Raw genomic sequence first — 58,180 nt, 5'->3', positions numbered from 1 at the left:
GGAGTTCCTGCGCGCTCGGATCAATCCGAAGGACGACCGAAACAGACGCGCTTACGCCGGGGAAAGACGACGGGGGGGAATGAAGATGGGGGACAAAAGACGACGGGGGAAATGAAGATCGGGGGGAGGGAAAATCGCCGCGGGAGGAAGTTGGGTCTGAAGAGAATGAAAGGGAAGGAGAGTACGCGGCGGCGGCGGCAGGGGGGGCGATAATTCCCGCCCCCCCTTTCGCTAGTCTCCGCTCTTTTCCTTACCACCCACTCATCCCCCTAAAAGCCGCACGTGCTTGAATCGCGTTAAAAAAACCAGCGGCGGAGAGAGAGAAGTTATAAAAGGAAGGGCCAACGGGATAAGAGCCGCCGCCGCCGCTACGCTTTTCGCATACAGATAAGGGAGAAGGAAGGGGGAAAGGAAGAAAAAAATTGAACATTCCCAACGCGAGTGGCTCCCCCTGACTGACGCCTCTTACGAGACTAAGGCCTACAGGTTATCCTTGGAAGGTGGACCTTTTCCTTCGACAAGTAATATAGGATCTCCGTCCGAACCCGATCCTTATCTAGAACGCTCCAATATATATACACGTCATATGGGACGCTTTCGTTTCGTTCGTATTCGCGAAGTCTGGAGAATAAATTAATGTAGAACCAAATAAGATTTTTCCTCGCTAGGTGGCTTATTCTTTTCGGAATATTCCGTAGAAAAATTCTATTATTACGGACCCAATTTTTTTTCTTGGTTTCAACGGAAGGCTATTTTACTCTCGATCAAACCAGACTGCTAAATATATATTCATTTAAACCGTAATATTTTACTCATATATGTATACGAAATTGAAAAGTAACGAATCAATCACGAATTGGTTTTGCCTCTTCGTTATCGACTTTGGGAGGCTTTATATAGGGCGACCTAAATTTATTTCTTCGCGTCCGTATATTCCCAAGATTATTTTTTTCCGGAGCTCTACAGTGTGTACATTTTGGGCCCATTGTTCTGTATTTTAGCTCTCGTAAATTGTGATATCGCATGATTGAAGCTTTAAATTCGTTTTCCTGCTTTTACAAAAATATATACGAAGCGTATCCACGCTTTTCCATGTTCCGTAGAGAGGTTAAGTATTTGACGTTATAAACGGCAACGTATGGGCCTTTCACAGTGCACGGAGGACGACTAACGCGAGCTAACTTGGCAGTAGTGTCAAAGCGTTCGAAACAAATACGGGGTCTTGTTCTTCGTTAATGTTTAAAACCAACACGCTAGCCCCCTGAATTTTCAATAAGTCACATGGGCCTATGTATATATTTCCTGAAACAAATATTGGAATGAAGAAGGGTGGAACACGCCCAAGTTCGTTATTTCAAAACCTACGCATTCACGAATGCTAATCTGGTTCACGGGTCGTGTAATTCCGGAGCAGTGGCGTCGCCAGACCCTTTGGGGGGGGGGGGGGGGTATGGCCCATCCAAAATTCAGTGGCGTACCTAGAACCTTTGACGCTCGGGGTGGATCGCAAATTTGCCGACCCTCCGAATTTCCCGAAACAGCTGTAGCGTTTCGAAATAAACGTATTGAAATCTCTGGCGACCAGATATATACATGTATACATCGAAGCATTACAGAGAAGTACGATTGAGCAGAATAATCGCTACCTGAGAGCAAACGTCAAGTAAGTCGAGATACGTGACTATTGAAAGAAATTCAAAATAAGAATCCTTGAGTGTTTTTAAATAAAGGTGACTTAGTACAAAATTTTCAATATATATTTTCACACTAATTTTATCAATTTTCATTATTAGATTATCATTGTTATTATGCTAGATTTCGAACTTAAAACTGGTTTTTGTTAAATATTGGTTTTCAGACTTGCTTGACTCTTGCTCTAAGGTAGCGCGATGTAAGGGGTTATCTAGCAGCAATTTAGAAAATATTTAGAACCATTTGAACTTTACACGGACTCAAAATGCCGCTATAGGTGGTTTCTTTTCGCTTGTTCCGGGATTTCGGAGTAGGGTAAGAAGAGTAAGGCTATGACGTCATTTTACTCCGATTCTGTGGTGGCGAATAGTTTGAGTCGGAGTAAAACGTTTTTTTCAAAATGGCTGCCTGTCGCCTTTTTAGCGGATAAATTCTGGCTAGCAGACGACAAAATACGATTTACTCTCTTGACACCTCCGTTATAGAAGGAGTAAAAAGAGTAGCCCTAATACTCCGGAACAAGCCAGTAGTTTAATGGGGCCGGAGTAATTATCATCCCCGGAACAGGTGAATACAACGTTTTAGGGTAAAAAGAGTACACTTTTAGTCCGAGAACAGCCGAAAAGAAACCACCTAATATAAACAGCCATTGCACCGCTCGCATTGCACGCGGCCCAAAACATGTTTCCAGTGTACGTCATCATTATAATAAAAATAAAAATGGTTTTTAGATAACTCTTATGTGCATTACGAACAGATTTATTGAAATTAAATAAAAGTAGATATTTTCAGAAACTATGTTGAAATTTACAGTAAAGTACCGGAGTTGGACTGGTTAATTTAATGATTAATTTAGTTTCTTTAAGCTAATATAAATTAATCAGGAAAATAGGTTTCTAAAGTGGCATTCTAGATTTTTAGTATTCTTAGAAATTTTAATTCAAGAATTTTAGAAAAGTATTCTTCAAAATTTGAGTTCAAGAATTTAAAATTGAGTTGAAGAATTTTAAATTGAGTTGAAGAATTTTAAACTGAGTTGAAGAATTTTAAATTGAGTTCAAGAATTTTAAATTGATCGAGTTGAAGAATTTTAAATTGAGTTCAAGAATTTTAAATTGATCGAGTTGAAGAATTTTAAATTGAGTTCAAGAATTTTAAATTGATCGAGTTGAAGAATTTTAAATTGATCGAGTTGAAGAATTTTAAATTGAGTTGAAGAATTTTAAATTGAATTCAAGAATTTTAAATTGATCGAGTTGAAGAATTTTAAATTGAGTTCAAGAATTTTAAATTGATCGAGTTGAAGAATTTTAAATTAAGTTGAAGAATTTTAAATTAAGTTCAAGAATTTTAAATTGAATTCAAGAATTTTAAATTGAGTTCAAGAATTTTAAATTGAGTTGAAGAATTTTAAATTGAATTCAAGAATTTTAAATTGAGTTCAATAATTTTAAATTGAGTTGAAGAATTTTAAATTGAATTCAAGAATTTTAAATTGAGTTCAAGAATTTTAAATTGAGTTGAATAATTTTAAATTGAGTTCAAAATTTTATGAAAACTTAAGTCCCCAATTCTAGTGGAGATTCTAACATATTCATATGACAACGCCGCTACGGGGAAAAAGACTTTAAGCACGACCCCTAAAGGAGTACTCCCTAATGGGGCTTTCTATCCCCCGCGCCGTTCGCGGGAAAGGGAAAGCTTCTCCTCTCGGTCCGCGCTCGTCTCGGCGGCATTTCGAAAGCTCTCGATGATGGAAAGGGCGATCGCGAGAGAAAATAGGGCGGGAAAAATTAAAGAGAAAGAGAGGAGAAAAGAAAGTAGAGAGGGGGGAGGGAGGTAGCGCGCGCTGGAAGGAGGAGGGGGAAGAAATAGCGCGCACTGAGGGGGGATGAAATAGCGCGCACTGAGGGGGGGGGATGAAGTAGCGCGCGCTGACGAGGGGGAGGAAGGGGAGGGGGATAAGCGAGCCCAACGAAGAAGACGAGTCGCGTTGAGAGAGAGAGAGAGTAAAAGAGGAAAAAAGAGGAAAAGGTCAGTGAAGCGCGGGAATAATTTTTTCTCTGGCGAAGCAATCTTTTTCTCTCTCTCTTTTTCCGACTGGGGGAAAAAAGTTTGAATATTTCAGTTGATAGATGGGGTGGAAACGTAAGTGAAGTTTTCTCACTTTTTGCGTTTTTCGGGGGTGAAGAAAAAGGGAAAATACGCGACCATCCAACACACACACACAGCGAAAAAAATATATATATATATAAGAACTAAGAATTGAGGAAGAGGACGCGAGGAAGAAATTCGAGAATCGGAGATAGAAATAAAGCCGCTCGCCGATTGCAATTCCCTATCGTATTCCCCTATCTTTAGCCTAAAGCTTCAGTTTAGCGACGCTTAAGTCGCGATAACCGCCGGTCTTCTGAGAAGGAAATGAAACTCTATATACGAGATTGGTACGCGACAGAACCGAGTAGTTTATCGCCGAACTACGTACGTGTCCAGTGACTTCTGTTCTAAGTAACTCGGACCACAAACGATGCCCCTTTTCGCTCGCCAGCCCGCGCACCGCCATTTATACGCCAGAATGGGGGGGGGGGGGGGGGGAGCTAGTTTGCGGGTGGAACGAAAGACCGTATAATTCAAATCCATTCGAGCGAGTAATAACTTTTCGACGTTACTCCCGGCTATCTCTTCGGAGATTACCAAGGTGTAGTAAAGAGCTAGAGAAAGGAGTTTATTAACTGGACTCCGCCGAAGACCGCTGTACGGTATTTTAGCTCCCTCCACCCCAGCAAGTTTTTCGGTGAAGCTTACCTTTAGTATACATTTTGAAAAAAAAAAATAATGATCACCAAACATGGCTTATATAAGCGTCGGTTAGTTGGGGGGGTCATGAACTATACAAAGCAAGGGGGGTCGCCGTGTAGGGGGGGGGCAATAAAGGCGTTGTAAAAGTGGGAGGTAGGGGGTAGGAAGCTCGTTGAGCGGTGGTGGTCTCCGAGCGTGCTAGATCCGTGCAGGAAAACAATCGTCCTGCATGCAAGCCGGTCATAAAGGCGTCGGATAACGCGAGAAGGGACTCGGAGTCCTCTGGACCCTCCCAGTCGCTTTCCCAATGGCGCCCCCCCCCCCCCCGCTATATACGGCCTTAGCACTGTTAAAAGTTTTTAAAGGCTTTTCGGGGTTGGCGGCGCGCTCGACGACCGTAATCGCTCTATACGGGCTTCTTCTTTCTAACCCTTTTTTCTCTCTTTTCGCTCTTTTATGTATTTTCTCCCGTACATGTATTTTTCTATATTTCGCTACCGGAGAGGGAGAATCAGGCAAGTCGAGATACGTGGCTTTTGAAGGAGATTAAAAATGTTCATCTAAGCAGGCTCGACAAGAGAGGGAGGAGACCGGTACAAATGCTGTCCAGGGTTGGACTACTAACATAAATGCTCTGACTACTAAAATTAATCGAAATCTGGGGGCTCACTAGTCGATTTGACTAGCGAAAAATTTACCTAAATATTCATAAATAATGGTGAATATGGCGTATCATAAATTCATCATTCATCAACCCCATTTTATTAAAAAAATCACTGTGATAATAAACTCCTATTTTAATTCTGACGGGTAAAGCAAAATGTTGGCTGTCCTTCTTGTTTTTATACCCAAACTAGTGAGTGACTACTAAAATAAATTAAGTTAAGAGTCTCACTAGTCAGGCTGACTACTAAAAAAATATCCTTATGTCCAACCCTGGTGCTATCTAGGAGACCGTATTTGGACCAACGATGTATATTTATCCCGGGTTTATCTGCGAAAAGTATAGCTATCTCCGGTAGTAACGAACGTGCAGGCCCGGACTGGCTCCTTTGGGGGCCCTCGGATAGAGACTGAAGAGGCGCCCCCTTACCGGGCAGTGGGGGTATGGAATAAAAATATATTTATTATTAAAATTTATTTTAAGAAATTTGGGGCCCCCTTGAGCCGGGGGCCCTCGAGGATCGCCAACCTGACCAATCGGGTGGTAACGTATCTTTTGGGGACCGGGCCCGCTCTCGTTGGCCCTGAATCGAAGCGTGTTTTGGGCATAAGTATGTCTCTGTGTAACGTTTCCATAGGAAAACATTTCAAAGAGACCTTGTTTCACACAGTATACAATAAGTAAACCGAGATTAACCTAAAAATCAAAAATTCTAATATTCCTTGTACAATTGAAAAGGTTACCGTAGAAGCAAAATTTCGTGGTCGCTAGGCACGAGCTAAACTATAAAATGCAAAGTTTCATTAAAACAAATGCTATTACGGCATATTTGCTAGTGGTTACAAATGTTAATTATTTTTATATACATATACCTTATTATTCTTAATATATGTATAAGAAACATTTTTCTCAAATATAGATTATTAGAGTTGCGTGAGTTTTGGTCTCAGGTAGCGATTTCAGGTGATTGAGGAAGAACGAGTTGCGACTTTGGGCTGACTGACTGCTCGGAGATTCTTTCGGCTTCTCTATATTCTCTTTGGGGATATTTATTTCAAAGCGAGCGTAGGAGTCCTGATCGCTCTTCGGCTTAGGGGCATAAAGGGGGCGTACATAAATTATTCTCGGTTTGCTTTACTCTATTTGAGTCATTTAGAATTCCGCGACGATGATTATGGGCGTATCGGGAAGTTATTGCGCAAATATTACCCTCCTTCTTAGGGTTCCTAATTTTTTTTAATGGAATTCGATTGGAAACAAATAAGCCATACTTGTATTATAGTCTTAATTGTTTAATACATAAATAACCCTATCAAAGTTATTAGACATTATTTAATATTACCATAAGTCTATAATATTGTTCCATAAGTTTGTCACTTTGGGAAATATTTTTCTGATAGCTAGTAACGGAGGGACATCATCGCAAGAAGAAAATTTCCCCCAGCGAGGCGCTGTCAAAGGCTACGTGTGACGCGGGAGCGAGCGGACGCGAAACGGCGACGAAGCCCTTAATGCAGTCTGTCTCGTGAATAGCTCTCAGTAAAACTTTTGCATGTGAAGAATAGGAAATGTCACGCTTATGTAGTAATATTTCACACTTATGATATAACGTATTGTTTTGAAAAACAAATTTCGAAAATAGTCCAGATAGTTTCTGTAGAACAGCGGTTCCCAATTTTGTTTTTGCTATGGAATCCTAAATTATCCACCTAATTCTGGGGGAACCCCAACTTACTTTTTTAACAAAGATGGCCGCGCTGCGAATTCCCGCGGAACACCTTTGGGAACCGCTGCTGTAGGATCAATACCATTTCTATATACTCATTGATAATGAAACGATTTATTAATTACCTAATAAATAAATACCCCTATTAAAGTTATTTGTAATTAATCACTATTAATTTGGGTTTTGAAACCCCACCTAAAAAATAGTCCAAATGCCCCTGTAGAAGTGTTCCAACGGCAATACATTCAGTAGACCAAATCGGTGACGAATGGGAATAGTCAGGATTCGCTTCTCGTTGTTTTGGCTAAGACCAAAGTGTAGTATCTTATGCGCGTAAATTTTTAATCGCTGACATATCGTGACAAAAGTTATATTAAAGGAGTTTCATATATCTCAATGTTTTCTTTTGCGGTTTGATAGTCGCGCACCTTTATTTATTTAATAGCAATTACTAAACGCCTAAAGCGTTATAATTTTAAATATGAATCTCTTTAAAATTTCCCGTAAAGTATATGACAAATATTTCCTTATTGCTTCCATTCACGGGTTTCTCTTAATTTTCCTGTCGCTGACCGTCAAATGGTTTCCTAATGATGTCTTTCACCATCGCGACTGCGGACTGACAATTGCGAGTGTGCCTAAGGTGGTATCTTGGGTATTCGGATAGCTGATAATTATTATTATTATTATTATTAAATTGTCTGGTCGAGAACCCATACGTAACGATAGTTTTATTAACTCTTTGTCACTCAATGTAGATATAATGAAACGCCTACTAACGCCGAGTTCGGAACAGATTTCAACCATTTGAACGTACTTAAATATTACAAATGACTACATCGCTTTTGTATATTTCCCCAGCCACGTTGACGGGAATATTATCAAGCTTTGATTCTATCGGTTTCTCCATAGTAGGCGTAAAAAGGAGGGGAGGGGGACGGAGCAATTGAAATCGCGACCGCATTACTAGACTAGACTAGACGTAGATAAGCCGAGGGGGGAAGGTAAAAGGGGGCTATTTTCCCGCGCGAAATCGCTAGGTAGGTATTCGCGAGCGTCGCGTCGCATCGTCCAATAGGTCAGCAGACTGTCTTGAAAGGGATAAGAGAGGTATAACGCGTCGGCGGCGGACTGGCTGGAATAAATATCGCTGGATCCTCGCGTCGCATCGCCGAGAAGAGCGCCGACTAGGGCTCCCCCTATTATTTATGGCTGGAATTACGTCGTAAGCGCCACGGTGTGTTCACCTCGAAAACCATTAAAGGCTTCGGCGTATTTCGGGAAGAAATGGGGAATATCGGCGTAGCACGCAACCGGCAGTGTTACCAACTTCTTGCCCCCCCATGTTTTTTCCCCTTCTCTAATATCTCGCCTCACTTCTCCCTCCCCCCCCCACCCGTTCTATTCCGCGATTAGATAGTCACCTCTTTTTTACTTCTTATACTTCTCGGTGTTTTTTTATCTTATTAATTGGCCGTTTGCCACTGAGGTTTCTACGCATGCGTGAGCCTTTTTCTTACAGAAAGAAAGAAACAAGACCACCGCGACTCTCAAGACGTTTAAACGCTCGAGCAATTCTATAAGGAGCCCGTTCCTTTAGAATACTTTGTATCGTGGGAATATCATGCTGGATCATATTAATATTCCTGCCACCAGGGCTACAACAGGAGCTAGGGGTTATTGCCGCTAATTACGCTAAATAACAAGTCGTGCCGCGTATAGAATCATTTCGGCGTGATGTATGTCGACGTCATCCATGCCTTTTCCTGTAGATCAAAAACTGCCCTCAAAATGGCGGCAGATCGTAAAAAACTTCTCTTTCTAAAATCTCCTCCGTCAATGAGTTCATTGTTAACAAAATTTAAGTCACTGTCTTCAGATAAATCTGTGTACTAGGTTAGATCACTAGCATAACGAAGATAATTGCGTAAAATGAGGCGATTTTCTGTTTGGACAATACTAACGAAATGAATTACCTCAATTTTATTTCTGTGGGGGCTCTGCCCCCGTATTTTTTCCCCAGAGCCACCCACGGGATCGCCGCCACTGGATATAAACATTAATAGAAATAGAAATCTTGTGTTCTGATTAAAAGCGGTTTTATCTTCGTTAAAGCATTTATATTTAGATACTAAAAATTGTACCGTAATAGGATTCTACAATATTGTATTGTATTTTTTTAGGAATTAAAATATACATTTATTTTTTAGAATGTGGTGGCTCAATCACTACAATTGCGCGCAACGTATTCTTAAATAGTATATTAGTTAATAAAAAACAGCTTCTGAATTCATTGGCTTACGCATTTAGATTATATCAACTTATCAAATAAAGTCGTTACGGAGTATCTCTCTAAGCAGCGTCATTAAAAATTTAAACGTCATTAAATCAGTTCGGTTGAATCAATGCGACTAAATTGTTTTCATTCGCGATTTTCCAATCACGAAGGAAGTGATTCGCTCGTACGCTACAATACTTTGAAATTCAAGGTTTTCCCAAATGAACGCGGACCTAAAAGAGTCAGCGACGGACGTACAGAAGGATGTGAGCCGCCGGAAAAGAGCCGTTGGTGTTCGGGGCGCCGGGAGAAGAGGCGGCGGTGCCGGGGGGGTAGAGAAGGGGACGTAGGACCGGGAGTCGCTCTTTTTTCTCGCGCGAGGAGAGGGGGGAGTGAGGAGGGGGAACAGGGGGGGGGGAAGTGGGCGGTAAGGGGAAGAAGAAGAAGAAGAAAAACTTTGGCGCGCGACGAGGCGCGACGTGACAAGGCACAGCTGGGCGGCAAAATAGAGCTATATCGTTAGTCGGCGGTAGAACGGTCGGAAGAAAACTCGGGCCGGAGGCGCTGCGAGTAGGGCATCGCGTCTGCAGCCTTCCTCTTTCGCTTTTACAGCGCTTCGCTCGCCACCGTCAAATGAAGCAGCCAGTGGAACGGACGCGGAGATTCACGCCCCGCACTTTTTAGCTTTTCGCTATTGTCGGACACGTAGAGAGGGCTGGAGGCTTTTCCTATCTTCGGGGCTGCTCGCGGTAGATGGGAAGTGTCCGATCTTAGGGTGGCGGAGGCTCCTCGGAATGAGAAAAAGAAGAGGGTGGCAGAAAAAAACTAAGAATGATGTACGTCCATGCCTGTTAGACGAAAAATGCGACTCGCCAGCGGAAGAAATTTTCGCCCTTTTTTTTCTATAGTGTATAGTTTTAACGCGATATTCTCCGATATTATAGTTAAGTTCGCGCGATATGAAGTATGGATATTACTTGGATGGATAAAGTGTTTTACACGCGCCATACTTTACAAACACTCTATGGAGAAATATTAATTGGTTTCATTCTTTGTTGGCATGCTTTTGCCGCGTTGAATAATTTTCAATAATCGCGCCTCCATCTATCGGCTTTTAAAGTAACTATTATCCATTTTCGCTGAGAGGTTTTGGCCTAATCGCGACTAGGGTCCCCCAATTTTTAGGGGCATATTTTTTTCACTCGAGAGGACTCAGGGGAGGGGGTGCAAAAAGAAAATACTCGAGGGGGTGATTACGTAACTGATTACCGTATTACCAGTGGCTGTACTCAGTATGCAGATTTTTAGGAAGTGACTAGCCCGTCGCTTCTAAACGCCGACCAGCTTTTATTCGTATTCCGTAGCGCGTCTTTATAGGTAGCCTAAGGTAGGCTGTCATAAATACGTACAATAGACACGTCAGCGAGGTGACATCGCCCGTAATATATTCTTTATGGCGGGAGAAGAATGTAAATAAGAAGTTAGATAATGCCTCAGCCCTACTCCCGGCTCTCTACTCTGGCACGTTGAAAGGTGCTGGATAAGAGAGGGGGGAGAAAATAGAGAGATGGGGGCTGGTAAAGGGGGCCGAGGAGATTTCTATCCCCCCTTCGTTCTTCATCCCCATCAGCGGAGTCACCGCTCGATCCGAATTTTCTCTATATAGGCGTTCGCTCCCGAGGATTGTTGGCCGGGGGGGAGGGGGATAGCGGGAGGGGTATTCGACCCTCTCCAGCAAAGCAGCCCCCGTATATCGAGCTTCGTAGCGTGCGAGCCTCCGCACGCGCGGGGAAATATGCTGTAAACACGCCTGTATATACGGAGGCTCGGCCCCTCGAGCGGTAGCCGGATCGCCGAATACGCCGAAACTCCCTTTCACCTCCCCCTCTGCCCCTATTATACACGTATTCCCCCCCCCCGGGCCGGTTGGTGCCCCGCTCTGAAAACTCTCTTCTCCGGCCTGAGAGGCGAGAGCGCCCTCTATCGGTCGGTTTTCGTTCCTCTGAAAGATTATATGGCTGGCGCGCTCTCTCTCTAGGAGAGATCGGGGCTTTCGGGGATGGAGAATTTGTAGAAAGCTCGGATGGGGCTTACTCTCCTCTCCACCCTCTCTCTTCGTGCACGCCGGTAGGTCTCAGTCATGTGGAACAGCGCCAGTGGTGGCGGAAGAACGAACTATATATTGGACTCTCTCTCTCTCCCTCCCTAGAGCGGCGCGGCGTAGACCCGGCGTTCGAGATTGGGCATGAGAAAGCTAGATCTTTTTTCTTCGTCTCCGGAAAAAGACTAACTTTTCTTTTTATTATTTTTTCCCGGAGAAAAAGAGGGAAGATAGCGTACGTAAGTTGGCGCGCCGTCGGAGTCCTTGTTTACTATTTGGACGTATTTTAGCGCGAATTTGGGCCAACGTTGGTTTTTTATTATTCTATATAGGGTTGTTTCTTTATAGTTTTTTTCCCCGCAATATAGTCCCTTTTCGCTTTCTTGCGGTCCTAGTTTACGGAATCGTTCTTCTGTCCTTTTTCGGGCGAGGTTTCTTTTGCCTTCTTACGAAACTCATCTATATCCGCCACTTTGGCCTTTTGAAACCCAAAATATTATTGAAATATTTGAAAAGAGTTAATGTTAATCAGAAATCCGTATCATATTTCCAAGGGAGCTAGAAATATGCGTATCTTTATTAGTGTATTTATAGCTCATGAAATGGGGGCGTTGGCCCTGTTTGAACTCAATACTGCGGACGCCCAGGGAAATGTGTATATTCGCGAATAATTACATGGAGCTGTAAGGGGCAATCTTCATCAGTGGAGTAGCCAGAAATTCGTCCAGGGGGGAGTCGAAGTATGTGAATGTTAAAGGCCGACTTCATATTTATTCGGTTTACTCTGTTTCTCACTGGTAGTCGGCTGCTTGCATAGCACATGTGTCTTGCAGCGAGCCAGCTTCCAGTGAAAGACAGAGTAAACCGAATAACTATGTAGTCGGCCTTAAAGATGGGGGTGGAAATTTAACACAATCAAAGGTAGGCCCAAGGAGGGGGGGGGGGCTGAACCCGGAAACGCCCCCTTGTCTACGCCACTGATCTTCATAACTTTCTTAGTGATGTTTCAGAAAATCTCTTTAGAATATAATTCATCTCGCAATTTCTTTTGCCGAAACGTATTTTGAGAACATAATCTGCAGTATTTGTCTTAAACGAATACCATTAGCATTACATGGATCTGTAAGTGATATATAATTAAAAGTGGATTTATTTATTTAGTCTTAAGTAGAATGACCATGTTCATATTTACCGGCCTACGTTTCGTGTCTTAAAGGCCTAGGATTTCTTCTGCCAGTTTTAACTTAAAGTTTTCTTCCCGCCGCGAAAATATCCTGGTGGTAGGCCAACGTGTTCCGCGGTTGGCCTACCACCAGGATATTTGCGCGGCGGGAAGAAAACTTTAAGGGAAAACTGGCAGAAGGAATCCTAGGCCTTTAAGGCAGCGGTTACCCAAGGGTTCCGCGGAAGGGTCACAGGGGTTCCGAGAATTCGCAGCGCTGCCATCTTTGTTTGTGTCCAGAGTCTTTTAAGCTAAGTAAAAAAAATGAGTTGGGGGTCCGCCAGAATTAAGTGGATAATTTAGGGTTCCATATCAAAGAAAATTGGGAACCGCTGCTCTAGGGTTTATCTCTGAAAAAATGTAGCTCTCTCCAGTAGTCACGCCTATCTTGGGGCCCGGAATTATTATTTTAGAGGGGCCCCGGGCCCACTCTGTGTGGCCCTACTCTAGAGAACCAATGAGATACGGTGCTAATTTAATTAATTTTTAAATACATTTCAATTTATTTTTAAAATTTGAGATTGTCGTTTATAATTTGAATAAGCCAGTAGGTACAAAAGTGACATAATTGGTAGGTACTATATCCGCGTTATTTTTAGCACCTTTCTTGAAATATATATTCTACTTATAAGATTAACTAAAGTTGGATGGTCGCCTCTCTTCTGGACAGGCTTTTAATTACATTTTCGAAGGAGGGCTCAGCTCTCTCGATAGGGGCGATTTCGTGAAATAGATCTGCGGAATTAATCTATAATGGGATGGCAGCGCCCCCCCCCCCCACGCTTCTCTTTTCATAATGACTGCGCGAGCTATTACGTAGAAGGGCGGGGGGGGGTCTCGGTCGGAGTAAGGGCATCGCCGGAATATTTACGATCGGGGCCAACTGATAAAACGTACGCGTCTTTGCTTTCGTTACGGTATAGTATATACCTCTAGTTCACCTTTAAGTTATACTGGTTGAGGTTTACAATGTATATCGAGAATGTTATTAATTTAATTTATTTAAATTAAAATGAATAGGTGTTGGGGAAAATTTCTATTAAGCCACTCTTTAGATATTTCGATAAAGTATATGAATTTATTTATATTTATTGAGAATAGATAGTGACCCCTCGAATACTTGAATGGGGAAACTTGTAGCTGATTGGGCTCCTTTTCAAAGCGTTTTTAGGGAAAAAAGGCTTGGGCGGGAGGCTAATTTTTTAGCTTGTTTTTGTGGTTTCCACCAAATAGGGAATAATTATACCATAAAATGGGTATAACGGAGGGAAAGTCAAATGTAAACGAGGCGATTTTAAAAACGAAATTTATATTTGTTTTTGTTTGGTTATTGTTTGTATATTTTAATTGTTTGAACGCTTTTTTTGAGACAATTGGGCTAGAAAATAAGCCCAATGTTTTGATATTTTACAAAAAGCATTTGAACTCATTTGGCTACTCATTCGTCATTTTGTCAAAACTTTTTTTAATTTTTGATTTAAATTGTTTTTATTTATTTTTGGACCGCGAACGTTTTACGGAAGAAAAATAGTACGGAGAAAAGTCAATAAGCCAATCCCACGATCGAGTGGCAGACGAAACTATGGCGCCATCCCTAGATTCCTTTTTGAACTATTACCTTGATTAACGAAAGATTAAATCACGTTTAATCAAGATAATAATGTTTAAATCTGATTTAATAACGATTAAATGATTAAATCCTAATTGAAACGATTAAATCATGATTAGTATGATTAAGTCACGATTAGAAATTAGAACGAGAATCAGAATGATTATATTGGTGATTGGAATGATTAGAAGGAGCGTATTAGAATAATTTTATATGAAAGAAAGTAGTTCCTATTACAATGTTACCTTAATTACTAAGCTGTGATAACTCGTGTTACAAAGCTGTGATGTTTTCGGATGTTTTAAATAAAATGTGGAAAGTTATTTTTTCAATCATTTCAATCAAATACAATTGCGATAGAACCATCAATATTAATAATTAATTTTAAATTATCGTACTTTAGTATTGTTTTTAATTATAAAATCTCGATTCGACCGATTAAAATGATTAAATCGTGATTAATATGATTAAATCCTGATTGAAAAGATTAGATCCTGATTAGAAAGATTAAATTTCGGTTAAATCGTGATTAGATTTTTTAATCTTGATTACTCTGATTGAATCTTGATTGGAAGTGACCTGTCCCTCGACTATTACATAGCAGAGGTTTCTAGATTCTAATATATGTCGTCTGCTAACGAATATAAAGATGGCGGTAATGTAATTACAAAATTTCGACTTCCACGACCGTAATTTTCAGTGCATTGACTCTGTAGTACCTACCTAGGTAATGGGATACTATCTGGATAGGCATATTGAACTAGATATTCGTCTTATTACGACAACTAAGCTAGACTTAAGCCTTTGCGCAAAGTAGTAGACGTTATCCGTTTCCCGTTGAAACCCGCGGGTGTCGGTAGAGTTTTTTAGCCTCCAAACTAATAAAAGAAAACTCATATAAGCTGACATTTCCTCCAATCAGTATATATATATATATTTCTTTATCAGCCGGGCCGACGTTACTCAGGTGTTATCGAAATTTTCGGTGTCGGGGTGGGAGAGAATGGAACAATGCCTTCGCTGTAAAACGGGTCGCCCGAACGCGTCTTGTTGACTTTTGTTTTGTTTCCAAGACAGACTCGCTAAAAGTTAGACGGCGGAGGGTCGGTGGGGGGGATGGAAAAGCCCCGATTATTCCCCTCCCTCCCCGCGCGCCATCATCGTCGCCCTCCGCGGTAAGATTAGGGCGGAAAGGAAGCGACGCGCGCGTTGGGGGGGGGGCGGAAATAGGGTAAACTGGCGAAGTAATGGATAGGGAGCCCGGTATAATTTATTCCTCGCGGCTTTTCCCGCGCGCAATTAAAGGCGGGAAAAGTAAAAAGAGAGAAGGGGGGACGGAAAGGGGGAATGAAGCGTGGCGTTTGAATGGTGGGGGGGGGGGAGACGGGTGGCGGGCGCTAGAGCTTGTTATTATTACGCGAAGAGCGCGCTACCCCCTCCCTCCCGCGGTTTCGAAACGGTGCGTGCACGCGCTCGGGTCGGGGGGTTTTTCTCGGTTCTTATTCCGTCCGGCAGACCATTATTTTTGGGTCTTCCTCGGGGGTATTCAACGCGGGGCTTTATATACTATTATTAGCGACGAACTCCTCGTTTTCGAAACTTGGAAAACTTTCGGCCAAAGACCGGGTCGCTCCCTTTTCCTCGCTGATATATTCTCGAAGCATTTAGACCGACTGCTTTATTACTTGACACTCGGAATTCTCAGTTTCTTAATGCCAGCGGTGCCATTCCTTCGGGTAAGGTCCTTCAAGGGCCTTCAACAACCTTCTCGTAGCTGTCTTTCTCTACGAACGAGCGTTTATTAGATTTCAAACATTAATCAATTATAAATAGTAAAAATTTTATTTTTATTAAAAAAGCTAGTCCCTAAATCGAAAAATCCGTCTGCTAACACTCATTGCAAATTGTTTTTATAGTAATCCCGCCAAATTTATGTTTAAGAAAGTATGGTGGATCAACGAATATTACATTTCAGCCACTAGGATTAACAAATCCTATGGTAATTGGCGCTAGTTACGTTAAAAAGGGTAATCGCGTCTTTTACAGGGTTCATACCATAGAAATAGAAATGAGACTAGAAGCCTGATTAGATTGTGGTGCGATGTACGAGTTAGAAGGCTGACATGAGAGTGGAATCGCCAGCATTCTTTGTGGAAGCACGCCATCTATTTTAAAAAATGTAAAGTTTCAATTTTTTTTTAATAGATGGCGCACTCCTGCGTGGATTAGTAGCGATTCCACTCTCATGGCAGCCTTCTAGCTTGCCCGTTTTCCTTGAGATTACCGGATAGCGCAGTGGTTCTAGTCTCATTTCTATTTCTATGGTTCATACAAACCTGGAAAACCTGGAAATATCAGTGAAACAGATTCTTTCCAAAAAATCAGGGATATATCAGGGAAATTTTAAATATTTAACGAAAACCTGGATATATCAAGTAATAATTCGTTTGAGTCTGGAAGCGCCTCAATAATTATATATAATTTTTTTCGATTAAACGAAAACATACGGTGCTTTAGCACTTGGAAATATCAGGGAAAATAATTTTCCAAATGTTGTATGAACCCTGTATTATTCGATGTGAAAATAGGTGAAATTTATTGTACAATTTTCCCAAAACTTTTATCGTATATTCCAAAATGAACTTTTAAAACGATACTCTAGCCTCGACTCCAAAAATCGGTGATAAATGCAACCTTTGTTATCAATTGTCAGTTAACTAATTCAGATTGTTGATAAGATCTAAGAGGGGTGATATTTCGTTGTTTCAACTTTTTGCGGAGACTGAGAAAGCCAAAATAAAATTGAATTCGTATTTATAATAAATAAATCAATAATGGCCTAGGTTTTCTTCCGCCTGTCACCCTTTAAATTTACTTTCCTTCCAAACAAATACCCTGGTGGTAGGCCAACGTGTTCCGCTGTTGGCCTACCACCAGGGTATTTGTTTGGCAGGATAGTAAATTAAAGGGTGACAGGCAGAAGAAAACCTAGGCCTTTAAAATCACCGAATTTATCTAATAATTTGGTCGAAACATTTTATCTCCCAAATAATATTTCAAAATACGAATTTTCGCCGTAAGACTTAAACGTCTCGCGGACATCTCAATCCAATACACGTATTTAAATCTGTATTTCCCTACCGCTAGGGGGATTACAAAGGGGGGTAAGCGGCAGTTTGTATCTGGCGTTTGAGGGTTGGATAAACGGCCGGGTTCTCGCTATATATATTATCAGTAGGTCGTTGCTATCAGTTATATATGGTAGGCGGCGTCGGCGGCGCTATAGGTGGCCTTTTGAAACAAGCGTTCTCCTTGATAAGCGAGATACGAGCATTTGGTGACGCGGGCGGGGGGGGGGGGTCGAAGAGAAGTGGGTGTATTTGAGAGCTAGATGGTTGAAACTGACGGTCTGGGCCATCTAGTACCAAATCCAAGATATGCGCGTTGAAAAAGAGGGCAAATTTATCGTCTTTCAGCGTTGAAGGCGTTTCAGCATCGGAATCGTCGTTTTAAATACGCTTTGAATAACCGTACAAAAACTCAGTCTAATTATAACATTTTAAATCATTAGAGGTCTTATTATGAGCGGTAAAAACGAGGGGTCGGACATTCCCAAAAAAAAGCGTACGAGATTTCGAAATCTCTGTGATTTCGCTATTTCGTCGGAGATTTCTTGAGAAGTGTACGGGATTTTGTACAAATGTCCGACCCCTCAGTTAAAAGTTTCATTTTCATTGGGTGCATACCAAGGGGCAAGTTGCTAATAGTCATGATTAAATGATCAACAATTTAATCAGGATTTAATCAGTTGAATTATTACAAAAATGATTAATTATTAGAATAAGGATGACATCATAAGAATAAGAATGAAATCATTAGAATAAGAATGAAATCATTAGAATAAGGATGAAATCATTAGAATAAGAAGGAAATCATTAGAATAAGGATGAAATCATTAGAATAAGAAGGAAATCATTAGAATAAGGATGAAATCATTAGAATAAGAATGAAATCATTAGAATAAGAATGAAATCATTAGAATAAGAATGAAATCATTAGAATAGAAATGAAATCATTAGAATAAGGATGGAATCATTAGAATAAGAATGAAATCATTAGAATAAAAAAAAATTAGAATAAGGATGAAATCATTAGAATAAGGATGAAATCATTAGAATAAGGATGAAATCATTAGAATAAGGATGAAATCATTAGAATAAGGATGAAATCATTAGAATAAGGATGAAATCATTAGAATAAGGATGAAATCATTAGAATAAGGATGAAATCATTACAATCACGACTTAATCATTACAATCATGATTTAATCATTACAATAATGATTTAATCATTTCAATCTTGATTTAATTTTTTCAATCATGATTTAATCTTTTCAATCATGATTTAATCTTTTCAATCATGATTTAATCTTTTCAATCATGATTTAATCTTTTCAATCATGATTTAATCTTTTCAATCATGATTTAATCTTTTCAATCATGATTTAATCTTTTCAATCATGATTTAATCTTTTCAATCATGATTTAATCATTTCATGGTTAAATAATTTCATTTCCAATTTAATCTTTCAATCGTTGTTCAATCTATTTAATAATGATTTAATCAATTGAATCATGATTTAGTCAATTGAATCATGATTTAATCCATTTAATAATGATTTAATCAATTGAATCATGATTTAATCCATTTAATAATGATTTAATCCATTTAATAATGATTTAATCCATTTAATAATGATTTAATCCATTTAATAATGATTTAATCCATTTAATAATGATTTAATCAATTGAATCATGATTTAATCCATTTAATAATGATTTAATCACGATTTAATCCATTTATTCAAGATATAATCCATTTAATCCATTTAATCACGATTTAATCCATTTAATCACGATTTAATCCATTTAATCATGATTTAATATTTTTAATCATAACAGTGATCTGCCCTTCGATGAATACTGTTTTCCATCGGGGGTTTGTTTTGGGGGTAATACAATTTCCTTTAATCCTTTTTCCTCTCGATATAAGCAATAGGGATGTCCCAAGATGGATAGCGCCCCCTCCGTCGATATGGCGCATTTATTCTTTACAACCGCGAGCCTGACGAGACACGTGCACGCCGAAGCCCTGGCCGGGACTAAAGGAATTTATCCGCTCAATAATAGACTAATAAATCCACCTGACAAAGTCCTTCTCGTTCCTTTTCTTCTCATTCTTTTCTCGCTCTTAGACTACTCCGTAAAGGCAGGCAGGGGGGCCGGGGAGGGCCAACCAAATAATAGGAAACAATCGAAAAGGTACCCCTATTCTATCAAACTAAAACAATTGTAGGAAAAAAAACCTATAAACATATTTGATTTTATACATTATTTTGTGAACAATATTATATGCTTGAATTTATACGGTCAAGTTTTATACTTTGTTTAGGGCCTTTTTATTACAAATATTTATTGATAAGACCATAAACCAAGGTCGCCATAAGTAAAGGTCTACCTAGGGGCCCATGGTAACGGCGTTGTCCTGGAGAGAAGAAAATTAACGCACGACGATAGGGCAGTGGCGACATCTTCTTTTTCGAAATTTCTACATCTAAAATATTATCTTACTCGGTAGAGCAACCACGTTCGGGTTGATAAATGCCTCACAAAACGCGTCTAAATCTAAAATTTGGAAAATAAATACCTTCAGAAACACAACTCTTATTTTTAATATCCAGTTATAGGTTCTGATGAATCATTTTGCAAATATAAGTGTTAATTTTTAATTTTAAAGCGAAACAATTGTAAATAAGCTTTGGTTACGGTGCTAATGGCTCGCGGCGGAGATTTATCCCGAGTTGTTCTAAGTTTAAAAACGTTCGCGCACGGCTGGCGCGCATTCATCGTGCATTTCGCGAAATTTATTTCAGAAATGCATAATTGAGGACGTAGCCACTAGGAGGTGCAGATTTTAAATACCTACCTCTTAATTACGGGTATGTGATCGTCAAAATTTGCCCTAGACCTGGCTTATGGGGACCTTATGATAGGCAATACCCCTTTTATTAAATTTGAACGAGTGTTTTACATATACTTGTAAAAATGGATTTTTTTTAGTTAACCCTGGTAGTTGGCCTTTCCTTGGACACCCGCATTTGTTGGGTTTGGGAGTGGGTAGTGTGACTAGCTTGTGACGAAAAGAATTTTGAGCAGGTGGGATGGCGTGATAACTAAAAGTTAGGTTAAAAGGAACCACCTATGGACTGCATTGTAAAGGATTATAAAATTAGCGAATAAGTAGATTAGTCCATTATGAAAAGGGATAATGAAGCTAAACCCTAAACAAATTTGAAGAAATTTAAAAACTTACTAATAGCTCGTACCGATAGGTCTTCGAGCAAACAATAGACGCGAAACTCGGACCAAATAGGTGTTCGAGTGAAAAACTAAATTAAATTAAATAAAATAGCCAGAAAATCCAACGGTAATAGACCGGTTTCGTCCTATTTGGGACTCTTCAGTACCGTGCGGGAAATCTGGCTCGCGACTATAACACCGAATAGATAAACTAAGCCTAAATATTAAAAATTTCAAAACGAGTTGCGTAGCAACGGAAAGCCGAATAGGGGGAGAGTGGTGGAGAGTATATACGCAAAAGTTTTGGAACTAAAAGGTTTCCTTAGTGCCAAACGATAACCCACATGCAAATTTTATCCTTTTTGGTTTAACTGTACATATTGTAATTAGTCTTGGTTTTCTTTTGGTTTTTTTGTCTTCGATTTTTATTTATATATAATTCTTGCCAAACTTGTTTTAAAAATGGTTTCCTCCCTGATTTAAAAGGGATTTGTTTATAACAAAGAGTAAATAAATATTCATTCATTCATTCATTCAATAACTTTTCTCTCAACGTTAATATCAGAATATTCGTTGAGATATTTCGATATAACGAAAAACGAATTTAAAAGAGCATTTACAGTTTCCGTTAAAGGCAATTATATTTTAAGGACCCAAAAGTTTAAAATTCTTACAGTCCTTGCGCAATTTACAAGTTGCCACGGTAACAAAAATCTCGGGATCAAGAGGCACGAGCTAAACGAGATTATCAAAACCGGAAACGCACAAGGAATTCCGCGCGTTTTTAAAATCAATTTCCCTTCGATAAAGTTGATGACGCGTTTTCGTCACGGAGTTGGAAGTTACTCAATTTATGTTCCGTGGCATATGGTTAGACCATGGATTAAATAACCTTATTTAATCCATGGTTAGACTATCCTGCCGTGCAAAGCGCAAAAGCATTAACGACCAAAACCAAAATATAGAGAAAACCCGCGAAGTTCAAACTTTCTTTGCCTTAAGATATCGCAACTTACTTCTTTCAAGTTTATACCTATAGTAGACTTGGATTTTTCAACTCAAATTATATTCTGGTACTAAACAATTTACGGGCCAAACGATATTTCAGAAATATCATTAAAAAATACTTTTTACCACGTATATGTTGGACTATTTATGTCTTGAAACGCGAAAAAAATGCGTCTTGATTTGACTTTTAAAGAAAATAAACACATTAAAATGCGTTTTTGGTTTGAAAATAATGCAAAAACCTAAAATAATCCGTTTTGAAACAAGTCATTTCTCTAAGAACAAAAATTTTAAATTCGAAAATTAGTTCAAAATTGAATTTACCGTATAAAATAAGGTGAAATCAAGAATGTATTTATTTATACTCAGGGAGAATGAATATGTCGAGATTATTTGTAGCGTTTCTCCAATTCCATCCGTTGGGGCCCCCGGTATGCTCCTCCGCTTTAATAAAATCAAATAATACTGCAATCTCATTGGTTCTTAAAAATTACGTTTTTCGACGCGATTATCGCTGCTGCGAGGACGCAAAGAACAAGACCACCTCATTTTTCCTCCCCCCACCTTAGCGTGACGGGGTTAGGGCCTCAACGTGTCCGTCGATAGTCTCGACATAAGTGTTCATTCTCGCTGAGTATAAAACCAAAATCTGTAAATCGAAAATTTGGTCGTTAATGCTTTTGCGCTTTGCACGACAGTATCGTTGAAAAATATGACAATCGAAGGATGATTTAATACTACGTTCTATACTGCAGCGCCACCAATGAGTATTAACGGAAGCTTGACCTTCCCTGCTAGAGTTATATGAGTTATATTCCCTTTAAAGAGTCCCCAAAATCAAAAGAATTCGTCTATTCTTCCAAATTTCATAAATAATAAGCGTAGATCTAGTACGACTCGAGGAAGCCTTTATTTCGAATCGTGGTTTCATTATCAGAGCCACCTCGACGCCTAATTAATGACAACGGTGGTGCTGCAACGCGAACACGATCTTCCTTGACTTCATTAAGCCCGTGAAACTTTTCCTTATTTTTTTCCTTATTTCTACAACGTTCATTTCCTCGAAAAACCTTTCTTATTCTTGTAGGTACTGGAGAGGTGGTGGCGTGCGCGTGGCGAGGGGGATGGTCGATCGTACGCGTAAAAGCTCGCGCCGACCGGCTCCCCCTACCGCCCATTGAATTAAGCGCGAAGCTTTTTAAAAACGCCATTCGGGCATTAATTAGGTCGCAACGCCGCAGACATTTCCCGCCGCCCGAAACGGGAGATTTGGAAAAAAACGCGAAGCTCCTGGCGCCATCTACCCGAGCTGCCACGAACGTTCGATTTTCCCATTTCGCCTTCGCCAAACCCCAGGGGGCGCCCGACAACTGCCGGAAGACTGAATCTTATTAACCGGTAATGGCGTGAGACCTCTTTTCGATTTTTAGGTCGAAATGGGGAAAAGGGGGAGGGCTTTCTCGACCCCCCTTCCTTAATCTTTAATCGCACGCGCATCGGACTCCGATCGCCGTTGGTTCGAGGCGTGACCAGTTGCTCGCGCTGGTCAGTCAAGACGCGGTGGTCATGCAGACTAAACAGAAAAAGCCTTGTTTCGCGGCTCCGTGCAAACTGCTGGAGAAACGATGGCAAGTGGAACAGTTTGAGAAACATAGGCGACAAGTAAATAATAATTCCACTTTTGTTTTCATTTTGGGTCCCCGGGTGTTACTCTGTTTATACTTTTGGGAGGGGTACGCGAGGGGGGAGGGGACGCGAATAACTTAGCGGAATTTTTTTACGTGCCGCAATCTTTCGGATCAATAACTGAAACTATTGGATTTTTATCCGATTTTGCACCCCTCCAAGTTTCTCTCACTCTTTTGAACGGAATTTAATGTACTTTTCGATATTTTTTTTAACTTTAAGTGCTTTAAAACTGATTGCATTTTTTCCAATATCTTTTTTATTTTATTTTTATTTTTTTATTTTTTATTATTTTAATTTTATTTAATTAATTGTCTTTAAAAACGCGCGGAATTCCTAGTGCGTTTCCGGTTTTGATAATCTATAGTTTAGCTCGGGCCCCTTGATCACGAGATTCTTGTTACCATGGTAACCTTTTCAATTGCGTTTTTTTCAATATCTATTTAATATTTTTATTTTTTTTGTATCCGTTTATCGTGACTTAAATAAGTTCTAATTAAAGTATGATAAAATACGCGAAAAAGTAGATTAGTCCATAATTAAAAGGGATAATATAGCTAAACCCTAAACAAATTTGAAGAAATTAAAAAACTTACTAATAACTCGTACCAATAGGTCTTCGAGCAAACAAAAAACGCGAAACTCGGATCAAATAGATCTTCGAGTAATAAACTAAATTAAAAATAAATAAAATAGCCAGAAATTCCAACGGTAGACCGGTTTCGTTCTATTTGGAACTCATCAGTAAAGTATCATTAAAGTATACGAAAGTATGGCTTCATATTGATTGGAATTTTAACATATACCTATTTAATTTAATTTAATTTCGAATCTGTCTTATGGTTACTTAATTATTGTACTATTTTACTATATCTCTTTCCTTTAATTTAAATAAATTTAATTTAATTTAAATCTGTCGCATCGTTGTTAAAGTATATATCTTAAGATTAGCTAATTAATATGTTTTTTTACAATACATCTTTAATTGAATTGAATTTAAATAAGTTTAATTTAATTTCTAATCTGCCTCGTCGTAACTTAAATAGATAATGACGATACTTCATCGATTAAGACTGATTGCATTTTTTATCAATACTTATTTAATTTCATTTAAATAAGTTTAATTTCATTTAAATAAGTTTAATTTCATTTAAATAAGTTTAATTTCATTTAAATAAGTTTAATTTCATTTCAATAAGTTTAATTTCATTTAAATAAGTTTAATTTCATTTAAATAAGTTTAATTTCATTTAAATAAGTTTAATTTCATTTCAATAAGTTTAATTTCATTTAAATAAGTTTAATTTCATTTAAATAAGTTTAATTTCATTTAAATAAGTTTAATTTCATTTAAATAAGTTTAATTTCATTTCAATAAGTTTAATTTCATTTCAATAAGTTTAATTTCATTTAAATAAGTTTAATTTCATTTCTAATCTGCCTCGTCATTACTTAAATAGGTTCTAATTAAAGTATAGACGATACTTTATCGATTAAGACTGATTGAAATTTTTTAGAAATACTTATTTAATTTAATTTAAAGTTTATCTAAGTATCGTTAGATACATTTTTGGTATATAATTCATCTAAAGAGTGACTCAACACTAACTGAAATTTTTCCCGAAATTAAATTTAAATAAATTTAATTTAATTTCTAATCCGCAGCGTCGTACGCTCGTTCCTTAAAGGGAATATAACCTTCAAAGCAATCTTTACGAAAGACCCCTTCAATTTTTCAAATTACCCTGTACCGTGGCGCCAAACATTTTTAAAGCCAAAGGCAAGAGCGGCCAGAGCCAGGGAAGGATTAACACTATAGTGTGTATTCACGAGGCGGGGCTTAGTCCCAATTTCGAATTTCCCGCGTAAAAAGACCAAACCGCCATCTGGGATCGGAACGGTTTTAAAAAACGTCGGGCGGCCATATTGTCTGTGATATCTCCTAGTCGCTAATCGTGGTGCTATTAATGTTAAAATGAATTTAAATAACGAGAAGGATAAATTTTGTGCTGGATATGCCGAAGGCATTTCTGGGAGTGATAAAATTAGGTATATGCGAAAATTATTTCTATTACCACAACCTTGTATTGCACATTTAGACATTTTCACCAGTTATCTGCCAAGGGTTTGAAACACAGCTAAACTTTCAAAATTGTGTTAGACAAAATGGCCACTGGCACAACTCGAGATAAAAAAATTCGGTCGTTCATCGTCATCAAACGTCATTTGTATAAGACGTGGCTTCGACTAATACGTCACAAGAATACACACTATTGGGGGCCCTGTGCAAAGTAGAATTTGGGGCCCCTAAAAAAATTCAAACCTTACTTTGGTGCTGTATGACTTTAGTCAGAGATAAATTTTACGAATGAACTTAAAAAAATATTTAAATAATAATACTAAAAACAAATTGAAAACATATTTATTTCGAAGACGGGGGGCCCTGATGTGCGGTACGTGACGTTTGGACCCCGCCGTTTCGACCCCAGGCTTTTCGACCTCGGACGTTAAGACCCCTATAGGATGATTGAGCTTTGCATTCACAACTACATCGCTTGTCACACCTCCAAAATTTAATAGATCTGTCACAGTTTCGCGAAACAAAATAGATGTCCGTCGTGCGACAACTTCACTTCACTCCGTTTGGACTTAATGACCTCCATTTCACACTGACTAATGACCTCCATTTCACACTGACTAATGACCTCCATTTCACACTGACTAATTCGAAATAATTTCAACTATTTATACTCCTAAAAAATTAAAAAAAATACCTAAAAAAGCATATTCCCGAAAATAAAAAAACCTAAAATAAGAAGATAGGAAAATTAAAGCTTGGGTCAAAGTGGTCGGGGTCGAACTGACCTCGGGCCAAAACGGCGGGGCGAAACATCCGGGTCCACCCCTGTGCCATGACACACTTGGCACATGCTTAATACGGCCCTGGCCAGAGCCGCAAACGTTTGTGTTCCACACCAAATATCTGAAGTTATATTCCCTTTAAATAGGTATCTAATTTAATTATACTAAAGGAATCAACAAAGGCGTAATTCGTGTGAACTAGTTATAAGCGGGTTATCTCTAATTTCGTAGGTCGCCAGCGCCGTTCCTTTGGTTGACAGTCGGGCTCCCAGTACCTACCTTCATTTGCATTTGAAGTTGAAGCAGTTGAGCTTGGAGGAGGGAAGGCGTCAAGAAATCCGCAGAGAAAACGCTCGTCTGTTGAACCGGATGAAGGAGATTGTGCGATCGGGAGGATGGACTGATTCCAGAAACTACTATCAAACCAAAAGGTACATTCAATTCTCTCTCTATACAGGGTGCTTCAAAAGGTGATGCAAAAATGTGAAGGAGTTGAGAAGTATGCCTGTTTTTTCTCCCCCATTTTCCTAAAATGAGTTAAATGAGCGCCAGAGAGCTTCCAAGTATGGCCTACTAGCCACTGGAAGTAGGCTGCAACAAGCACGGGGACGGGTGGCTTACGTTTAAAAAAGAAAAACTAATGTAGTGCTGGGTTGTGTGTAGAGCCTTAACTCTTTTTGTAAATAATTTTGTAAATATGTTGTTGTATTATATATATACTGCTTCTGGTTACCTTATGACTTTAAGTGATGAACTATTATGTTTTTATTACTTCGCTTTAAAAATTGTAAATTCCTGCGAATCCATTGTATAATGGTTTCCTCCGTGATATAAAACGGATTTGTACCCCATAAAGAAAATAAATATAGATAGATAGATAGATATCCTACTCTGCGTTGGAAAAGGCCTCGTGCCATAACTTTTTTATCCTTTTATTTTAATTTTATTGAAATTATAAAATGTTTGTAAATAGTGGTATTTTTTTAAAAATTTTGTTAGTGCAACTTTATTTCCGATTTAAAAATTTATTTCGTTTTATGGTTTAAACTGCTCGCGGATCCAGAAATGGATTCCTGCCTGTTTTAAAAGGGATTTGTACATAAAATTGAGCTAATAAATATTCATTAATTCATTCATTCGCCAGTTCGGGTACCTTTCCTGGTAGAGACGTTGAGCAGCCAAAGCATTGCCATCCGATAGTCCGTACACGAAATGAATATCCGCCAGTTCTTCCGAAATTAACTCCATTGTTGCAGTTTGAAAGAAATCGCGGTCCATCACGACTTTAAATACTGTCCAAGTTTACTTTTTTACGCTGGTTACCTCGATTTGTGTACAAAGTCTTTTTTTACCTATCACACGAACAAAAACCTTAATGTTCGCGTATCTCTGCTGCTTGGTTGTTCGCTTGTTGCAGCTTACTTCCAGGGGCTAGTAGGCCACACTTTGAAGCTCTCTGGCGCTCTTTTAACTCATCGTAGGAAAATGGGGAAAAAACAGACATACTTCTCAGCTCACCCCAAGGGCGTATACAGGATTTTATTTCAGGGGAGTTTAGAGGGAAAATTTCAAGGGGGGGGGGGGTGCTGACGGATGTTTCACTGATTTTTACCCCCCCCCCTTAAACAGGGTTCGTACGAAATTTTCGGATTTCCAATCCCTGACTTATCCAGGTTATCCAGGATATCCATTTTCCGTACGAACCCTGTTAAATACGCCCTTGGCTCACCCCCTACAACTCCTTCAAATTGTTGCTTAACCTTTTGAAACACCCTGTATACTAGATCTATTATTTCATTAAGGGTTTGTATATAACGGAGACTCTCTTGTATAATTTATAAACACGCAGTTTGAACGAGGAGAAACGTAAACGGGAACTGATTGAAACAATTCGGGAAAACAGAAAACTGTTGGAGAGGATTACCTTCCAAATGCCCATGAGGTGTTCCGTTCAATGGAAACAGTATCTTGTGAGTAAATGTATTCCGATTTGGTCGTTGTGATAGATAGTGCTTGGCTGCGCCACCTTGCGGGGTATTAGCCTAGCTGATTATTATTATTTATTATTATTAAAGTACGCGAACTAAGAGTCTGGACGAGCGTTGCCAGACGTTCGATAATTATCGTACACGTCGATAATTTCGAGCTAATTTGTGGGACGTACGATATTATTTATTATTATTAAAGTACGCGAACTAAGAGTCTGGACGAGCGTTGCCAGACGTTCGATAATTATCGTACACGTCGATAATTTCGAGCTAATTTGTGGGACGTACGATATTTTCAAAGGCGTACTATATAGTACCTATTTTTCGATAATTTAGCTTGCTCGTACGATAATGTACTATAATATTTTTTTTAAACTGGCTGAAAACCAATTAAGACTGTGACTTTTAAACCTAAGTTTTCAATCGCTCGAACTTTAAACGCACTCTCGCCAGCTGAATTTTCCCACATAGGTAGCTTTTAGTTCTTTTACGAAAAAGAGATGGCGCTGGAGTCTATCGCGACGCGTGCTACGAGCTGTTCCAATCTCACTTCAATCTTTATTGTGAAAGCCGAAGCTTAGAGTAAAAGTATGTGTGGGAAGGAATGAACAATATACCCCGAAGAGTTAGAAATCAGTCACTCCAGGGGGCTGAAAATCCTCTCTCCGCTAGCTTTGGCTGTACAGCGTAGTTAGAGAAACATCCGCTACTCTCGTTGCCGCTACTATCTAATGGAAAAAATTGAAAGAAAATAAGTAGTCCCGAACTCGACGCTAACACCAATTTTGAGCTTGCGAGAGTGCGTTTAAGTGTTATTAAAAATTTTGATTTAACAAGATTAACGTCAATATTTCACAGAAAATTTAAATTTATACCGCCAGTTTTCAGGCGAATGATAATGTTTTTCGGAAATCGATAATTTTTTTGTCTCTGGTACGATAATTTGAGTTTCAGGAACTGGCAACGCTGCACTCAGGTCATTAATATAAACGTAACAATTTCGAACTTATCCTTAATTTTACAGCTGAAATCTTCATTATTTTAGCGTAGCTTAACATATACCAGAAGAATGTAATATATATCTTAATTAAACAAGTACCATATGAGACTAGGCTAAAAATAATAATCAGCTAGGCTAATACCCACACCGCCTTAGGCTCAAGTCATCTAGTGACTTTCATAGCCTTTAAAAAGATGGCCGGCTTACAATGCGTATAGGAGGGTAATAGTTCTATAAAGTCAAAAAAATATGAGGAATTTTGGTCAGAAGAAACGGCGTCTAGTGACCGAGTTTTAAATTGAACGTCTGAATGCATTGCATTGCTTTCTGCTCATTCATAATTATCTCAGTACAGCAACTGAAAGTTTTAGTCTATTAATCCAAATGTCGTCTGCTATTTAGTTGAGGGGTATTAAAGTAGATGGCGCTGTAGGAATTTAATTTTTCGATGAGACTCGGGGGATATTCAAACTTACTTAATTAATTAAATAATTAATCTGTATAGTTATGGATGTATTTATTCATACTTCAAATTTCGAAGGGTGGCTCGACATTTTTACCAACTTTTATATAGGCGTATGGTTTTTATTAGAGCAATGGGTCAGTTTTCTATAGATTTTCTCTATAGAAATGTCTATAGAACTTTACAGAATACGTTTTACGGTATTTTTATACAAATTTTTAAAAATAATTTAAGAATCTGATAAACGAAAATAGAAAGAAAAATAGAAATATACATAATTTTTTAAAATGATTTTATAAATATTCTATAGAATGTCTATAAACTTTTTATAAATATTCTATAGAATGTCTATAAACTTTTTATAAATATTCTATAGAATGTCTATAAACTTTTTATAAATATTCTATAGAATGTCTATAAACTTTTTATAAATATTCTATAGAATGTCTATAAACTTTTTATAAATATTCTATAGAATGTCTATAAACTTTTTATAAATATTCTATAGAATGGCTATAAACTTTTTATAAATATTCTATAGAATGTCTATAAACTTTTTATAAATATTCTATAGAATGTCTATAAACTTTTTATAAATATTCTATAGAATGTCTATAAACTTTTTATAAATATTCTATAGAATGGCTATAAACTTTTTATAAATATTCTATAGAATGTCTATAAACTTTTTATAAATATTCTATAGAATGTCTATAAACTTTTTATAAATATTCTATAGAATGGCTATAAACTTTTTATAAATATTCTATAGAATGTCTATAAACTTTTTATAAATATTCTATAGAATGTCTATAAACTTTTTATAAATATTCTATAGAATGGCTATAAACTTTTTATAAATATTCTATAGAATGTCTATAAACTTTTTATAAATATTCTATAGAATGTCTATAAACTTTTTATAAATATTCTATAGAATGTCTATAAACTTTTTATAAATATTCTATAGAATGTCTATAAACTTTTTATAAATATTCTATAGAATGGCTATAAACTTTTTATAAATATTCTATAGAATGTCTATAAACTTTTTATAAATATTCTATAGAATGTCTATAAACTTTTTATAAATATTCTATAGAATGTCTATAAACTTTTTATAAATATTCTATAGAATGTCTATAAACTTTTTATAAATATTCTATAGAATGTCTATAAACTTTTTATAAATATTCTATAGAATGGCTATAAACTTTTTATAAATATTCTATAGAATGTCTATAAACTTTTTATAAATATTCTATAGAATGTCTATAAACTTTTTATAAATATTCTATAGAATGTCTATAAACTTTTTATAAATATTCTATAGAATGTCTATAAACTTTTTATAAATATTCTATAGAATGGCTATAAACTTTTTATAAATATTCTATAGAATGTCTATAAACTTTTTATAAATATTCTATAGAATGTCTATAAACTTTTTATAAATATTCTATAGAATGTCTATACACTTTTTATAAGTAATCTATAGAATGCCTATAAACTTTTTATAAATATTCTACAGAATGTCTAGAGTTTTTTATAATAATTCTATAGAATGTCCATAAACTTTTTATAAATATTCTATAGAATGTCTAGAGTTTTTTATAAATATTCTATAGAATGTATAGAAACGTTTTATAAATATTCTATAGAATGTCTAGAAACCCTTTATAAATATTCTATATAGAATGTCTATAAGCTTCATTAATATATTCTATAAAGTCTCTATAAAGTTTTACCAAAATAATATTTAGAATGTCACTAAATTAGTACTAAAATAATATTTAGAATGTCACTAAATTAGTACTAAAATAATATTTAGAATGTCACTAAATTAGTACTAAAATAATATTTAGAATGTCACTAAATTAGTACTAAAATAATATTTAGAATGTCACTAAATTAGTACTAAAATAATATTTAGAATGTCACTAAATTAGTACTAAAATAATATTTAGAATGTCACTAAATTAGTACTAAAATAATATTTAGAATGTCACTAAATTAGTACTAAAATAATATTTAGAATGTCACTAAATTAGTACTAAAATAATATTTAGAATGTCACTAAATTAGTACTAAAATAATATTTAGAATGTCACTAAATTAGTACTAAAATAATATTTAGAATGTCACTAAATTAGTACTAAAATAATATTTAGAATGTCACTAAATTAGTACTAAAATAATATTTAGAATGTCACTAAATTAGTACTAAAATAATATTTAGAATGTCACTAAATTAGTACTAAAATAATATTTAGAATGTCACTAAATTAGTACTAAAATAATATTTAGAATGTCACTAAATTAGTACTAAAATAATATTTAGAATGTCACTAAATTAGTACTAAAATAATATTTAGAATGTCACTAAATTAGTACTAAAATAATATTTAGAATGTCACTAAATTAGTACTAAAATAATATTTAGAATGTCACTAAATTAGTACTAAAATAATATTTAGAATGTCACTAAATTAGTACTAAAATAATATTTAGAATGTCACTAAATTAGTACTAAAATAATATTTAGAATGTCACTAAATTAGTACTAAAATAATATTTAGAATGTCACTAAATTAGTACTAAAATAATATTTAGAATGTCACTAAATTAGTACTAAAATAATATTTAGAATGTCACTAAATTAGTACTAAAATAATATTTAGAATGTCACTAAATTAGTACTAAAATAATATTTAGAATGTCACTAAATTAGTACTAAAATAATATTTAGAATGTCACTAAATTAGTACTAAAATAATATTTAGAATGTCACTAAATTAGTACTAAAATAATATTTAGAATGTCACTAAATTAGTACTAAAATAATATTTAGAATGTCACTAAATTAGTACTAAAATAATATTTAGAATGTCACTAAATTAGTACTAAAATAATATTTAGAATGTCACTAAATTAGTACTAAAATAATATTTAGAATGTCACTAAATTAGTACTAAAATAATATTTAGAATGTCACTAAATTAGTACTAAAATAATATTTAGAATGTCACTAAATTAGTACTAAAATAATATTTAGAATGTCACTAAATTAGTACTAAAATAATATTTAGAATGTCACTAAATTAGTACTAAAATAATATTTAGAATGTCACTAAATTAGTACTAAAATAATATTTAGAATGTCACTAAATTAGTACTAAAATATTATTTAGAATGTCACTAAATTAGTACTAAAATAATATTTAGAATGTCACTAAATTAGTACTAAAATAATATTTAGAATGTCACTAAATTAGTACTAAAATAATATTTAGAATGTCACTAAATTAGTACTAAAATAATATTTAGAATGTCACTAAATTAGTACTAAAATAATATTTAGAATGTCACTAAATTAGTACTAAAATAATATTTAGAATGTCACTAAATTAGTACTAAAATAATATTTAGAATGTCACTAAATTAGTACTAAAATAATATTTAGAATGTCACTAAATTAGTACTAAAATAATATTTAGAATGTCACTAAATTAGTACTAAAATAATATTTAGAATGTCACTAAATTAGTACTAAAATAATATTTAGAATGTCACTAAATTAGTACTAAAATAATATTTAGAATGTCACTAAATTAGTACTAAAATAATATTTAGAATGTCACTAAATTAGTACTAAAATAATATTTAGAATGTCACTAAATTAGTACTAAAATAATATTTAGAATGTCACTAAATTAGTACTAAAATAATATTTAGAATGTCACTAAATTAGTACTAAAATAATATTTAGAATGTCACTAAATTAGTACTAAAATAATATTTAGAATGTCACTAAATTAGTACTAAAATAATATTTAGAATGTCACTAAATTAGTACTAAAATAATATTTAGAATGTCACTAAATTAGTACTAAAATAATATTTAGAATGTCACTAAATTAGTACTAATATAATATTTAGAATGTCACTAAATTAGTACTAAAATAATATTTAGAATGTCACTAAATTAGTACTAAAATAATATTTAGAATGTCACTAAATTAGTACTAAAATAATATTTAGAATGTCACTAAATTAGTACTAAAATAATATTTAGAATGTCACTAAATTAGTACTAAAATAATATTTAGAATGTCACTAAATTAGTACTAAAATAATATTTAGAATGTCACTAAATTAGTACTAAAATAATATTTAGAATGTCACTAAATTAGTACTAAAATAATATTTAGAATGTCACTAAATTAGTACTAAAATAATATTTAGAATGTCACTAAATTAGTACTAAAATAATATTTAGAATGTCACTAAATTAGTACTAAAATAATATTTAGAATGTCACTAAATTAGTACTAAAATAATATTTAGAATGTCACTAAATTAGTACTAAAATAATATTTAGAATGTCACTAAATTAGTACTAAAATAATATTTAGAATGTCACTAAATTAGTACTAAAATAATATTTAGAATGTCACTAAATTAGTACTAAAATAATATTTAGAATGTCACTAAATTAGTACTAAAATAATATTTAGAATGTCACTAAATTAGTACTAAAATAATATTTAGAATGTCACTAAATTAGTACTAAAATAATATTTAGAATGTCACTAAATTAGTACTAAAATAATATTTAGAATGTCACTAAATTAGTACTAAAATAATATTTAGAATGTCACTAAATTAGTACTAAAATAATATTTAGAATGTCACTAAATTAGTACTAAAATAATATTTAGAATGTCACTAAATTAGTACTAAAATAATATTTAGAATGTCACTAAATTAGTACTAAAATAATATTTAGAATGTCACTAAATTAGTACTAAAATAATATTTAGAATGTCACTAAATTAGTACTAAAATAATATTTAGAATGTCACTAAATTAGTACTAAAATAATATTTAGAATGTCACTAAATTAGTACTAAAATAATATTTAGAATGTCACTAAATTAGTACTAAAATAATATTTAGAATGTCACTAAATTAGTACTAAAATAATATTTAGAATGTCACTAAATTAGTACTAAAATAATATTTAGAATGTCACTAAATTAGTACTAAAATATTATTTAGAATGTCACTAAATTAGTACTAAAATAATATTTAGAATGTCACTAAATTAGTACTAAAATAATATTTAGAATGTCACTAAATTAGTACTAAAATAATATTTAGAATGTCACTAAATTAGTACTAAAATAATATTTAGAATGTCACTAAATTAGTACTAAAATAATATTTAGAATGTCACTAAATTAGTACTAAAATAATATTTAGAATGTCACTAAATTAGTACTAAAATAATATTTAGAATGTCACTAAATTAGTACTAAAATAATATTTAGAATGTCACTAAATTAGTACTAAAATAATATTTAGAATGTCACTAAATTAGTACTAAAATAATATTTAGAATGTCACTAAATTAGTACTAAAATAATATTTAGAATGTCACTAAATTAGTACTAAAATAATATTTAGAATGTCACTAAATTAGTACTAAAATAATATTTAGAATGTCACTAAATTAGTACTAAAATAATATTTAGAATGTCACTAAATTAGTACTAAAATAATATTTAGAATGTCACTAAATTAGTACTAAAATAATATTTAGAATGTCACTAAATTAGTACTAAAATAATATTTAGAATGTCACTAAATTAGTACTAAAATAATATTTAGAATGTCACTAAATTAGTACTAAAATAATATTTAGAATGTCACTAAATTAGTACTAAAATAATATTTAGAATGTCACTAAATTAGTACTAAAATAATATTTAGAATGTCACTAAATTAGTACTAAAATAATATTTAGAATGTCACTAAATTAGTACTAAAATAATATTTAGAATGTCACTAAATTAGTACTAAAATAATATTTAGAATGTCACTAAATTAGTACTAAAATAATATTTAGAATGTCACTAAATTAGTACTAAAATAATATTTAGAATGTCACTAAATTAGTACTAAAATAATATTTAGAATGTCACTAAATTAGTACTAAAATAATATTTAGAATGTCACTAAATTAGTACTAAAATAATATTTAGAATGTCACTAAATTAGTACTAAAATAATATTTAGAATGTCACTAAATTAGTACTAAAATAATATTTAGAATGTCACTAAATTAGTACTAAAATAATATTTAGAATGTCACTAAATTAGTACTAAAATAATATTTAGAATGTCACTAAATTAGTACTAAAATAATATTTAGAATGTCACTAAATTAGTACTAAAATAATATTTAGAATGTCACTAAATTAGTACTAAAATAATATTTAGAATGTCACTAAATTAGTACTAAAATAATATTTAGAATGTCACTAAATTAGTACTAAAATATTATTTAGAATGTCACTAAATTAGTACTAAAATAATATTTAGAATGTCACTAAATTAGTACTAAAATAATATTTAGAATGTCACTAAATTAGTACTAAAATAATATTTAGAATGTCACTAAATTAGTACTAAAATAATATTTAGAATGTCACTAAATTAGTACTAAAATAATATTTAGAATGTCACTAAATTAGTACTAAAATAATATTTAGAATGTCACTAAATTAGTACTAAAATAATATTTAGAATGTCACTAAATTAGTACTAAAATAATATTTAGAATGTCACTAAATTAGTACTAAAATAATATTTAGAATGTCACTAAATTAGTACTAAAATAATATTTAGAATGTCACTAAATTAGTACTAAAATAATATTTAGAATGTCACTAAATTAGTACTAAAATAATATTTAGAATGTCACTAAATTAGTACTAAAATAATATTTAGAATGTCACTAAATTAGTACTAAAATAATATTTAGAATGTCACTAAATTAGTACTAAAATAATATTTAGAATGTCACTAAATTAGTACTAAAATAATATTTAGAATGTCACTAAATTAGTACTAAAATAATATTTAGAATGTCACTAAATTAGTACTAAAATAATATTTAGAATGTCACTAAATTAGTACTAAAATAATATTTAGAATGTCACTAAATTAGTACTAAAATAATATTTAGAATGTCACTAAATTAGTACTAAAATAATATTTAGAATGTCACTAAATTAGTACTAAAATAATATTTAGAATGTCACTAAATTAGTACTAAAATAATATTTAGAATGTCACTAAATTAGTACTAAAATAATATTTAGAATGTCACTAAATTAGTACTAAAATAATATTTAGAATGTCACTAAATTAGTACTAAAATAATATTTAGAATGTCACTAAATTAGTACTAAAATAATATTTAGAATGTCACTAAATTAGTACTAAAATAATATTTAGAATGTCACTAAATTAGTACTAAAATAATATTTAGAATGTCACTAAATTAGTACTAAAATAATATTTAGAATGTCACTAAATTAGTACTAAAATAATATTTAGAATGTCACTAAATTAGTACTAAAATAATATTTAGAATGTCACTAAATTAGTACTAAAATAATATTTAGAATGTCACTAAATTAGTACTAAAATAATATTTAGAATGTCACTAAATTAGTACTAAAATAATATTTAGAATGTCACTAAATTAGTACTAAAATAATATTTAGAATGTCACTAAATTAGTACTAAAATAATATTTAGAATGTCACTAAATTAGTACTAAAATAATATTTAGAATGTCACTAAATTAGTACTAAAATAATATTTAGAATGTCACTAAATTAGTACTAAAATAATATTTAGAATGTCACTAAATTAGTACTAAAATATTATTTAGAATGTCACTAAATTAGTACTAAAATAATATTTAGAATGTCACTAAATTAGTACTAAAATAATATTTAGAATGTCACTAAATTAGTACTAAAATAATATTTAGAATGTCACTAAATTAGTACTAAAATAATATTTAGAATGTCACTAAATTAGTACTAAAATAATATTTAGAATGTCACTAAATTAGTACTAAAATAATATTTAGAATGTCACTAAATTAGTACTAAAATAATATTTAGAATGTCACTAAATTAGTACTAAAATAATATTTAGAATGTCACTAAATTAGTACTAAAATAATATTTAGAATGTCACTAAATTAGTACTAAAATAATATTTAGAATGTCACTAAATTAGTACTAAAATAATATTTAGAATGTCACTAAATTAGTACTAAAATAATATTTAGAATGTCACTAAATTAGTACTAAAATAATATTTAGAATGTCACTAAATTAGTACTAAAATAATATTTAGAATGTCACTAAATTAGTACTAAAATAATATTTAGAATGTCACTAAATTAGTACTAAAATAATATTTAGAATGTCACTAAATTAGTACTAAAATAATATTTAGAATGTCACTAAATTAGTACTAAAATAATATTTAGAATGTCACTAAATTAGTACTAAAATAATATTTAGAATGTCACTAAATTAGTACTAAAATAATATTTAGAATGTCACTAAATTAGTACTAAAATAATATTTAGAATGTCACTAAATTAGTACTAAAATAATATTTAGAATGTCACTAAATTAGTACTAAAATAATATTTAGAATGTCACTAAATTAGTACTAAAATAATATTTAGAATGTCACTAAATTAGTACTAAAATAATATTTAGAATGTCACTAAATTAGTACTAAAATAATATTTAGAATGTCACTAAATTAGTACTAAAATAATATTTAGAATGTCACTAAATTAGTACTAAAATAATATTTAGAATGTCACTAAATTAGTACTAAAATAATATTTAGAATGTCACTAAATTAGTACTAAAATAATATTTAGAATGTCACTAAATTAAAAATCTATAAGTTAACTTCTATTCCATCTGATGAAATTTCAGATTTAATTTGGTATAAGCTGTTGTAAATTGACGTTTTTATTGCGATCCTTTTATATAGTTTGATAGTGGTTGGATTTTGTTTTTCAATTTTCTGGATTTCCTTCGTTCCAAAGAATCATGAATTTATCTTCTGTTTGTGGAGGGATATTTCTTTAAAGGGGAAGAGTACCTTGGTGAGTTTCGAATCCTTGACACTAGATGTCACTTAGACCGACACTGTGTTCCTGCTCCCTAAAAAATTGTTGTAGCTTATTAGGGATAATTCCTCTAAAATTCCGTGTTTGCTTTATTCCAAGGATGGTTCCAATACAAAAAGTCAGCTAGTACACTCGTCAAAGGCGTATGGAAAGTAAAGTCTATTCAAGCACGTAAAGCCTTAGAAATTTCCCTTGCACCTTTGTACTTTATTTGCTTAGTTTATACCTATTTCTAAAGTATATTCGGCACTACCATAAACGTTTTATTGACTTACCTCTAACTCTAAATTTGATTTGTTGAAGTTGATCACCTTCTCTCCCGCGATAACTATATCCCTGACGAAAATGACTTGATCCAATATCCAAATTGGGATCCAACTGGAACTCACCCCCTACAACTCCTTCAAATTTTTGCATCACTTTTGAAACACCCTGTAGAACTACTTTTAGAATTTTTATCTCTGCTTGATCCATTTGACATTGAGCTTTGAGTTTTACATACTTTTCCCGTAAAGATTTGTACTTAAGTTTTAGAGAGTCATTACAAGAATCTGAATTGTCACTTCGGTTCTCAGCCGGAGAAGATTCGGAATCAGCAGAATTATTTAATATCTTGTCCATTAACTGTTGCGATTGTTAATCTTTGTAATTTTGATGCTATAGAGGAAAAACGTTTCATTTTGAAATTGCAAGTTAAATATTAGAAAAGAAATTACTTCAAGAGCACTTTCACCAATTATTTCATTATAGGTGGTTTATTTTCGCTTGTTCCGGGATTTCGGAGTAGGGTAAGAAGAGTAACGCTACATGACGTCATTTTACTCCGAATCTGTGGTGGTGAATAGTTCGAATTGGAGTAAAAATGTTACTCCAAAACGCTGCCTGTGCCCTTTTTAGCAGATAAATTATGGCTAGCAGACGACAAAATCCGATTTACTCCTTTACACCTCCTTTTCAGAAGGAGTAAAAAGAGTAGCCCTAATACTCCGGAACAAGCGAATAGATTCTGGGCCGGAGTAATTCTCATCCCCGGAACAAGCGAATAAACCATTTTAGGGTAAAAAGGGTACACTTTCAGTCCGAGAACCGGCTAAAAGAAACCACCTATAGACTAACCATTAAAGTTATTCGTTTGGACTCCAGTTCAAAGAGTTATCATTTAAGAAGTCAACAATTTATTGACATTAATTCAAATACTGAGTTATCTCTCCAAAATAATGAGCTAACTATTATTATAAGTAAATAAATACATCATTTTACAGCTATTTAAATAGTAGGGATCTGAAATAGTTCGAAAACAATAGATTCGTGCTTATTAGATTAAAGGATCAACCTTCAGTGGTGGTATATTGAGCGCGTTTATTCCGGAAGGTGAGGTTTTAGTTCGATAAGAGGCGACGCCATAAAAATACGTCGCGTAAATAGAACCGCTTTCCCATTTTAACCGACAAGTTGAAACGACGCTAATGGCACTATTTCGTGGCTACACTTTGTTTACCCCACCTATTAACGGCTTCGTTTTATACAAACCGCGTGCGCGCGTATGCAAAGCTTCACCTATACAGGGTGTTTCTGATGATGGAGCCTGGTTCGATCCCAGCTTGTGGCACTTTGTGAAAAATCGGAACAACTCCTTCCGCGTTGAGTTTGCAAGTTCTTCGATTTCCCCCTTCCATGAAAAACTTGTAGAGGTTAACGGTAATAGTGAGTGTAGGGAGCTGTACGTTGGCTCGCGTGGCATTAAGGGCTTGCCACCACTCTATACAACGCATTGTAACCCGGTCACCTGAATCAAAGATATTAAAAGTCGCTTTGATGACTTAGGTCTAAGGTGGTACCTTGGGTATTAGCATAGCTGATTATTACTATTGTTATTTAAGTAAGGGAGAACTTGGAACCTAGGAGCAACAAACACAAGGAGAACGCAGCTAGCCTTTAAACACGCTAACGAAGGGTTGTGAACGAATTTCATTGGACGAGCGTCACGAGCCTTTACGCTGAACGTTTTACGGGCGGGGGGGAAGACAATCTCCGAAATTTCCCCTTCCGACGGCAGCAGGCGCTAAAGCGTCTAACCAATGAAAAATGTACGCAAGAAAATCCACGACTTTTGACGGGTTGCGTTCTCCTTGTGTGGGGTGCTGCGTTTGTTGCTCCTAGTTGCCATCACCTCAGTTTTCATTTCCGTGTAGATTCCGCCATTTGGAATCGAAACTATTAATAAGTAGAATTTTCACAAGTACAAATATACTTTAATTATATACTGTACCGAGAATGTTAAATATAAAATTAACTACCTTTATCTACTATTAATTATTAAAATTGCATAATCAATATGAAAACACAATAAAATAATACTAATGTAATTAATATGTTATTACAAACTATAACTTATAAAATGTACCAGGAATCCATACTTCTACTTGGAATGCTTATCGCGGCAGATTTTCGTCTCGATGTGGCTGACGGTTTTGTTTGACGTCACTATGTGAACTTAACAAACAACAACGTGAGAGGGGAGCGCGCGCAAAGGGGATTTTTTCTCTCGTAGGCGGGGCCAAAGCCGTCAGAATGATCTTACCATACGTGATACGGCAGGATAAGCATTCCAAGTAGAGGTAAGGATTCCTAAATGTATTCATAGTAATTAATTAATTAATTCCTTTCAAGACCCTACTTACTCTTATTATGTGACTTATGGTAAAAGACAGAGCTTATTATGTGACTTATGGTAAAAGACAGAGCTTATTATGTGACTTATGGTAAAAGACAGAGCTTATTATGTGACTTATGGTAAAAGACAGAGTAGCCGACTTCACACCAATACGTTTTTAAATCATTTTAACCCGGTTTTAGTTATAGATTTATCACAAACACCCTGTATACAAATTATCTTTAAACGAATAATACAATGGTTTTATAAAAGGAATTCAGCTAAACTTGTTTAAGAATAGCATTTCACTTTTCTATTAAAGATATAAGTCTGTATTTTTCCTTACAGGACTTAAAAGACATTTCTAAGTTTGCCAATACATAAGTCAAGGCTATAAATGTCAAGTGTCCACACGCAACTTGATGACATACTTTTACTTTCATTTTCGTATCATTTTTATATCAGGTTTTTTAGTGCAGTTTTTTTGGCTAATTTATTTATAAGGTTGTTTTGATCGTTTATTTTTTAAGGATCATTCGTGATTTGTTTTTAATTATTCACTTGATTTATCTGGAGTTGCCAATTTTTGTTTAGTGTGTTCCGGAAAAACCGAGTAATTCTTTTTAATGGCCAAAAAATCTAAAAGAAGTACGCAACAATTTGCTCCGATCTCGATGTCGATCCGTTGATCTATCGAAATCGACCGACCGGTTTTGGGCTATCTCGGAGCACACGAGAGCGGGAAATGGAATACGAGAAACTTGATCGGAGCAGATCTGACCACGCAAATGGAACATAAAATGTTGATCAGAGCAATCTAGAGCGCGCGAGAGCAGTCAAATGGAAAACGCTATCAGACTTTAGTTTTCCCTTCCAAAAAACACGTTATTACGTTGTCATGGGCACCCGCGGGCATTTTTCAAAGGGGGGGGGGGGCTTCATACCTTTATTAGTTCATTAATAGCACGGCAAAGGGTAGGGCATTTGCCCCGTACGCCCCCGAGATGTCAATTAAATGTGGAAGTATTAATGGCATTAACTATACTATTAGGTAAGCTCAATTGTTCTAAATGTCGGGGGTCGGACATTCGGAAAATCCCGGTCAAGTTAGAGAAAATAAGAAGATTTTAGAAATCTCAAGGTAGCTCTAATTTCAGAGATTTTTAGTGGTGTGTAAATCGTAACATTTTGTGTTTAGTTTTGAGGGGGGGGGGGGGGTGAAAAACATAAAACTACAGGGGGTACAAAATGGACCAAAACAATCACACTGCGCCTATAGGGCCCTTAAGTAGTATAAACGCGTTTCTTGCTTGAAATCGCAAAATTTAAAATCCTAAAACCCTCAAAACCGGAAATCAGCATTATCCTTAAAGCTAACTAAGCCTAGGGGCCCGGAACTTGGACAAAAGGTAGGGGCCCAACACGAGGCTAGGGAGAGATCACCTAGGGCCCTAATAAGGTTTAAGAATAAGGGCCCGGAGCTTTTCCAAAACGTAAGGGCCCCAAACGAGGCTAGTGATAGATTACCAAGGGCCCCTAATAATGCTTAAGCATAGTGGCCCGGGTGGTAGGTAATCTGCCACTACAACAGGAACAATCATAGTTAAATATCCCAAAATCAGATTTGGGATTTACGAAATTACCTACAGATTCAAAATCCCGTATACACAAATTTCGTAACTATTCGACCCAACCCCCAAAAGTCGGCTTCTCTCTGAACACTGTTCCGATGCAAAGAACGAGAGACAGATAAACATTCAGTTGTGGAAAAGTCAGTCTAGCTAGCTTCGGAAAAGAGCTGGTGCCAAAAAATCGCTTCTTCCAGGGTGGTCACAATATTCTCAGATACAAATCATTTTAAATAATTTTCCCTGATCATTTTAAATAATTTCCCCTGATCATTTTAAATAATTTTCCCTGATCATTTTATATAATTTTCCCTGATCATTTTAAATAATTTTCCCTGATCATTTTAAATAATTTTCCCTGATCATTTTAAATAATTTTCCCTGATCATTTTATATAATTTTCCCTGATCATTTTAAATAATTTTCCCTGATCATTTTAAATAATTTTCCCTGATCATTTTAAATAATTTTCCTTGACTTTTTAAGGCCAAAATTAGACAATTTTTAACAAATTACAAGTTAATAAATTTAATAAAGTTATATTTCAGTACAAGAGTTATTTCAACGTCAAAAAACCTTTCAAGGGTCTGAATAATAATATATAGCAGATTTTGCCATAGATCTAGACGAAAATTACCTTAAAAAGTGACAAGACTAAATTGAATTCGCTGACTTTTTACAAATTCTTAAAATTCCCTGACCTTTTAGGTCCATTTTTAAATTCCCTGATTTCCCTGAGGTGTGGCTTAGTGTTCGGCAGTCGATTAATTTTTATCCATGAATAAAATAAGCTCGGCGATATTTAAATAATATTTATTTAAATAACCAATAGTTGAATAAAAATTGTAAAATGTTTAAATAATCGAAAGTGAATAAGCCTATTATTTAAATAAAACAAACAATTATTTAAATAAATACCACATTTATTCAAATAAATGCTTGGTTGCGTAAAAAACATAATTAAATAAGCTAAAATGATATTCTCTTTACCAACGTTTTTTAAATAAATCGGAAAATTTGTGGATTATGAATAAACAATTCCGAGCACTAGTGTGGCTACCCTACCTTCTTCCATGCTTTGGCTTAAGTTGCGCTACTTTAGGCCTAACAGGGTAGATTATTTGTTATTATTGCGAGTTTTTTAAATTATTTTGCGCTAATAAATTATTAAATACTATTAAAAATTAATATGTATTTTTGTAATTTTCTAAATTCCATTTTGAATCCATCGCGCGTAGAGACCAGTTACTCGAGCAGGAAGTTCTAAAAATAGTTCAGTCAAGAGACCGAGCAGCCCGGCGAGTTTCGTTTCGCACTCGGCGGAGGGTCGCGGCTTCGTCGGCGGCGCCAGTGCGCGATCAGCCGACGTCGAGTTCTTCTCGCTGTTGCCATCTTCCTCCGTGTCTCCCGCTCCGACCTCCTCCGCAACATCCCGATCTCCGATTCTTCGCCTTCCGACGACGACGACGACGCCTGGCGGCGGAGAATCGAACAAAGAATTAACGCTACCTCCCGCCGGCCCCGCCAGGGGGAAGGAATTATTCCTATCCGTTCCCGGAAAAGGTCTCCCCGTCGTTCGGAAGACGCCGACAGGAAGTCCCGCGAGAAATAGGAGCCAGACACCCGCTTCCCTCGCTAGACGGCGCTGAGATACAACGACGCGACGAAATCAAGATTTCCCTTCTATCCTTTTCTTTATGGTACCTTTCTTATTTTTGCGTTCCATTTTTTTAGATAAAATCTGATATGAAGTTTGAGGGGTGTGAAAGTTTGGCCAGATTTTCGACGGAGATAAAATTATTTATCTCTCAGACGTGTGGTAGGTTTAAAAAAAAAATGGCTAGACATACCTCCAAAAATATAATGTCTGACCCACACCATAGACAGTATATATCCCTAAGGCCCACACCAAGACCGACAATAAGCTAAAGTTTTGAAATCAAATAAAATTTGTCGAATTTAGTCTTTGCAAAAGTAAATGAACCGAAGTTATCAGACTGCTATCAGTGGCGTAATGACAACGATTGCCCCCCCCCCCCGTAGGATATCAAAAGGGCCCTTTATAAAAAAAAATTTGTTGGTTATCAAGCATTAGTACAATTTTCGTAGCAAAAATTAATTCTTAAGATGAAAGGGCCCCCTATTTTGTGAAAATGTCATGGCCCTCCGCGGTTGCGGGCTCTGCGGGTCCCTAGCTACGCCACTGACTTCTATATTCCCCATGTTGGAGGCGTTTTCCTTCTGAAGTTACAGATTTACCTCGAATTTGTAATTTTGCGCTCTCCCAGGCCGGAAAAAACTTTTTTGTTTTCATGAAACCATTTTTTATACACTGAAATAGCTATACCCACAATTTCCAAGTGCAATTTATCGCGGGGATGGAAATTAGATTTTATTTGACTCGACTACATAGGCTTAATACTAAATTTCAAACTAATTAAAAAAGAATTCGACTAGTAGTCGTCATGATGGCCTGCAACATTTTTTTCGAGGATATTAGGCGATTAGTAAGCATGGACCACACACCAGTATTGTAGCATTGTCCAATCATTTTATTTTGTTTCTTCGTGTATACTGGTTTACCACAAATCACAACATAGAGTTTTAATAATTGTAATTACTAAATATTAGTTCGTGGTGTAAATTAACTGCCTTGTGACCGTGGCAGGTCTATATTTGAAGCTTTGTTTATCCGTCCAGAGCAACTTCGTTTCTTCTTGCAATTCTTACGCATTAATATTTGCGTTATAGAGTGAAAATTTAATTATATATTCAATATGGCAATAAAATACTGTACCGTACGTTTGAATACCACTGTTTTTATATTTATCCATAAAATGTAAACGAACAATATAAATGTTTGGAATTTTAACCAGTTTTTAATGCTTTTGTAATTTTGAGAAAAATTGTATTGTGCTTTCCCTGTGATATAATAAATAATTGATATTTAAATATAAGTATTTTGGAATGCGTAGAAGTGCAAAATTCAAATTTACAGCTAAAATTTGTCCTTCAGTCACGTTTAATAGTTTTTTCAGTTTGAATTTACCGGGATCCGTGAAATCATTCAAACGCAGCCGGACTCGCGAATCGATCCGTTTTCCTTTTAGCGAATCTGCCTCCATCTATGTGGAAAGCTCGACAATATCGCAGCCATTTTCGGGTAAATCACATGATTAGGGTGATATTTCAGGAGCGCCGGTGGTTAAGTAATTTTCCAAGATGTTTTCTTCAAGTTTTAAAGGAGTCTGCCTATTAGGTATTATTTTAAATATATTTTATTTACAGATTTTATTCTTATTTTCATTTACAATCTCAAGCGTTTTGTTTTATGACCCACACAAGGCTTGGGAGAAGGCCTAGGCCTAATAGGGGGAGTTGGGAAGGATGTATTAATATTTGTTTTATTATAATATTCTAGTATTCCTATGTGTTGTGAGAGGAGATGATAGTTTCCATGTTCCATACGCGCCTGAGGGTATAAAATTCAACTTGATTGAGCCTTTGAAATCAAATGAAGCCGCTAATGCTCTGAGTGGAATGTTGGCCTTTACTGTATCTAGCAGTGTTAAATGGCAAAGTCTAGCACCCGTAAATCCATTCCAATCTCCAGAAGCGATATTCGTGTTTGATATAATGGGTGTTACAAAGAATCTTGATTTCAATACTGGAGGAACGGTTTTTCCCTTAGAAAATGTAAATAAAAACAAATATATTTACAACTATCTCCGTTTTAATCTAATATATTTGCTTTAGCTGGGCAACTTAGATAGCCAGTTTGATCTCTTAGCATTCCGAACTGCCCAAAGATACGAAGATTCAAAAAGAAAGCCGGTTATTTTGAAATTGGATGCTTCAGATGATGTAAGTAACATTTTTGGTGGTGTTATAACAAAATGCTGATATTGTTGTTTCTTTGGTCTAGTTGTACGCTCCCAAATCCGAAGAAAGGGTAGTAATGAAGAGTGTGCCAGCCGATCGTGAAAGTCGTTTAAATTTAGCGGTCAATGATGACGAACTAAGCCAAACTATTCAAGATGGAACTTACAACATAACTCAGAAAGAGGATGCTGATTTTTTAACCGAGATTGAAACCGTTAAATTGCTACTCAATGCTGTATGTATTTTAAATTTAAAAATATTTTTCTTCATACGCTATATTGAAACGAGAACGTATTATTTATATTTTTAGCATAAAAAAATTAATTCATGATTAAATTAAAATTTTGTTTAATTTTAGATTAAACAAAACAAAGCAACGCTGTTTGATGGAGTTCCTGATATTTATTGGATTCAGTTGCGAGCATTGCAGTCCATTGTGACTCAGTACGGAAGTGATTCGTTTCAAGCCAAAGAAGCAACCCGACTAACGCAACAAATTATATCGGAGGTAAATAAGAGTACATTTGTTTAAATATATTATTATATTATATTCTTTTAATTTATTTATAAATAGTGTTTAAATCATATATTATTAATTTTGTTTCCAGGCGATTAACGTTATGAATGAGGCTTACAACAAACAAGCAGTTGTAGCTGTTTTCAGTCAGATGGCGCCACCAGCGTCGTTAGTGAGAAAAACCCGCGATCTTTTGGAAGATGTTGCCGCCACCACCGAGGTAAGTTGAAAGTGCATTCTAATTTTTAGAAAAGTAAGAGGTCAATGGAAAGAATAACTGTGTAAAACTGCACAGAATTAGTTAAAGCATAAGTGTGTGATACCTTTATTATTAACTTATGGTTAAAGTAGAAATTTGTAATATATTTCTTACAAGAGCAGAAATTAAACATAGGCTTAAGGTAGTTTTAAATGGAGATGATTTACCTACCAAATGGGGGCTTAAATAAAACCTTTTCAAGGAAATTGCCAAGAAGTATGGTAATATTTTCGAAAGCCAGGACCTGAAAGTTACTGTTTATATAGTAGTTGTTAAAATAATGGAAACTGTTCACCTGTAAACAGAACATTGTGTTTTTGCTAAGCCTTAATATGTCAAAAAAAAGCTACCTGGTTATAAGAAAAAACTTGTTTGCTTACTGAACAGGTGAAAAGTTTCCATTATTTCCACAAGCACTATATAAACAGTAACTTGCAGGTCCTGGATCTTGGAAACATTACTTCTTGGTAATTTCCTTAAATGTGTTTCATTGAAGCGGGTATTGTGGGACTAAATATGGAATTATCGAATCTTTTCCTACACCTACAAATGTAAAATGTTAAAATTACATGTAATAGAGATATTTACTAATTTTTAAACCATATTCCTCTGTAATAGTTTTAGACAATCGTTTTATAAAATGTATTTCATCTCTGAAACTTATTTGGAGAAATTAGTGTTAGTCTAGAAGGTATACATGGTTCAAGTTATTATCATTAGCTTCATGGATAGTTCTGGTAAAAGATATACTACAAAATGAAGCGTAGCTAAGTGAAATTATTTTTTCTATAGTTCTTACTATTAGCTTGTTTATACTTTGTTAGAATCTTTATTAATGATGTAACGGGTGAATTTATTTTGAGCGTTACAATGGCTAAATAATTTTTGTATTTGATGGGGGTTTTCTAATGATTTCTAATTTCCTGGGACCTGGCGTATGTCTTTAATACCACTAGTGTTTTGACTTTATCAACTCATTTTTTAGGAAGTTTAAATTAAAAAAAGGGTTTCCATTATTGCAATTGCTGTCCATTTAGAAAATTACTCTTTTATAGAATCTGACGGGAGGGAAGAGACCTTATTACTCTTTAGAAAACAAATTTTTCCCTTAATTTTATGGGCTTCGAAACAGATAGTCGCAATTCATACAAATGGATGGCGATTGAATATTTGTCAGACCCCCCTATATAGAGTGACAAGGTAACCTTTTTTTGACAACAACGAGAAAAAGCTTTCACGGTAAATTAAAATCTTTTATCAGTATCTTCTAAGCGCGTCTGGCAGTCTTTTGAAACGTATGACTGAAATAATTTGTATTTTTATGATTAAAAACTCGAAAAAAAATCAATAAATTGTAAGAAAATAGTATCAGGTAAATCATGCCAAGGTTAATAAAATTGAAATGTCTCATTTTGTTAACTCGCTTTATACTTTACTATTGAGTCTAGAACGCAGTTTTTAACTCTAAAGAAATTTTATTGAGTTTTATAGTCATTAACTAAAAACATAAGTATTTAAGTTAATGACCATTTGTTTCTTAATTGAACTATCTGAAATCTTATTTATTCTAACTTCACATATTTAGGATTAGTAGGCTTATCTATCAGCATTATAGGTAGAGCATAGCGCCAAACCAATTTTCAACGGCGGCGGCGGGAACGATAATTAGTTCGGCGGCGACGTGGCGCGCCGATTTTCAGAAAATAATCGGCGGCGTTGAAAAAAATCGGCGGCGGCGGCACCTAAGGGGAAAAAATGCCCCCCCCCCTCAGAAATAGCGCCAGCCTTTTAATAGACCGCTAGAACTTAAATTGTTAAACACATTTAAAAAAATACATGTTTAATAGAATGTTTTTTATTAAAATAGGAACCACTTGTTTCCAAAACAAAGAAGAGGTAACTTTGGTTACATACTATCAGATGTAACTTATTTAATCATAAGTGTGCCTGAAATAATTTTTTCATAATGATACCTTGTTGCAAGGATATGACGTTATTGACGTCACTTCCCAGTCGATGACGGTTTTATCGTCATCAAAACTAGTTCTCGCGTAGGGGGGGAAGGAAGTTAAAACCAGTTTTACGCGACGTTAGTGCTGTATTTTCTTTGGTGGCTGTGAAACAAGGTCTCATCAAGGACAGTAGATACAGGGACGAGAAAGCAGGGGGAAAATTTGAATATAAACGTCTTCATATTCACGGGGAGTTAGATGTAAACAAACCGCGGTCATTGTTAAGACATGGTTCACCATGGACAGTATTATTGTAGTTAGTTTTTACCATTTTGATGTTAAATTAAAAATAAAACTACGAGCGTAAATAAAAAATGCCCATTTGTTTTGAACACTTAAGCCTCGTCAAGAACCGCTAAAATTAGGTGACCGCCATTTTTTTTATTTACAACTAACTCTCCTTGCGTTTAGGTCGTTTTAGGTGATATATTCCAACAGAGGCCGCCAATACACTTTCTCGTCCCTGTATCTACTGTCCTTGGTCTCATTTAAATTTTTAATACAGATATGTTAAACAGAGGCACACTTTGTCACTTATGAGTAACTATGTCACATATGATACTATTAAACTAAAACATTTACGCTAGTAATAACATTACTGTACTAATTTACTACCATTTCACTAGTATTATTATCTATACACTCTTTTTAGAAACTTTTGCTGGGCGCCGCCATTATCGTACAGACAACCAACGAGCCAGCCCTCTACCGCATAAATTTCATCCCCCGAAATCCGGTTTTTCCCCGCGCATTTAAGTCTATTATCACAAATTATTTTATCTTTGTATCAAAGGAATTTTTAAAATGTAATAGAATAGTTATTGCTGAATGCAGCCAATGCAGCTGATACGTTTCTGTACTTATTACAAAATACGAGGCGAGGCAACTCCAAAGCCGTTTTCGTTTCTATCTGCTGCAGAAAATCTTGGTGCGCGCGGTGCAGTGGTGCCAGATCTTTTGGAAATTATTAATTATTTTTAATTTTATAACGCTAGTACGGTGCACCCAACAGCCTAGGAATCGTAGTACTACCAAAAGAAAAATCTATGTAGTTTAGATCTCAAAACGTAATTATTATACTTTAATAATGGAAATTAATTCGGCGGCGAAATGAAAACGTTTCGGCGGCGGCGTTTCGGCGTTATCTAAATAATCGGCGGTGCTATCCTCTAATTATAGGTCCTAACCATTGAGTTGGGAATAAATAGTGGTACAAGTAAGCCTGGCTGGTGCGGGACCAATTTCAATAAGGAGACTTTATCAACCTTATTGTTCTACCGTGGCGGCATCTGTCTCTAGTGGTGGAAACTATATTGAAATTGAATTTTTTCGCGAATCTGATGCGAAATTGAAATGTATGATTTCTCGTAACAAACAAACCTTTGAAGTTGTTTAAAAATAATTTTATTCTGTCAACACGATCCTTTTTAACTCAAGTTACGGTGAGTTAGCTAGTAATTATTTATTTTTAGCCATATAACTTTACAAAATATAGATGGCGCTACCGCCTAATTATAAAAATGAATTTCGTACAGTCTTATCAGAACAGGTCCCGCGTAACCATGGTAACCGAAATCGTAATTGTAATTCTAGCAGTATTATTCCCAATTCAATGGTCCTAACATGCGGTCATTGGTGCTACCATAAGTCAATAGGATCGTTTCATAAGTTTGTCACTTTGTGGAATATTTTACTGAGAGCTAGTAACGGAGTGACGTCATCACAATAAGAAAACCTCCTCCTAGAGAGGCGCTGTCAAAGGCTACGCGTGACGCGGGAGCAAGCGGACGCAAAACCGCGACGAAGATCGTAATGCAGTCTGTCTTGTGAATAACTCTCAGTAAAACAGCATTTGAATATTAGGAAGGGTCACACTTATGTAATAATATTATACACTTATGGTGCTACAGATTATTCGTAGAAAAATTAGTATTGAGAGATAATGCTGGCTACCTACGCTCGAATTACAAAGACAAAATGTTCAGAGAGCTAAAACATTTAGCAGTTTTGCCACAGTACCTGGAAAAACTAATTCTTTGAAAGTCAGGGAATTTAAAAAATTAGTATAAAATTTAGGGAATTTAATTTTGTTGTAAATAGAAACCTTTACTAAAATATAGTTTAAAAAATGCCAAATTTTGGCATGAATTAATTCAGGTAAATTTCCCGGGGAAAGCCTGGAAAAATAAATTTGAATAAACTGTGGTCTTAGGATTTTAATGAACATTTCGTACCAAAGAATATTTATCTTTCAACGCAATTAAGTACCAGAGCTTGTTTGGCAAGTCCCTAATGTCTAATCAGGCCTGTGCATAATATGCCCTTATTGTTTTAACAAACTCTTTGTAAATGGGTTAACAAGAGCTCGCTGAATTTTCAACGCTACTCGCGCCATAATGTTCCCTAATACGTATAAAAGAAAGAGACTTCCTTCCCCCAACTGCTTTTATCCTAACTCAATCTGGAAAGTTCGCCCCCTAGCGGGAGACGAGTGCATTTTTGCTCTAAATTGATGGGAGTAAAGTGGGGATAACGCGCGGAGGAGAGCTTGCGTCATTAGTCCCCAATTTGGCATTATCGAGAGCGCATAGACTGTGCACAGCGCGAGGGAGATGTTTACCCACTTACGGGAAAGATGGCTATCCATCATTTTGCCTTTACGAGCTGTCCCTTCAACATTGTACAGAGGATAACCCTTTTATCGTGATACGCCATATTAAGCCCGGATAGGCCATCTATAACGCGTGTCTCCCTATTTACAACCGGGACGTTTTTACGCATTCTTACGTGTGCTGAGAGAAAATCATGGATTGGATGTAATCTATCTGTATTAATTCGTGCTTTTTCTGAGCGAGAGCAACTAGTCCCTCTAAGGAGTTTTTGGTCCATAGCTATCTACCTGAGAGCGAAAGTATAGCAAGTCGATATACGTGACCAAAAATTTATTTTTTTACTCTTTGGGAAAATGACTTTGTTGAGACGATACGCGGACATTCAAAGAAATCGCGTACCCTTTCCAAGAAATGCGAAATCCGGCCTGGATTTCTTCAAAATCTCAAAATCAGCCAAGAAATCCAGAAATCCAACGAGAAATCGAGAAATACCAAATTCGGTCGAGAAATACCGAAATCCGACGATAAATCCCGTAATCCGACGGCAAATCTCGGAAACCCGACGGCAAATCTCGGAAACCCGACGGCAAATCTCGGAAACCCGACGGCAAATCTCGGAAACCCGACGGCAAATCTCGGAAACCCGACGGCAAATCTCGGAAACCCGACGGCAAATCTCGGAAACCCGACGGCAAATCTCGGAAACCCGACGGCAAATCTCGGAAACCCGACGGCAAATCTCGGAAACCCGACGGCAAATCTCGGAAACCCGACGGCAAATCTCGGAAACCCGACGGCAAATCTCGGAAACCCGACGGCAAATCCCGTAAGCCGGCGTCAAATCTCGGTAACCCGGCGGCAAATCTCGGTAACCCGGCGGCAAATCTCGGTAACCCGGCGTCAAATCTCGGTAACCCGGCGTCAAATCTCGGTAACCCGGCGGCAAATCTCGGTAACCCGGCGTCAAATCTCGGTAACCCGGCGGCAAATCTCGGTAACCCGGCGTCAAATCTCGGTAACCCGGCGTCAAATCTCGGTAACCCGGCGGCAAATCTCGGTAACCCGGCGGCAAATCTCGGTAACCCGGCGTCAAATCTCGGTAACCCGGCGTCAAATCTCGGTAACCCGGCGGCAAATCTCGGTAACCCGGCGGCAAATCTCGGAAACCCGACGGCAAATCTCGGAAACCCGACGGCAAATCTCGGAAACCCGACGGCAAATCTCGGAAACCCGACGGCAAATCTCGGAAACCCGACGGCAAATCTCGGAAACCCGACGGCAAATCCCGTAAGCCGGCATCAAATCTCGGTAACCCGGCGGCAAATCTCGGTAACCCGGCGTCAAATCTCGGTAACCCGGCGTCAAATCTCGGTAACCCGGCGGCAAATCTCGGTAACCCGGCGGCAAATCTCGGTAACCCGGCGGCAAATCGTGAAATCCGTGGGGATTTTAAACATCGCTAAAATTCGTCTCTACGGAGTCATTCCCCCGAAGTAGTAATAAATGGTGTGACGAAGAACGTATTTGGGTTAACAGAGAATATGTGACGGCAACTATTCGAGACCGAAAACTATCGCTACGCCCCCTTTGGTTCGAAATTGAAACCAAGATAGGTAGCGGCTAAAGCAGACGCTGTTAGTTTTTCCCCAACGTTATTTGACTTTATAAATAATGATACTTGCATTTTAATAATTTTTACATCGTATACAGGGTCACGGTACCTGGAAAACCTGGAATTGCTGGAAAATAAGTTCTTTTTATAAAATAACCTTGGCCATCTTGTTGAAATGTTGCCTCCCCGCTTCAGCTGTGGATCCGTTTTATCTCCCACTAAAGAGCTTATGAACTCATTCTTAGGCATTAGCTGAACTATTCCAGGGCAACATTTCAACAAGTTGGGCAAGCGTAAAGACATTTTATAAAATCAACTATTCAGGGAATATGAATATAAAAATCAGGGAAAAGTCAGGGAATTTAAATTTGGTTGCAAATAGGAAACGTTTACTAAAATATTGGTAAAAAAATTCAAAATAGTGGCACAAAATAAGTCAGGGAAAACCTGGAAAAGTCAGGGAATTTGATTGTGAAAAAACTGGCAACCCTGGTATATTTTTATAAGTTTATTAAGAAGAAAATTCTTATGACTTTTTAATTGGTTTGTAGCAGACGCTAGATCATAGGCGCTACCTCGGAGTAGATAGTGCTTTACGCCACCTATTATGTATAAACACATAGGCACGCGTAAGCCTTTTTTAGGTTCATTTAAATCTGAGCAAACGTCTATCAGTAAAGTGTTATCGAATTATTGATTATAATGAAAAGAGTCGTTAAGCGGCGCTAAACGTATTGACGAATAACCCGACCAATTTAACATAATTACTCTCTCAATTAAAGGCTGTGTTGATTAATCAGCACTTATTTACCTGGATTTCTATTTGGTCTAGGCTCGGCGCGGCGGAGGAGGCGAAGAGAGAATTTTGCGTCATTAGCTTCGTCGCTTTTATTGGTAACGCCTGTACCTTCTCCCGCCTCTTTTCCTCGTTAAAGGGAGTGATGAATAGGGGCGCCATCTATAGGGATACTTAGCGAATCTGTTGGGAGAACTCTTATTCCCTTTATCCGGCCGGGGATGGCGAACCCCTCTGGAGAATTTGTTAGTGCAGGGGGCCCTAACTCCCCTACTCTTGATCAGGTATAAAAAGGAAGGGGTTGTTGAGTTCGTGTATGGTTCGGACACTTCGACTAATTGAATCATATATATCTGGCCACTCCGTAAGTTTCCCGCCGCCGGTAGAGGCGCTGTCACCCCTAGCGGACGCTTTCTGTACGCACTTTCATCTAGTTGAGTTTTTTTTCTCTTTCCGTCGCCCAAGAGATTACGCGTGATACTCGGCGGTAGAAAATGAGAATGGCGAGCGCCATCTAATGATACCTCGAAATATCAAAAACCATTTTTATACGTCAATTTTTATAACCTTCAGCCAAAAAAAAATAAAGATTGTTTAGGTAGGTTTGTTTGAGGGGAATTGATTCTGGTCGGGCTTCTATAAAATCACTGTAGACGGTACAGCCCCCATTGCGAGCATGCTGGCAATATTTTATATTAATTAAATTTAATTGGTTTATTAATAAAATAAAAATGATTTTGTTTTATTTATGGTGCCCATATTTGCTTTGTGTTGGAAGTAATTTTTAAATTTTAAATCGATGATTTTATTTAAAAAAGACTTGATTTAAATCATTGATTTTATTTTAAAAAAGACTTGATTTAAATCAATGATTTTATTTAAAAAATTGGATTTAAATCAGTTTTTATTTTTTTTAAAAGACTTGATTTAAATCAATAATTTTATTTAAAAAAGACTTGATTTAAATCAATAATTTTATTTAAAAAAGACTTGATTTAAATCAATAATTTTATTTAAAAAAGACTTGATTTAAATCAATGATTTTATTTAAAAAAGACTATTTAAATCAATGATTTTATTTTAAAAAAAGACTTGATTTAAATCAATGATTTTATTTAAAAGGACTTTATTTAAATCAATGATTTTATTTTAAAAAATTATTAGATTTAAATCAATGATTTTATTTTAAAAAATTATTAGATTTAAATCAATGATTTTATTTTAAAAAGTATTAGATTTAAATCAATGATTTTATTTTAAAAATTATTAGATTTAAATCAATGATTTTATTTTAAAAAATTATTAGATTTAAATCAATGATTTTATTTTAAAAAATTATTAGATTTAAATCAATGATTTTATTTTAAAAAATTATTAGATTTAAATCAATGATTTTATTTTAAAAAATTATTAGATTTAAATCAATGATTTTATTTTAAAAAATTATTAGATTTAAATCAATGATTTTATTTAAAAAAATTACTAGATATGAATTAATTTTAATTGTCGGTTGTATGTAGAACTCTATTTGAAGGGCCTATTGCAAAGCCTCCCCCCTTCAAAATACTGCGCTTGTTTATTAACCTGTGACCACTATTTACAGATACCTGGCAGAGATGATGCAAAAATTCTGAGACTCGCCTACGTATTCGACAAGAACTTCGCCATTGCATTCGCGACCATCGCCTTCACCAGTATCATCCTTATTTTGGCTATTTTGGGGATCAGCGTCGCCATGTGGTTCATGGATCCTGGAAGGGACTCTATCATCTACAGAATGACCAGCACCAGAATGAAGAAGGACTAATTAACGTTACGATTTAAAATGTAAAGAGAGCGACTCGAGGTGAACTTTTTCATTTGCAAATACATTCCCGCGTACAAGCGCCATCTATTAGGAGAAAAGATGGTAGGCGTTTTTTGTAATTTCTCAAAAAACCCTTTTCAGTCCTACCCAAAATATATAGTTAAAATATTTAATATACTAATGTAAATACGCGTAAATTAAAAGTTATATATAAGTATAAATAGTTTAAAGAATGGAATACGTTTTGAATCAATAGATGTCGCTGTAAACGTGTACCATAAATGTCGTTTTTTCGTTACGGTGACGCGTTAAAATCGAGCCTACTTAAATTAACTAGTCAAGTTTATATTTAATTTGGAAATAATTTTTTCAGTGAATAAAACATTACCAATTCTTTAAATTTAAAAGTTTTGAAACTCGAAATGAGTATTTCTAATTCCATTTAATTCCCCGGCGGCCGAGGCTTAGGGAGTTCAGATTTTAAAAAGTAATTGCATTAACTGCGAATAGAGGGCGTTTTTGAACAATAGGACCGGGGAGTATAACTTTCCCTCGACTCTATCTCCCTTATTTTTTCTTTCAGACGGTGTCGGAATATTTTCTCGATTCCTATTCAACTCAATAGATGGCGCGCGAGTGAGAGAATAGTTTTAGAAAAATCTACTCACTCTCCTCATCTTACTAATGGAATGGGGGTCTCTTCCCGCGATATGATAGGCCCGGCCGTTTTCGCGGAAGCCGGCTGGGGATCTCCGTAGAGTTCACGACCTTCTACTCGCTAAGGCCCAGCCAAATCGTTTCCTCTTTCAGGAGGGGGTAAAAAAGTCAAAAAGAGTGAGATGATCGCGCGGAAAAAGCGCCCCCTATTGTTCTTCAACGGCGGCTTTAGGAAAAATAACTTCATTGGGTGGCAGCTCTTTTTTCCCCCCGCCCGATTTCCTTTTTATTTGACGTCAGGCCTCGTTTACACTAAATTAACCCGGAGATACTCCCTTAAATTGAGTTTTATTAATGCGCCGCCAAGGCCTAATGCTTTTTATATCTAACCTTCTAACTGTTCGTACGAATTCAATAATTGACCAGATGCAGCGTTTTTCGAGCGCCTCATTCCGCCATATTCGCTAAGGAAATCTTTGAAAGCGTCATATATCGGTATCTAAAGTAACTTATCTCAAATTTTTAATTAAAGCGTGATCTATCGGTATCTAAAGTAACTTTTCTCATAGTGTAATTAAAGCGTCGTCTATCGGTATCTAAAGTCACCTATCTCAAAGTGTTATTAAAGCGTCGTCTATTGGTATCTAAAGGTACTTTTCTCATAGTGTAATTAAAGCGTCGTCTATTGGTATCTAAAGGTACTTTTCTCAAAGTGTTATTAAAGCGTCGTCTATTGGTATCTAAAGGTACTTTTCTCATAGTGTAATTAAAGCGTCGTCTATTGGTATCTAAAGGTACTTTTCTCTAAGTGTAATTAAAGCGTCGTCTATCGGTATCTAAAGTCACCTATCCCATAGTGTAATTAAAGCGTCATCTATCGGTATCTAAAGTAACTTCTCATAGTGTAATTAAAGCGTCGCCTATCGGTATCTAAAGTCACCTATCTCAAAGTGTTATTAAAGCGTCGTCTATTGGTATCTAAAGGTACTTTTCTCTAAGTGTAATTAAAGCGTCGTCTATCGGTATCTAAAGTCACCTATCTCAAAGTGTTATTAAAGCGTCGTCTATTGGTATCTAAAGGTACTTTTCTCATAGTGTAATTAAAGCGTCGTCTATTGGTATCTAAAGGTACTTTTCTCTAAGTGTAATTAAAGCGTCGTCTATCGGTATCTAAAGTCACCTATCCCATAGTGTAATTAAAGCGTCATCTATCGGTATCTAAAGTAACTTTTCTCATAGTGTAATTAAAGCGTCGTCTATCGGTAT

General features: G+C 35.2%; 2 protein-coding genes across 2 annotated transcripts; both read left to right on the top strand.

The window, feature by feature from the left end:
* The first annotated feature begins 23,024 nt into the window (after positions 1-23,024).
* On the top strand, positions 23,025-44,409 carry LOC149954150 (uncharacterized). The gene is made up of 4 exons (XM_090169856.1): positions 23,025-23,120; positions 26,238-26,437; positions 27,856-27,976; positions 43,999-44,409. Exons 1-4 carry the CDS (start codon positions 23,025-23,027, stop codon positions 44,407-44,409), a joined length of 828 nt encoding a protein of 275 aa, XP_090025982.1.
* A 1,476-nt stretch (positions 44,410-45,885) lies between these two features.
* On the top strand, positions 45,886-57,435 carry ATP6AP2 (ATPase H(+)-transporting accessory protein 2). Its single transcript, XM_090168928.1, has 7 exons — positions 45,886-46,019; positions 46,182-46,456; positions 46,517-46,624; positions 46,686-46,877; positions 47,001-47,150; positions 47,251-47,379; positions 56,054-57,435. The coding sequence occupies exons 1-7, from the start codon at positions 45,983-45,985 to the stop codon at positions 56,255-56,257; spliced, it is 1,095 nt and encodes a 364-aa protein (XP_090025054.1). The 5' UTR covers positions 45,886-45,982; the 3' UTR covers positions 56,258-57,435.
* The last annotated feature ends 745 nt before the right edge of the window (positions 57,436-58,180 follow it).

This window comes from Leiobunum rupestre, chromosome 3, assembly GCF_980474605.1.
Source record: "Leiobunum rupestre chromosome 3, qqLeiRupe1.1.hap1, whole genome shotgun sequence".
In the NCBI taxonomy this organism is placed as follows: domain Eukaryota; kingdom Metazoa; phylum Arthropoda; class Arachnida; order Opiliones; family Sclerosomatidae; genus Leiobunum; species Leiobunum rupestre.
This window is presented reverse-complemented; position numbering and strand designations above follow the sequence as displayed.

Excerpts from the sequence above, each read along its gene's own strand:
- ATP6AP2 (XM_090168928.1), top strand. The coding sequence starts at position 45,983 with ATGTTTTCTTCAAGTTTTAAAGGAGTCTGCCTATTAG. Across the intron at positions 46,457-46,516 it reads CGGTTTTTCCCTTAGAAAAT|CTGGGCAACTTAGATAGCCA; the intron begins GTAAATAAAAAC and ends TATTTGCTTTAG. Across the intron at positions 46,878-47,000 it reads TTAAATTGCTACTCAATGCT|ATTAAACAAAACAAAGCAAC; the intron begins GTATGTATTTTA and ends GTTTAATTTTAG.
- LOC149954150 (XM_090169856.1), top strand. The coding sequence starts at position 23,025 with ATGCAGACTAAACAGAAAAAGCCTTGTTTCGCGGCTCCGTGCAAACTG. Across the intron at positions 23,121-26,237 it reads TTGAGAAACATAGGCGACAA|GTCGCCAGCGCCGTTCCTTT; the intron begins GTAAATAATAAT and ends CTAATTTCGTAG. Across the intron at positions 27,977-43,998 it reads TTCAATGGAAACAGTATCTT|AGACCAGTTACTCGAGCAGG; the intron begins GTGAGTAAATGT and ends CATCGCGCGTAG.